At 42.8% G+C, this 72,089-nt stretch overlaps 2 protein-coding genes across 3 annotated transcripts in view; one reads left to right on the plus strand and one right to left on the minus strand.

The window, feature by feature from the left end:
• Positions 1 to 18,146: 18,146 nt before the first annotated feature.
• LRRC47 (leucine rich repeat containing 47) lies at positions 18,147 to 51,788 on the plus strand. The gene is made up of 8 exons (XM_063435592.1): positions 18,147 to 18,172; positions 18,887 to 19,481; positions 24,635 to 25,099; positions 34,695 to 34,811; positions 40,123 to 40,238; positions 49,044 to 49,146; positions 50,262 to 50,351; positions 51,354 to 51,788. The coding sequence occupies exons 1-8, from the start codon at positions 18,147 to 18,149 to the stop codon at positions 51,594 to 51,596; spliced, it is 1,755 nt and encodes a 584-aa protein (XP_063291662.1). The 3' UTR covers positions 51,597 to 51,788.
• Positions 51,789 to 68,365: 16,577 nt separating this feature from the next.
• SMIM1 (small integral membrane protein 1 (Vel blood group)) overlaps positions 68,366 to 72,089 on the minus strand; it is a 23,150-nt gene continuing 19,426 nt past the window's right edge. For both annotated transcript variants that reach the window (XM_063436875.1, XM_063436874.1), the window contains 2 exons: positions 70,231 to 70,340; positions 68,366 to 69,205 (listed from right to left, as the gene is read on the minus strand). In XM_063436875.1, the coding sequence (XP_063292945.1) occupies positions 69,073 to 69,205; positions 70,231 to 70,337 (240 nt within the window). In that variant the 5' untranslated portion in view covers positions 70,338 to 70,340 and the 3' untranslated portion in view covers positions 68,366 to 69,072. The remainder of the gene's footprint in view (positions 69,206 to 70,230; positions 70,341 to 72,089) is intronic.

Below are 72,089 nucleotides of genomic sequence, written 5' to 3' on the forward strand. Positions count from 1 at the left end.
CACCTCAAGCGGCCCCACTACTCAGAGGGGTCCAGGTCACAGACGAAGATGAGTATGAGGAGGCCGGCTCTCATGGATCCCAGGGCTCACAGGATGCCACGGGGCCTCCGCCTCGCCGTTCCCTCGATGATCCTTTCGGACATACGGGCCGGGGGGATCAGGCCCCTCCTAAATATGTTGCTTTTAATCCTACTCAGGCTAGTGCTCTGATGAAATCACTCCCTGACCCAGGAAAGCAACCTATGCCTTTTTACCGAGGGATAGTTCAAATTCAAAAGACTTATTCCGCCGCATGGCGTGATTTACTGAGCATTTGTGCAATCAAAGCTGGAGATGCATACTGGCCCAGCATTGCCCGCCACCTCAGCACAGATTTGCTTATAAGTGACATTGATTACCCCTCCGGAGTAGCATTCTGCAACCAGCTAAAGGAATGGGCTAAGGACAAACTTGCAGATCAGGCTGCTGGCCTTACTGATATTGTACAGGAAAAAGGAGAATAAGTGGAAAAGTTTCATGCAAGACTGTTTCAACTGTTTACAGATTTGGGATTTGATCTCACAGACAAGATCCATTCTCAAATGCTGTCTGGTTCATTTGTCCAAGGTGTCAAAGACTCCATACGCAAGGGAATCATTGCTGCACGCCCTGAATATAAAGTAGTCCCTCTGGATACCTTACTCCTAGTTGCTAGGGGTCTGGAATCTGCCCAGACTCCTAGAATGCCCAATTCTGCTCCCCTCATGGTGTCCCGCCCCGGACCTGTCCCAAAAGGCACCAAACCCGAGGATGGATTTTGCTTTAATTGCAAAGCTAAAGAACACTTCAAAAATGATTGCCCGGAACCCAAGAAGGTGTTCAAGCCTGCTCCTGGCCCCAAGGCCACAAAAACAGTTCCAATAGTTGAGGAACCAGATGATTAGGAAATTGGCAAGCCTGTGTCATCAACCCCTGTCATGGCAGTATCTTCAGGGGATAAGGGGGGGCCACTTGCCACTGTGACTCTACCCATTGAAGGACAACCTACTACATTTCTTGTTGACACAGGTGCAGCCCGAAGTGTTCTACGAGAACAAGATCTGCCAGACCCATCATTTCTGTCAAATATTGATGTCTCTTGTGTAGGAGTGGATGGCCTACCTAGACACAGTCCTTTAACAACTCCATTACGAGTCGGCAACTACCCTAGCTTGCTTGCTCGTTTTGTGGTATCCTCCACATGCCCCATTAACCTGTTAGGCGCTGATGTCCTCTCACGCCTGCAGGCATCTATCATCTTCACCCCAGATGGACAGGTAGAGCTATCTACCCCTCTCTGTGTCAGACACTTCGGCCTTGTGCTCCTTGCCTCTGATGCTCCACTTAGAAAATCCCCATGAAGATGCAAAGGAACTGAGGTCCAATTTCACGGATTCACTAAAGACACAAGTACCAAAACTGTGGTCCTCAGGCCCAGAGGACATAGGTCACCTAAAAGTTCCACCTGTGGTGGTAAAGCTCATTCCAGGAGCAAAGCTACCAAGGAAACCACAATACCCTTTAAAACCAGCTCAAGCTGCAGCTATCTCAATTCAAATCAAAGCACTCTTGGAGAAGGGTGCTCTTGTCAAGTGTGAATCAAAATGCAACACCCCATTATTTCCTGTGAAGAAAAAGACTCCAAAAGGTGAACCAGAGAAGTATAGAATGGTCCAGGATCTCCGTGCAGTGAATGAAGCAACAGTCCTGGACACCCCTATTGTACCAAACCCACACACTCTGCTCTCTGGGGTCCCACCTTCTGCAAAATACTTCACAGTCATTGATCTGGCCAATGCCTTCTTCAGTGTACCCCTGGATCCAATTTGTCAATACCTGTTCGCCTTCACACATAAAAAGCAACAGTATACATGGACTGTCATGCCCCAAGGGGCACAAAACTCTCCAAGTCAATTTGCAAAGGCCATGTGCTCTATCCTTGATCCATGGCAATCAGACCATCCAAAAGTTGTCCTACTCCAGTATGTGGATGATTTGCTGCTCTGTGGAGATGACATACCCACAACAGAAGAATGTTCAATTAGTCTCCTTTGCTATTTAGCAGACCAAGGATGCAAAGCTTCGCTTCTCAAGCTTCAATTCTGTCAACCCACTGTCATTTTCCTTGGCCATTGCCTATCTCAAGGTACCAGACATCTCACTCGGGACCGAGTCAGAGCAGTACTGGATATTCCACCTCCAAGGACTTCAAAATCTCTACATGCCTTCTTAGGCCTCATTTCCTACTGCCGAGCATGGATCCCAGAAGCCTCTCTGCTCATGCAACCACTCTATGATGCACTCAAGTCAGACCCATTCTGCCTGACCAATGAAGCACAAGACAACTTCTGTACACTAAAACGTGCCATTGCATCTGCTCCTGCTCTAGGCCTACCAGATTATACCAAACCCTTCAAGTTATTTGTCTCTGAAAGACAAGGCCGTGCTACAGGAGTCCTTACTCAAACAAATGAATTAAGAGGCCGTCAAAGGCCTATTGGATTTTTCTCCTGCCAGCTGGATATTGTGGCCAGAGGGACCCCCTCTTGCCTACGGGCTGTTTTTGCAGCAAGAGAACTTATTGAAAGAACTGCAGACCTGGTCCTTGGCCACCCTCTAGTTGTCTTGGCCCCTCATGACATTTCTGCCATCATCAACCAAGTACAACTCAAGCATGTGTCTCCTGCAAGACACCTACGTCTTCAATGTCATCTCCTGTTACCTGACAACATTACCATCCAACGCTGTCAAGTTCTCAATCCGTCCACTCTTCTCCCACTACCTGAGGGAGGTATTCACTATGGGTTTATCATGGATGAAACCTACATCTACCTTCTTACTGGTACCATCAAGAAAATGCATCCTGATTTATCCTTTCATGATGGACAAACACCTCTCTGCGAGGGAGCAGGATATGCCTTCTGTACCATGTGGTACAAGCCAAACATCACTCCTGAACCTTGCTATGAAGATGAGCTCTATCATCTGGTGGAGGTGAAACTCACTGCACAAGACTTCTACTGTGACTCTGAAGGCAACAGCATGGTCCTGATTCATCTACCTCCAGAACTCAAATACTTGTATCGTCATTGGGACATTGCCATCCCACATGTCCCTGTCACCAAGTTGAAAACAAGATCATGGAATGATCTTGGGCCCATGGCAAAATTATGGGCCACCATGAATGAATCACAGCTACAGGAAAATGGCATTGTCAAATACCCAACAACTGACCATCTGAAAGCATGGCCACGCCACTTCCTGGAAAATGAATTTCAGGATCTGATCATAGTGAATGACTATGACCCAGAGACACCTCATGACTGTTTTGAACAGATGAAAATGGAGACAATACACCTACCAACTGTACATGAGGATCCATTAGCAGATCCTGATCTCACTCTGTTTGTGGACGGTTCAAGGTATGCTGATGAAGAAGGAAAATACCACACAGGATATGCCGTAACCACAACAGATGAAGTTATCAAGTCATCATCTTTACCGCCAACAATGTCTGCACAAGAAGCTGAATTACAAGCCCTGACTTCAGCATGCAAGATCTCCGAAGGAAAACGTGCCAACATCTACACAGATTCAAGATACGCTCTGGGTGTGGCACATGACTTCGGACTAATTTGGAAAACAAGAGGATTTCTTACCACTGCCGGTACGCCAGTCAAACACAGTTCTGCAATCAAGGAACTAATGGATGCCCTCCTACTCCCGGAAGAAGTGGCCATTTTGAAAGTAAAGGCACATGGGAAATTGGATACAGATGAAGCAAAGGGCAACCACTTAGCTGATCAGGCTGCTAAGCAAGCAGCAAGAAAATTGCAGGAAGTGGATGAAGAAGTGTCCGGACACGAAGAAACTCCTATTTTTACCTTGCAGACTCTCCCTACTGACCTAAGAATTCTACGGGAACAGCAAGCTACAACTGCCCCTGAAGAAATACAGAAATGGAAGAAGAAAGGAGCAGTCCTAAAGGATGGAGTATATTACAACAACTTTAGATTCTGCCTTCCTAAAAATCTATATCCAGCAGTTGTCCAATGGGCACATGGACCTGCACATCTGTCAAAAGACTTAATGGCTGCCCTCATACAGAAGTATTATGAAGCACCTGTAATCACAACATTGATCAACAGCTTCTGTAGGGCCTGTGTCATTTGCGCAAAATGCAACCCAGGAAAACCAATCAAAGTGCCCTTGAAACACCTGGCTAAGCCTATCTACCCATTCCAGAGAATTCAGATTGACCACATACAAATGCCCAAGAGTGGGCCTCATGAATATGCGCTAGTAATAGTGGACATGTTTTCAGGCTGGCCAGAAGCCTATCCAGTGGCCAATATCACTGCCAAGACAACAGCAAAACGTCTACTTGCAGATATTGTATGTAGATTTGGACTTCCAGAAGTCATTGAAAGTGACCAGGGCCCAGCTTTTACAGCAACAGTGACTAAAGAAATTTGGACTGCTCTGGGAGTGACCCTAGGTTTTCACACCCCTTACCACCCACAAAGTAGTGGCAAAGTGGAACGCATGAATGGCACCCTAAAAGCCAGAATGTTAAAAATGTCACAGGAAACAAAGATGCCCTGGCCAGAAAGCTTGTCAATAGCTTTATTCAGCGTTAGGCACACACCTAGAGGGAAGCACTCACTATCCCCATATGAGATTCTATTTGGGACTGCACCCAGACTAGGTTGTTATTACCCTCAACAGTTACAGCTTCAAACTGATGTTTTAGTAGATTATGTAACTGAACTTGCAAGTGCCTTGAACAAAATACATGCCCAAGTTTTCTCTTCAATTCCAGATCCCGAATTTGATACGGGTACCCACAACCTGCTTCCCGGAGATTGGGTTCTGGTCAAGAAATTTGTGCGGAAACATACCCTGGAACCAAGATTTGACGGACCATTCCAAGTTCTCCTGATCACTTCAACCTCCGTCAAGTTGGCCGGCAGGCCACATTGGATCCACGCTTCCCATTGCAAGAAGTCTCCTGCCCCAGAGGAAGCAGATACCGCACAACCATGTACCTCTGGTACATCATCTCCTTAATTAGCCTAATTAAGGCTCAACAAGTAGCCATTACTAAAGATGCCAGTGGGTATACCTTCATGTACCAGTGTGGCTACATACACTTTTGATTACTGTGACATTGTAGACTGCCCATTTCCTACGTCACAAATTCAAACTATCTATAGAGATATCCCACATGTAAAGGACCCCTATGTTTGTGTAGTTGACAAACAATGGGGGCATAACTGTAACCATTGGGGGGCTGCAGGGTGGAATGCTGGGCCTGCCTGGGGTTACAAACCCAAAAGTGCCTTATCTAAGGTAGATGACCATGGTAGATCCCTCCTCCAAAGAATGACCCTAAGGAAGCCTGGAGGAGGTACACCCATGAAATTAATCCTAAACATAGAGCATCCCAGCCCAACGGATGCAGATCAGTATGTAATGGGAATGTATTGGAAGAAAGGTTCCTATAACAAATTGGGGCACTTCTACCTAAAAGATATGTGCCACTCTCCAGAGTGGCAAGGGGCCACCCACATAGTCCCAAATCCATTAAAACCACACATCCAGTCCTTTAAAGACATGATGGCCATCGCTAACCCTACCTTTGAAGATACTATGGTCACTGAAACAGGTTTTAATGATGTTAATTTATGGTTAGAATGGATGAAATATAATGCCAACAAACATAACAGAACCGTATGCTATGTGTGTGGTGGTGCCCGGCCTCACCTTGGCACCGTACCTTTGACTCTGCCAGTAGATATAGAAGAATGTGTTTTGAGTCTTTTTGCCTACCACTATAACTTTAATAGGTCCCTCTGCGAAGCATGGACAGTAGAATACCCTCTCCTAACCAAGGATGTCAAACCCCCAGATGGTGTTACAGTTTACAAAGGAAACTACACCTGTTATGCCAATTATGATGGAATTGGTAAGTTCTTGGGTAACTTCTCCAAAGGGTATTGTGCCACCTACAGAACTGTCCCTATGTACCTGTTACAATTCCATACTAGGTCACTAGGGGATATTTACTGGTTGTGTGGGGATTTACAGTTAAGATCCAGGATGGACAAGGAATGGTGGGGGGAGTGTACTCTGGCTAAAGCCATCATGCCTATTCATATTATCTCTGACACACACCCTGACATACATGAGTCCATGCACACACCAGCCAAGGTTAAGCGTGAAGCCCCAGTAAGAGGCAGTTTTGACCCCCACATTTACATTGATGCCATTGGGGTGCCTAGGGGGGTGCCTAATGAATTTAAAGCAAGAGATGAAGTTGCTGCGGGGTTTGAATCACTTTTTACCATAGTTACTGCAAACAAGAATTTAAATTGGATAAATTACATTTATTACAACCAACAACGCTTTGTTAACTACACCAGAGATGCCCTCCAAGGTTTAGCCGAACAGCTGCAGGCTACATCTCAAATGTCCTTCCAGAATAGAATGGCCTTAGACATGATTCTAGCTGAAAAAGGGGGTGTATGTAAAATATTGCCCGACACCATGACCTGTTGTACGTACATCCCAGAAAACACAGGTCCTAATGGTAAAGTCACCTTGGCCATAGAGAAATTAAATAAGCTCTCTGAAGAGTTAAAAAGGAATTCTGGGATAAAAGATCCCTGGGAAAGATGGTTTGGTTGGATGACAGGATGGCAAAAAGCTTTAATGCATATTGGTATGGCATTACTAATTTTTCTCTTTATTTTCGCTCTTCTCGTTTGTTGTGTCCTCCCTTGTCTAAGAAAATTTCTGCAGAAGACTGTAGACCAAGCGGCACCAACTTTTGCACACCTGACAGTTGATGACCAAGACTTCCAAGATTTCAACTCACCCTGTATACCGCTGCAAACTATCCCTTTTACTGATAAAGTGACAGAGTTCTAGGTAGGGAACCAGCTTAGGGACAGCGTCCGTCTCTATGGAACTGACTGCCGTGCGGAGATGTGGTGGATAAGCCACCGCGGGTTACCAGCGGAGTGAAGAGATTTCCTGACCGTATTGACGGATGTGCTGCAGCCTGTTAGGGAAAGGAAGGGACAGAATTGCACTTTGCAATAACACCTAGCTAGCGGTCACTGGGTTTCTGTGCCTTTGGGCTAACACGTCTTCTGGTATTAACAAATAAAATTTATCTTTTTTAGAATCTAACATTTCATAGGGGGGACTGATGTAGAATTATTAAAAACCTTTATTGATCCTGTATTGAATTTTTGTACTAACTCCATTTTAACTACATTACATGACAGATTTTCCTAACAGCATTTAGAATATTGAATAGAGAATGTATTTTCTAGAAGGACATGACTAACACCGGAATTATCAAGTTCCTGTAATGTGAAACAAAGTATACTATAGCTAGGCCATGTGAAAACTGCTCTAATGAAATGTTCTTTCATAAAAAAGACCCTGAACCTGACCCCGAGTCTGACATCACTAACTACCCAAAATGACGCCCAAGCCCCCCTTCCCACCGAGTAAGCCTCGTGCTGGGTAAGATGGCGCTTGAGCCATCTGTCCACACCCGTGTCCAAAATGACGCCACCTCCCGGTGGGAGGACACCTAGTCAGCCACTTAACACCTAATCCAATTAATGATGTTTATTTGTTGTTATCTTGATATTCAATGATGATGTAATTTTGCTCTTATAAGGGTCTGCGAGCCCGCTTTTAACCAGATGCCATTAAATTTTCTCGAAGTGCTTTTAACCTGAACTCCGTGTGTCAGTGTGAATTTACTTCTGCGTATACGCAATTTAATCATCTCAGATTTGGACAGGAACAGATAGACATTTGAACATATTTGTTTATTTTCAAAATAATCTACATCAGGAGGAGTCGGGCAACTATAGGCCAGTAAGCCTTACTTCAGTAGTGGGGAAAGTGATGGAAACCATGTTAAAGGATATGATTGTTGAACATCTAAAAACACATGGATTTCAAGATCAGAGACAACATGGATTTACTTCAGGGAGTTCATGCCAAACTAATCTTATTGATTTTTTTGATTGGGTAACTAAAATTATAGATCAGGGTGGTGCAGTAGACATTGCTTACCTAGATTTCAGTAAGGCTTTTGACACTGTTGCACATAGAAGGCTTATCAATAAACTGCAATATTTAAGTTTGGATTCCAATATTGTTGAATGGGTAAGGCAGTGGCTGAGTGATAGCCAACAGAGGGTTGTAGTCAATAGAGTATATTCGAAGCTTGGGCTTGTCACAAGTGGGGTACCTCAGGGATCTGAACTTGGACCCATTCTCTTTAATATTTGTATTAGTGATATTGCAGAAGGTCTTGATGGTAAGGTATGTCTTTTTGCTGATGATACTAAGATATGTAACAGGGTTGATGTTCCAGGAGGGATAAGCCAAATGGCTAATGATTTAGATAAACTAGAAAAATGGTCAGAGTTGTGACAACTGACATTTTATGTGGATAAGTGCAAGATAATGCATCTTGGACGTAAAAACCCAAGGGCAGAGCACAGAATATTTGATAGAGTCCTAACCTCAACATCTGAGGAAAGGGATTTAGGGGTGATTATTTCTGATTACTTAAAGGTAGGCAGACAATGTAATAGAGCAGCAGGAAATGCCAGCAGAATGCTTGGTTGTATAGGGAGAGGCATTAGCAGTAGAAAGAGAGAAGTGCTCATGCCATTGTACAGAACACTGGTGAGACCTCACTTGGCGTATTGTACGCAGTACTGGAGACCGTATCTTCAGAAGGATATTGATACCTTAGAGAGAGTTCAGAGAAGGGCTACTAAACTGGTTCATGGATTGCAGGATAAAACTTACCACGAAAGGTTAAAGAATCTTAACATGTATAGCTTGGAGGAAAGACGAGACAGGGGGAATATGATAGAAACATTTAAATACATAAAGGGAATCAACACAGTAAAGGAGGAGACTATATTTAAAAGAAGAAAAACTACCACAACAAGAGGACATAGTCTTAAATTAGAGGGACAAAGGTTTAAAAATAATATCAGGAAGTATTACTTTACTGAGAGGGTAGTGGATGCATGGAATAGCCTTCCAGCTGAAGTGGTAGAGGTTAACACAGTAAAGGAGTTTAAGCATGCGTGGGATAGGCATAAGGCTATCCTAACTATAAGATAAGGCCAGGGAGTAATGAAAGTATTTAGAAAATTGGGCAGACTAGATGGGCCGAATGGTTCTTATCTGCCGTCACATTCTATATTCATATAAATAAAAGCTACGTTTTATTTTTACGTTCTCAGGTATAGTAAATTGCCTCCTCTTATATTATACATTTGTCTATCAGGGTTACCCCCTATTACACTATGTAGTGACTTTGAAAATAAAGGTTCCTCACTTTTATTATTAGTATTCTTATCGCATTCATAGTAGTATTATGCCCCGTTTCCACTGAGCGGTACGGTCTGGTACGCTATTTTGAGTTTTTCCATTATGAAAGTGGCCCATACAACTGAACCAAACCGCACCATTCCTGGGCCTGCTTCAGATGTAGGTCCATAGGAAATAGTAGGGTACGTTAGGGCGGAGCTACTGGCGTCACACTATTCAATCCATTGATTGGCTGACAGGAAAACGTCAATGCTCACGACAAATGACACGCTAGGCATTTGGTCTAAACCCTGCATGCCCCCCTGGCAGTCCGACTAGCAGTGGAAATGATCACCTGAGTCATCACACAAAAGTCACGATGACTTCATAGGAGAGTAATCTTTCTTTGCACTGCTGGAATTGATATATATTACTATAATGGCTTTTTATATTTTTGTTTGATTCAAAAATGGGAGGCTCGTGAATCTAAAAGAATTAATAAGACACTCCAGGCATCAAAACCACTCTAATAAAACTGTAGTGATGATAGTGAGAGTACTTCTCTGGCACCCCTCCATTTTAAGGAGTCAAGCTGTTTTTGAGCACCCCGCCTCTATTTCTATGGTCAGAGAAACTCAGCTCAGCAGGAACTTCTGTTAGCTCTCCTGAGCTAAGCACTGCATTTAAGGTGAAAACAGGTAAAAAGTCATGGTTTGACTCCTTACAATGATGGGACACCACATAACCAATACACTGAGAAAGAAAAGGCATACATCACACAAGAAGAACACCTCAATCTACTTTGATAGTAAAAAGATATTGTAGCGTCACCTTTATTTCTAGCTTAAAACAATGTGGCTGGAACAAATAGAGGGCGGCATTGGATCAAAGCACCAACACATTTTGTGCCTAAATGGCGTTTCATTAAAGACACATTTTGTGCCACAGCTTTTTTTGTGGCACAAAATGTGTCTTTAATGAAACGCCATTTAGGCACAAAATGTGTTGGTGCTTTGATCCAATGCCGCCCTCTATTTGTTCCAGCCACATTGTTTTAAGCTAGAAATAAAGGTGACGCTACAATATCTTTTTACTATCAAAGTAGATTGAGGTGTTCTTCTTGTGTGATGTATGCCTTTTCTTTCTCAGTGTATTGGTTATGTGGTGTCCCATCATTGTAAGGAGTCAAACCATGACTTTTTACCTGTTTTCACCTTAAATGCAGTGCTTAGCTCAGGAGAGCTAACAGAAGTTCCTGCTGAGCTGAGTTTCTCTGACCATAGAAGTAGAGGCGGGGTGCTCAAAAACAGCTTGACTCCTTAAAATGGAGGGGTGCCAGAGAAGTACTCTCACTATTATCACTACAGTTTTATTAGAGTGGTTTTGATGCCTGGAGTGTCTTATTAATTCTTTTAGATTCATGAGCCTCCCATTTTTGAATCAAACAAAAATATAAAAAGCCATTATAGTAATATATATCAATTCCAGCAGTGCAAAGAAAGATTACTCTCCTATGAAGTCATCATGACTTTTGTCCAATCAGATGCATTGTGGAGAGCAAAAAACAGGGCGCAAGAGAATACTGAGAACAGGCAGCAGCTGAAATAGCCTTCCCTTCGGTGGGTCCCCGCTCATATCTCAAGCTGGTTTTAGCTCATCTTGTGCCATTACAGAGAGAACATCTCTGAAACATATCAGACAGGTCCCACCCATATGGAGAGTCCAGATCCGAAATGCCAGCAAGTACCCTCTGGAGAGCATGGAGGGAGACATGGATGGAAGGGGGAGATACATGGAAGAGGGGAGGGAGACATGGGAGAGAGACTGTAATGAGTATATACCCCTACACGCAGGATCCAGCCAAACAGAAGACAGCACAGAGGAGAGATACGTCTACCGGACCTTAGAGTGGCCGGACTCGACGTAAAGGAGAAGTACAGAGTCAGGAGCGATCCGAGGTCAAGGGCACAAAGAGACAGCGTAAACGAGAACTAGCCGGGGTCTGGTACACAGGAATCAGCAAGCCGGCAAACAGTACAGACAAGGATAAAGCGAAAACGAAGTCAGAATACAAAGCCAAGGTCAAGTACGGAGAAACACAACTGAATACAACAAGCACTAAAGGGAACTGTAGCAGAAACCACGATAGGGCAAGGAACTAAGGTAAAAGGGTAAGTATAAGTAGCCTTCAAACTAATGTGATTGGCTCCTGTCACTTCCACTCCCCCAACAGGTAAGTGTATGGGGTGATTGGCATGACAGGAGCCAATGGGAGCCTTTTTGCAATTTAGGCTCCCACTGTCTCTTTAAGAGCGCGCCCGAGATTCGCGGCGCGCTCTTAGCTGCAGGCGGGACACGTGACCGCTTCTCGCGGTCACTGCCCGCCTTCCTGTTTGAGCAGTCGGATGAGCCGCGCGCGGCTCGTGCAGCCGCAGGACCGCGCGCGGCTTGAAGAGAGGACCGCGGCCGGCCCCCGGATAAGGTAAGTACCGCTACAGTACCCCCCCCGAGGACACGCCCTCCGGGCGGGCAGGACCAGGCCTGGCAGGAAAACGCGAATGGAAAGAACGTACAAGGCGGGGAGCATGAACAGCATCCGCAGAAATCCAACTGCGCTCCTCAGGCCCATAACCCTTCCAATGTACCAAGTACTGAAGCCGACCCCTGAGGAAACGAGAGTCAATAACAGCAGACACTTCGAACTCCTCATGACCCTCCACAGAGACAGGAGGGGGAGGGGGAGTATGCCGGGTATAGCGGTTGCGTACGTAAGGCTTCAACAACGAGGTGTGAAATACATTGGGTATACGCAGATTCTTAGGCAGACCCAAGGCATAAGAAACGGGATTAACCTTATGTATAATGCGATAAGGACCAATGAAGCGGGGAGCCAATTTCATAGAAGGCACCCGGAGGCGAATATTCCGTGTGGAAAGCAAAACCCTGTCCCCCACAACATAGGAAGGAGCCGCTCTGCGATGCTTGTCAGCCTGAGCCTTCTGGCGGGCAGCAGAGTCCACCAAAGAACGCTGAACCTGCTCCCAAGTTTTACGCAAACCAGCCAAATGCTCATCCAGAACTGGCATGCCCTGTGAGGAAAATGCAGCCGGAAGAACAACGGGATGCTGGCCATAGACAACGTAAAAAGGGCTTTTGCCGGAAAAATCATGAGTGGCATTATTCCGAGCAAATTCAACCCAAGGAAGCAGGTCAGACCAATTGTCCTGATGGTGAGACACAAAACAACAGAGGTACTGCTCCAGAGACTGGTTGGCACGTTCAGCAGCTCCATTAGACTGGGGATGGTAAGCGGAAGAAAATGAGAGGGAAATACCCATCTCCGAACAAAAGGCTTTCCAGAACCTGGAAATAAATTGGCTACCCCTATCGGATACAATAGATAAGGGAATACCATGTAATCGAAACACTTCACTAGCGAAGATAAGAGCCAGTTCCTTGGAAGTGGGCAACTTGCGAAGAGACACAAAGTGAGCCATTTTGGAAAACCGATCCACTATCATTAGGATGACTGTGTTACCATTCGAAGGGGGTAATTCAACAATAAAATCCATTGATAGATTAGACCAAGGTCTCTCGGGAACGGGTAACGGATGCAACAGCCCACAAGGAACTCTACGAGAGGTTTTCATACATGCACAAGTAGTACAAGCACTTATATAGTCAGTAACATCCTTACGTAAGGTATCCCACCAGAAATACCGAGAAACGGCTGACACTGTTTTGGAAATACCAGGATGTCCAGCAGTCTTAGTATCGTGATACAGTGACAGAATATCCCGTCTCTCGGGAACGTCAACGAACAATTTATCATTAGGCCTCTCGCTAGGTGCCATGCTCTGTTTCGCTTGTATGGCCTGCAAGAGGGACGAGGAAATGGACAATATAGTAGTTGCTATTATCCTGTCTGGGGGAATGACAGGAGTGACATCAATCTCCTGTTTGTCAATAGTCTCGAATTGTCTGGACAGAGCGTCCGCTTTAGTGTTCCGGTCACCTGGCCTATAGGTTATTATATAATTAAAATGAGACAAGAACAGTGACCACCTAGCCTGCCTTGAAGACAATCTTTTAGCTTCGCTAAGGTAGGATAGGTTCTTATGATCTGTAAATATGAGAATAGGATCCTTAGTTCCTTCTAACAAATGTCTCCATTCTTTGAGTGCTAAAATGATAGCAAGGAGTTCGCGATTACCCACATCATAATTCCTTTCTGCTTTGGACATTTGTTTAGAAAAGAAGCCACAAGGATGCAATGGCTTGTCAGGAGACTCTCTTTGGGATAAGACAGCACCTACCCCTATATCGGAAGCATCAACCTCAAGTATATATGGCAATGAGGGGACAGGATGCTGTCAAATAGGGGCAGAGGCGAACGTAGTCTTAAGAAAGTCAAAAGCCTGAAGTGCCTCAGTAGACCAGACACGTGTATTGCCATCCTTTTTTGTCATACGAGTAATAGGCGCTACTATAGACGAAAAACCTTTGATAAAACGTCTATAATAATTAGAGAAACCCAGAAAACGCTGGATGGCTTTCAGACCTTGCGGCAGAGGCCATTCTATGACCGCAGCGAGCTTCTGGGGATCCATCCGAAAACCCTCAGCGGAAATCAAATACCCTAAAAACTGGACCTCGGATTGGTCGAATAGACATTTTTCTAATTTGCAATAAAGACCATTAGCAAGAAGGGTCCTCAGAACTGTCGTAACATGTCTGTGATGAGTGTGAATGTCTGTAGAATATATTAAAATGTCATCCAAGTACACAATAACAAATGAGTGAATAAAGTCCCTTAAGACATCATTAATAAATTCTTGGAACACTGCTGGGGCATTGCAAAGCCCAAATGGCATGACGGTATACTCATAATGACCTGACCGAGTGTTAAAGGCTGTCTTCCATTCGTGGTCCTTTTTTATACGTATCAAATTGTATGCTCCTCTAAGATCTAATTTGGTGAATACCGTAGCATGTTTGAGCCTGTCAAACAATTCTGTTATTAATGGTATAGGGTAAGCATTTTTGATGGTGATTTTATTAAGACCTCTATAATCAATGCAAGGTCTTAAATCACCTTCTTTCTTAGATACAAAGAAGAACCCCGCTCCAGCCGGAGAAGAGGATCTCCTAATAAATCCCTTTTCTAATGATTCTTTAATGTACTCCTCCATGACACGGTTTTCTTGAACCGATAGGGGGTACACCCTGCCCTTGGGAGGTATAGTACCAGGCAACAAATCAATAGCACAATCGTAGGGTCTGTGAGGCGGTAATTTGTCAGCCTCTCTTTTATCAAAGACAGTCTTTAAAGTTAAATACTGAGAGGGTATAGCCGTAGATAAAGGAGGAACAGTAGGAACGTTAATAGAATTCACAGGCGTGACTTCAATAGTACATGACTCATGGCAGGCTTCACTCCATGATTTTATCTGCCCTGTCTCCCAGTCAAAAATGGGATTGTGGGCACGTAACCATGGATACCCTAACACCAACTGTGAAGAGGGAGAGGTGATGACCTGGAACCGAATGGTTTCATAGTGTAGAACCCCTGTGTACATGTGTAGCGGTGCAGTCTCGTGAGTAACAACAGGAGATATCAATGGTCTACCATCTATGGCCTCAACGGCCAAGGGTATCTCCTTCTCCCTGATGGGAATATTGTTTTTCTTTACAAAACCAGAGTCTATAAAATTCTCAGCTGCCCCAGAGTCAACCAGGGCGTATATGTTTTCAACTATACAACTCTCTCCCATATGTAAAGAAACAGGGAGAAGCAGTCGGTTAGGAGGCAATGTAGGAGACTTAGAAATCACACCCAAGGCCAGTCCCCTATAAGGTCTTAGGTGCGAGAGTTTTCCGGGAGCAGAGGACACTCCTTTACCATATGTTCTCTCCTACCACAATATAGGCAGAGTCCCTCCCTTCTCCTATGTAATTTTTCATTATCAGAGAGTTTGGCAACCCCTAATTGCATTGGCTCCTCTTCAGATACTTTTACACTCTCCGGTGTATTAACTCTGGGGTGAATAGGCGTAACAAAACGTCTATTCCTGTTCTTGGTATAGAGCCTGTCCCGAATCCTATTATCTATATCGACGAGGTAGTCAATAAGGTCCTCTAAGGCAACAGGAAGTTCCTTAGCTGCTACCTCATCCAATATAGAATCTGATAAGCCTTCCATGAAGGCAGTAGTTAACCCATTATTGGTCCAATCGACCTGTGAGGCAAGGGTACGAAACTGTATAGCGTAATCAGCCACAGACCTAGAACCCTGTTTAACCCTCATTAATGCTCTAGCGGCATTCTTAGACCTTTTCATAGTGTCAAAAGTTCTGCGAAAAGCTGTTAGGAAACTGTGAACGTTATGCACCATAGGTCCATTAGCCTCCCAAATAGGGTTTGCCCATTCAAGTGCTTTGTCGGTAAGTTGGTGCATAAAGAACCCAACTTTGGACCTCTCTGTGGGAAATGAACGTGGATACATTTCAAAATGAAACTCTATTTGGTTAATGAACCCTCTGCATGTCTTAGAATCCCCTCCATACCTAGGAGGAGGCGTTAAATGTGCTGTAGCATTAGGCATAGTCGATACTTCAGGAAGCAGGGGTGTAGGAGGGTTAGGTGCGGTTGCTGGAATGGTTCTAGCTAAGAGCGTCTGGAGAGCCTGAGCTATTTGATCCATACGGTGATCCTGCTCTACAAATCTAGCCTCATGGGTCGCCATCTGTTGAGCTAAATCTGCGGGGTCCATGGCCCTATCGTAATGTAACGAGTATATACCCCTACACGCAGGATCCAGCCAAACAGAAGACAGCACAGAGGAGAGATATGTCTACCGGACCTTAGAGTGGCCGGACTCGACGTAAAGGAGAAGTACAGAGTCAGGAGCGATCCGAGGTCAAGGGCACAAAGAGACAGCGTAAACGAGAACTAGCCGGGGTCTGGTACACAGGAATCAGCAAGCCGGCAAACAGTACAGACAAGGATAAAGCGAAAACGAAGTCAGAATACAAAGCCAAGGTCAAGTACGGAGAAACACAACTGAATACAACAAGCACTAAAGGGAACTGTAGCAGAAACCACGATAGGGCAAGGAACTAAGGGAAAAGGGTAAGTATAAGTAGCCTTCAAACTAATGTGATTGGCTCCTGTCACTTCCACTCCCCCAACAGGTAAGTGTATGGGGTGATTGGCATGACAGGAGCCAATGGGAGCCTTTTTGCAATTTAGGCTCCCACTGTCTCTTTAAGAGCGCGCCCGAGATTCGCGGCGCGCTCTTAGCTGCAGGCGGGACACGTGACCGCTTCTCGCGGTCACTGCCCGCCTTCCTGTTTGAGCAGTCGGATGAGCCGCGCGCGGCTCGTGCAGCCGCAGGACCGCGCGCGGCTTGAAGAGAGGACCGCGGCCGGCCCCCGGATAAGGTAAGTACCGCTACAGAGACATGGATGGAAGGAGAGGGAGACACATGGATGGAAGGGGTGGAGAGACATGGATGGGGAACAGAGACATGGATGGAAGTGGGGGTGGAAGTGGGTTGGAAGGGGGGTAAGAAGAGACATGGATGGCAAGGTGATAGAAATGAGTGGAGCAGACAGTTCATCCACTCCTTACCCTGAATGGAGATTTCAGAGGGACTAGGGAGCATACAGTGGCTGAGACTGCAATTTGCAGAGGGAGAGATTGTAGTGGACAAACCAGACAGCAGCATTACTGTAAATCACCCCCCAAATTGCAGCCTCTATACCCCAATACAGACCTATCCACACAAGCACGACATCTACACCCCACTACAGTCCCTTCTTTCCAATAAAAGCCCAGAACTCCCCTACTACAGCCCCTATCTCTCCCTCTACAGTCTGTATCTCTCCCACTACAGCCTCTATCTCACCCACTTGCAGCATTTATCTCCTACTATAGCCCCTAACTCTCCTTTTACACCCCATTCCCCCACTACATCCCCTATTCCCTGACTAGAGTCCTTACCCCCCAGTACAGTCCCTCTCCCCCAATTGCTGCCCCTTTCCCCAATTGCAGCAATCCTCCTACTTTAGCCCCTAACCCCCTGTAGCGGAGCTGCAATCCAAAGATACAAGATCTCTCCTGGAATCCTCTGGAGCTGGAAGAAAGCGCTGGTCAGTGATCATAGCCCATTCCCTCAGTAACTTTACGAAACACAATTCTGGGAATAAACTGATTTTTATTGGCCCATACACAGTTTTTTTATGCACAGCCCTAAAGTATGGGGTCTCTACAGCAGGTTTACAGTGCTTTTTCCTAAGAGTCTTTGGGTCTGAGAGATAATTGAACTGGGAAAACATGATAACTCAATTATCTCTCAGTTACAGGACTAACATAAAATATCACAAAATACAAGAAAACCATAATAAAACATTACAGGAACCCCACAATTCTTATATACCCGAATAGCCTGGGTCTGAGCGCACAACATATTCGAAAAGCACTCAGATTGGTTTGGTGGAACAGGATCGCTATTTGGGAGAGGTTTTGACCGACCCGCAACGAGTTGATGCCCCAAAAGAGTTTCAGAGAATCAGGGTAGTGGCCAGTCTTTGATTGAGAGTTCCTGTACGAACACCGCTGAATGCTCCCCCTGGCTCTTAGGTAGCGAACGTTCCTCCCAGTCGGTAGATCATATCTCCCGAACATGGTTCGTTTAGCTGGTCGGGAAAGTATACAGGCAGCAGTACCATTTTAACCCAGGTACGCGAGAATGTGTAGCCAAAATGAGTTCCACAGAATCAATGACCAAGTACCGCTGCCCGCGTTCGGGAGACAAAATGGCAGTGGAAAGCACTCAAGTTAATCCTTTAATTGCAGTTAACAGCCAGCGGTGGTCGGTGTTCTAAGTCAATAAAGAGGGGGACCACACAAGTTCTGTTTGGTTCCCGAAAAGGGTGTACTGGTCTGTTCGGTAGAATTAAATATAGGTTCGGGCAACCTCATGTAATAACTCAGGTCCGCCACACCCCCCTATTACAGCCCTTATCCCCCACTACAGCCACTGTCCCCCACCTACAGCCTATAACTCCTCAATTACAGCCTCTACCACCCCACTACAACCGACTACCAGTGCCCCTCCCGAGATTAGATTCTGGGTTTGCCCCTGTCACATCTGTCACTACAGACACCGAAGAACCGAGTGACCGACGTAGTGAGAGAGTGACACACTACGCGTCCTGAAAGAGAGACCAATTAGGATGTGCGCTGTGTTACTCTCTCACCATGTCTGTAAAGTCCGCCTACCCAATAGCTTACTAGCTTGTGCAGCTACCTCCCTAAAATTAGTTTTGGCATGTTGGAATGTCTGTTACAGGCCATGCTGTACAATCACAGACAGACAGACACACACACATTACAGGTTAAGGCTAGTTTTGCCCATTCCTATCTCCTGGCGGAAGCGGTTTCTGACGAAATTCCGGTGTGTTGGGTTCTGATTGGCTGCTCTTGTATTTCCGGGTGTGAGGGTCTCGCTGTCGGTAAAGATGGCGGCTATTAGCGAGCAGTGGCTGGAGATCGAGAAGGCAGAGAAGGAGAAGCGGCGGGAGCTGGTATTCCAGGGTCCGGCTGTGGATGACAAGCTGCGGGCGTGCGGCGGCCAGCTCCCCCCGGCTCTGTTCACCCTCTCCCTCCTGAACTACCTGGAGGTGAGCGGCTGCTCGGAGCTGCGGGAGTTGGGTGACGGCCTGGGGCTGCTCTCCCACGTGCAGAGCCTGGTGCTGTGCCGCAATAAGCTGCAGAGGATCCCCCCGGCCCTGGGCAAGCTCCAGGCCCTGCGGGTCCTCGATCTGTCCGGGAACGAGCTGGAGGAGCTGCCGGCGGAGATCACTCGGCTGTCTGACCTCTGCACCCTGAATGTCAGCTGCAACCGCCTGCGGGAGCTCCCTGCCGGGCTGGAGCGATGTACTAAGATCGCCGGGCTCAACCTGTCCAAGAACTGCATCACCGAATTCCCTCCCGGGTTCTTGTGCTCCCAGCTGGCCCTGCTGGCCTCTATATCGGCTGCAGACAACCGAATCCAGGAGCTGGGGGAGGAGATCGGCCTCCTGCAAGGGTTAAAGGTACCTGTCACTCATAGCAGCTAGTAACTTACAAACAAAAGCTAACCAGCTGGGGTCTAATTCATGTTCCTTAAAGCGGCACTGTCATGCCGAATTCCGTTTTTTTTTAACCCCCCTCCCGCCTCAACTACATCCAATCGACCCCCTAGTCATCCCCAAATGCCCCTATGCCCCCCACATTACCTATTTTTTATTCTTTATTTTCTGCCCCGATCTATATTCAGGGCGCCGCCATCTTTGTGTGGGTAGGTGAAGTCCCTGTGGGACACGTCATCTGCCCACACTAGATAGCCCTGAGATTCCCGCACATGCCCAGTGAAACATCTGGACATGCGAACGGGAATTTCACCTATTCATTCATTCATCAGACAGTCGAATGAATGAATAGAAAAAATCAGACGAACAAACTAACACTGTGTATCAGTGTTCGTTTGTTTGTTCGGTTTATTACAAGGAGGGAGCTACCGGCGTGCAGCTCCCTCCTTGTAATATGTAACTATAGAAGCGGCAGGGAGCAGTGCTCCCCACCACTTCATAAGCCCCCCAGGTCCCCTCCTCACTCTATGGGGGTCAATATGACCCCCATAATAGCACAAGGGAGATTAAAATCTCCCCAATGCCCCTACTCGCTATATCGCGAGTAGGGGCATGTCCACTAAACAGTGAGCAGCCTGTGGCTGCTCACTGTAAAAAAAAAAGGGTAATAAGGGGGGGACGGGGGGCCTACTGTCCTCCCCCGCCGGCCCCCACCCCTGGACGGCGGGTGGGGGCCATAATGGGAATGAGGGGGGACCTACTGTCCTCCCCTCAGGCCCCCACCCCTGGGCGGCGGGTGGGGGCCATAATAGTAATAAGGGGGGGGGGCCTACTGTCCTCCACCCCCCGGCCCCCACCCCTGGGCGGCGGGTGGGGGCCATAATAGTAATAGGGGGGGGACCTACTGTCCCCCCCCCGGCCCCCACCCCTGGGCGGCGGGTGGGGGCCATAATAGTAATAAGGGGGGGGGACCTACTGTCCTCCAGCCCCCGGCCCCCACCCCTGGGCGGCGGGTGGGGGCCCTAATGGAAAAGGGGGGGGGGGGGACCTACTGTCCTCCCCCCGGCCCCCACCCCTGGGCGGCGGGTGGGGGCCATAATAGTAATAAGGGGGGGGATTTACTGTCCTCCCCCCCCCCGGCCCCCACCCCTGGGCGGCGGGTGGGGGCCATAACGATAATGGGGGGGGGACCTACTGTCCTCCCCCCGCCCCCACCCCTGGGCGGCGGGTGGGGGCACTAAGTAAATTCCCCCCCCCCCATCAAGGTGACTAGGGGTGCCCAAGCCCCTAGTCACCCACCCCCCACCCAAATAAAAAATGCCCCTACCTACCCCCCTCACCCTAAAAAATAGTGAGGGGGGAATAAAATTGCTAACCTGTAAAGTAAAATTAAACTTGCCATTCGACGTCTTCTTTTTTCTAAAATCTTCATTTTTCAGCCCCAAAAAAGGCCAAATAAAAAACCATCATAGCCGTCGAACTAAAAATAAAATAAAAAACCCGAGCGCAAAAAAAAAAACCCGACGAAAAAGAAAAAACCCGAGCGCACAAAAAAATAATCCATCTTCACCCATGGAGGGCTCCGCGCAGACTGATTCCAAAAGAACTTTCCAAAGAACTTTCCCACGCTTGTAAAATGACACAGAGCACTGTGATTGGATGGATTTCAAGCCATCCAATCACAGTGCTCTGTGACATTTTACAAGCGTGGGAAAATTCCAAAGAACTTTCCCACGCTTGTAAAATGACAAAGAGCACTCTGATTGGCTTAAACCCACCAATCAGAGTGTTCTTAGGCTAATTGCAGGGCGGGGCAAGGCTTTATAAGCCTTGCCCCGCCCTGCGGAGCTCAGTCTGCGCGGAGCCCTCCATGGGTGAAGATGGATTATTTTTTTGTGCGCTCGGGTTTTTTCTTTTTCGTCTGTTTTTTTTTTTTTGCGCTCGGGTTTTTTATTTTATTTTTAGTTCGACGGCTATGATGGTTTTTTATTTGGCCTTTTTTGGGGCTGAAAAATGAAGATTTTAGAAAAAAGAAGACGTCGAATGGCAAGTTTAATTTTACTTTACAGGTTAGCAATTTTATTCCCCCCTCACTATTTTTTAGGGTGAGGGGGGTAGGTAGGGGCATTTTTTATTTGGGTGGGGGGTGGGTGACTAGGGGCTTGGGCACCCCTAGTCACCTTGATGGGGGGGGGGGGGGGGAATTTACTTAGTGCCCCCACCCGCCGCCCAGGGGTGGGGGCGGGGGGAGGACAGTAGGTCCCCCCCCATTATCGTTATGGCCCCCACCCGCCGCCCAGGGGTGGGGGCCGGGGGGGGGAGGACAGTAGATCCCCCCCCCTTATTACTATTATGGCCCCCACCCGCCGCCCAGGGGTGGGGGCCGGGGGGGAGGACAGTAGGTCCCCCCCCCTTTTTTCCATTAGGGCCCCCACCCGCCGCCCAGGGGTGGGGGCCGGGGGCTGGAGGACAGTAGGTCCCCCCCCCTTATTACTATTATGGCCCCCACCCGCCGCCCAGGGGTGGGGGCCAGGGGGGGAGGACAGTAGGTCCCCCCCCCCTTTTCCATTAGGGCCCCCACCCGCCGCCCAGGGGTGGGGGCCGGGGGCTGGAGGACAGTAGGTACCCCCCCTTATTACTATTATGGCCCCCACCCGCCGCCCAGGGGTGGGGGCCGGGGGGGGAGGACAGTAGGTCCCCCCCCCTATTACTATTATGGCCCCCACCCGCCGCCCAGGGGTGGGGGCCGGGGGGTGGAGGACAGTAGGTCCCCCCCCCCCTTATTACTATTATGGCCCCCACCCGCCGCCCAGGGGTGGGGGGGGGGAGGACAGTAGGTCCCCCCCTTATTGTTTTATTAGGGCCCCCACCCACCGCTCAGGGGTGGGGGCCGGGGGGGGAGGACAGTAGGTCCCCCCCCCTTATTGTTTTATTAGGGCCCCCACCCACCGCGCATGGGTGGGGGCCAGGGGGGAGGACAATAGGTCCCCCCCTTATTGTTTTATTAGGGCCCCCACCCACCGCCCAGGGGTGGGGGCCGGGGGGGAGGACAGTAGGTCCCCCCCCCCCTTATTGTTTTATTAGGGCCCCCACCCACCGCGCAGGGGTGGGGGCCGGGGGGAGGACAGTAGGTCCCCCCCCTTATTGTTTTATTAGGGCACCCACCCACCGCGCAGGGGTGGGGGCCAGGGGGGGAGGACAGTAGGTCCCCCCCCCTTATTGTTTTATTAGGGCCCCCACCCACCGCGCAGGGGTGGGGGCCAGGAGGGAAGACAGTAGCCTCCCCCCCCCCCCCCATCTTTAACCCCCGCGCAGGGGAGGGGGGGTGTTTATTAGTTGTTTTTTTTGTTTTTTACAGTGACAGTCACTGCTTACTAGACATGCCCCTACTCGCGGTATAGGGAGTAGGGGCATATTATTTACTAATACTAAGTAATCTTTACTTAGTATTAGTAAAGTTGGCTGAAAGACCAATTCAGGTATTTCAGCCTTTTAGTAGATAGCTCCCTGATACCGTGGGAATTAGGGAGTTATCTACTAAGCGGCTGCAAGATGCAGCCGCGGCAATGAATAGGATCGGAGTTTCATTCATTAAAATGAAATTCCGATACAAACAAAGTACCGAATTGCATCCTAACACCAATGGAGAAACAGTGCTCATTCTGTTAGGATGCAATTCGGCAGTTTTGCCGGCGTTCTGTCTAAGTGACAGGACGTTCGGCAATACTGACAGGAAGCATTGTGGGAACAGGGAGGAAAGCTAGGGATCATGGGAAAATTGCTCTGACCAGCGGAAATGAAGCACACTTTGCTCCTCCGCTGGTCAGAGCTGGTCAAGCGGAGGAATCCCATAAGACAAAGAGTCCCTACTTTGTCTTATGGTTTTAAAGAAAACTAAAGAAGACAGGAAGAAAGAAGAACAGATCCTGAGAGAAGGGGAGAAGAGGAAGAGATTGAGGAAAGGTAAGTTCGGCATGACAGTGCCGCTTTAAAGCAGGACTGTCACCTCCCCTGAAAAATGAGTATTTCATAAAGATTATATTTCATAAAGACAGAAACTTTATAAAATACACATTTTGAAGAAAGTAAATCTCACCTTTACCTGCCCGACCGGCCCCTAGACCCCCAGATGGTGACCGTGCCGCTATAGAACTCTAACCATCATAATCACTAAAACCCACTGTAGTGGTTATGATGTGAGAAGTATCTTGTCGCTGTTCCTTAGTTTTATGATGGGTTTTACTACTTAAAGGGATTCTCTAGTGCCAGGAAAACAAACCCCCATCCCATGTCGCTGAAGGGGTTAAAACCCCTTCTGAAACTTACCTGAATCCAGTGCCGGCAGGGGAGACCTAATGTGTGCGCGGCAGTGGTCGCGCACGCATTAGTCCAACCCATAGGAAAGGATTATCCAATTATTTTGCATGGGGATTCCGACGACGCTGGAGGTCCTCATGCATAGCGTGACGACGACCAAAAGTAGTCTATGAAGCTGGAAGTCCCTCTAGTGGCTGTCTGGTAGACAGCCACTAGATGACTTAACACTGCAAGGTAATTTTTGCAGTTTATGAAAACTGCAATTATTACACTTGCAGGGTGATGGGAGTTTGCACCCAGACCACTTCAATGAGCTGAAGTGGTCTGGGTGTCTACAGTGTCCCTTTAACTGGTAGTTTGTGAAGCTGAATGCTGATCCTGCCACTCATTTATTAACTGAGAGTGCCAGCTCTCAGCCAATAAATGAGATCATGTGCATCGAAATCTGTACAGGGTGGCTTATGACACCCCAATAACACTGCCAGAAGTGGAGTTGCGCCTCCGGCAGAAAAGTGGTTAAGCCCTGTATGTGCAGTGTTCCAAAGTGAAAAATACATACAGACTGGTACCATGACCACTTCAAATCACTTTAGTGATTGCAGAGCATGCATGTGTATCAGTTTTGTTCAGCTTGGTTATTGAGCCTAAATTTCGCAATTTGTATTTACATTAAAGCCCAGTGAATTCTGACTTACACTGTATATTTTTGCACAACTCTTCGTAGGTGTTTAGCAAACTCTGCCCTGTGTTAAAGATACAATAACACTATCAGTCACTTTAGCTTTTATTTGTATTTTCAGAGTCTGGACCTCTCCAACAACCAACTCACTGACATCCCTTGTGAGTTGGCAGATTGCAGTAAGTTAAAAGAAATCAACTTCACGGGCAACAAGCTTAAAGACAAACGCTTGGAAAAGATGGTAAATGGCTGTCAAACAAAGTCTGTATTGGATTATCTACGGGTCGGGGGACGTGGAGGAGGAAAAGGAAAAAAGACAGAAAATGCTGTAAAGGAAGACGTGAAAGACAAAAAGAAAAAGCGAGAGCGTAAGCAAAAGAAGGATAGTGGAGGAGATGAAGTTGACCCAGATGAAGATTTGAATAAAATGATGCTAAAAATCCTGCATATTTCAGAGAACTCATCGCCACTCATTGTAAAAGCAAGTGCCAGCACAAAGGACGTTCGGCAATACATCGTGTGCTGTGTGGTCAGAGGAATGAACTTGAAACCTGGCAATGCTTTAAAACGGTTCCTAGCTGCACAGGTAATTCTTGTAAACCTATAGGTATATGAATAAAACAGCCAGTGTGCTTTTGTAATGCTAGTATATCAGATTTTTTTTTGTCTCCTCCTTTGATTGTATTTTTGATATGGTCTTATCTTTTTGTTTAATTGCACAGAATGTAAGAACTCGTTCCACTTCAGGTAGATGATATTATTAAATGCAGCACTGTTTATTTTGGGCTCTTTGTTACTTGCAAGGACCTCTAAGGTAACCTGTCCACTTTCAAGGTGGTCTCTTTTGGAGAGGGATAAAGTAGATCTTTTTACCTGAACTTCTTTCTCTGTAGTACCACTGCTGTCTTCTTATACAATCATCAAGGTCTTCAGTTGCTGTCCCTGGTGTACTCTCCTGTCTGGTCTATGGAAGATTGTTTAAGACTGTGTAATCCATTGCTGATCAGGGTCACTGAAATAGTATGCCATTGGTGTTTAAAGGGACACTCCAGGCACCCAGACCACTTCTGCTCATTGGAGTGGTCTGGGTGCCAACTCCCACTACCCTTAACCCTGCAAGTGTAATTATTGCAGTTTTTTATAAACTGCAATAATTACCTTGCAGGGTTAAGTCATCCCCTAGTGGCTGTCTACTAGACAGCCACTAGAGGGAACTTCCTGGTCCCTAGCACAGATTATTTGTGCTAGAGCGTCGCTGGACGTCCTCAAGCTGTGTGAGGACCTCCAGCGTCGCTCTATTCCCCATAGGGAAGCATTGAAATTCATTTTCAATGCTTTCCTATGGGGTGCGTTAATGCGCGTGCGCGGCATTGCCGCGCATGCTCATTAGGTCTCCTCGGCCGGTGGGCGGGATCAGTCTCGCCCACCGGCCGACGGAGGAAGAAGGTGGAGCGGCGGGGGAGGAGCAGGCAGCGATGTGGGACATGTCGCTGCCTGAGGTAAGTGACTGAAGGGGTTTTTACCCCTTCAGCAACTGGGGATTGGGGGGTGGGAGGGTAAGGAATCCTGCAGTGCCAGGAAAACAGATTGTTTTCCTGGCACTGGAGATTCCCTTTAATGGCAGTATATAACTGTAGAAACCCCACCCATACTTTTGCCAAAAATTAGGTCTTTTGGGATATGATAGTTTTGGTTTTTTCTTTGTCTCTTGTGTAGCTTTTGACTGTTTTGGAACTCAGTGAAATTCCAAAAAAGAAAATAGCACTTCTCAAATGAGAATAGTCGCCTGGATATTAGACAATTTAAATACTAAATAACCTTAGATGGAAAAATTATAATAACCTTGAAAAAAATACTAAAAGATACAAGCCCTATAAGGCTACTCCTATGCCAATATGTAAAAATATATATACTCGAGTATAAGTCGACCCGAATATAAGTCGAGGCCCCTAATTTTACCCCAAAAAACTAGGAAAACTTATTGACTCGAGTATAAGACTAGGGTGGGAAATGCAGCAGCTACTGGTAAATGTCTAAATAAAATTATATCCCCCAAAAATTATATTAATTAAATATTTATTTACAGTGTGTGTGATGCAGAGTGTGTTTGTGTATGTCAGGGGTTCTCAACCTTCTCCTCAAGGACCTCCTACCAGTCCAGGGTTTAGGGATTACCTGGGTGTGTCTAAGGTGTTTAGAAAAAGAAAAAAAAAACACCTTAGAGTCTAAGGTGTTTTTTTCCCTTTTTCTAAACACCTTAGACACACCCAGGTAATCCCCAAATCCTGGACTGGTAGGGAGTCCTGAGGACTGGGTTGAGAACCCCTGGTGTATGTGATGCAGAGCCTTGGGGGGTGGGCATTTTTATTATTTTTTAATTATTATTTTAATTTTTTTTGTTAATATTTTTTATTTTTTTTATATTAATATTTTATTATTATTTTAATTTTTATTTATTCTCGTCCCCCCTCCCTGCTTGTTAGCTGGCCAGGGAGGGGGGGGCTCTAATTCCCTGGTGGTCCAGTGGATAGGCTGTGCAGGAGGGGGGCTGGCAGAGAGCTGTTGCTTACCTTTCCTGCAGCTCTTGTCAGCTCCCTTCTCTCTCCTCCGGTCGGTCAGCTCCCCTGTCAAGTCTCACTGTAAGGGTCGCGAGGGGCATTGCCACGGTAACCCGTGGCAACGCTCTGACCCCGCGGCTCTCGTGAGACTTACACTGGAGGAGAAGGGAGCTGACAGGAGCTGCAGGAAAGGTAAGCAACAGCTCGCTGCCAGTCCCCAACAGGACCACCGGGCTTGTAATGAGCCCGGCGGTCCTTGTCTGTATTATGGCAATGTAAGTTGCCATAATACAGACAGTGACTCGAGTATAAGTTGACTTGGGGTTTTTCAGCACAAAAAATGTGCTGAAAAACTCGAGTATATACGGTATATTTTTGTAAGGACGTAATATAGTGATGGATGTAGGAAATATATGAATAATAAAAAAGCTTTATTGTAACCTTATCAATAGAATCCTATACCATCTCTTTGATAGACAAAATTGCAAAGAATTTAAATCGTAGGTGATTTTACAAGGATCTCTTAAAAAAAAAAAAAAAATGTATTTATTATTTCATTGTCTCCCTGCATGTAGCTACAGTCTGCCCCATGCTCTGTAATGTCACAGGGGTAAATATAATTCCATTTTTTAATTTTATTTTTTTTAACAGATTTCACACTCCTTCCAGGCTCCCCTTGTAACTTGTATGAATTCTCTCCAATAGCTCCTTTCCTGAAAAATAAACAAGAATTGAGCTCTTTGGCATTCTATTGCAACCTGCAGTAGAATATTGAAGTTTCTCTGGATCAGCTCATTTGTTAAAGGGACACTATAATCACCAGAACAACTGCAGCTAATTGCATTTGTTCTGGTGAGTATAATCATTCTTTTCAGGCTTTTTGCAGTATACACGGTCTTTTCAGAGAAAATGCAAAGTTTACATTACAGCCTAGGGATACCTCCACTGGACATGCCACATATGGATACTAGAGGTGCTTCCTGGGGCAGCGCTACACAGTGTGCAGCACTGCTATTGTGTCTCCACCCTCTGCATGCAGACACTGAACTTTCCTTATAGAGATGCATTGATTGCATCTCTATGAGGAGATGCAGATTAGTCGGAGCTGTGTTTGGCTTGTGCTGGCTCTGTCCCTAAACTGCCTCCTTGACAGTCTCAGCCAGTCCAATGGTTTCCTATGGCAAAGCATTATGATTGGCTCAGAGAATCACTTCTGATGATGTCAGCCAATAAAACAGATCAGGGGCAGAGCCAGCAGCAGCAGCAGACTTGAATAAAGTAAGGTCTTAATTGCGGTTTATAAAGATGCTGATTTCTATTTAAAAATGGCACTTTTTAAAATAACTGCAGTAACGCCTCCCTCAGAAATCTGTGGAGGATTTCCTTCCTGATTCCGTTAGCTCTGTGCACCTGCCTTCTCCCCCAAGAAAGTGTGCAGTTTGCGCAAGTGTCTATAGAACCCACTGTAGCACTATCTGCAGACTTAATGGCTGCCAGCCTGGAGGTGTTGGGCTGCATGCTACACTCACAGTGGTTTATCATGACCAATGATATGTGATGCTAGCAAGCTTCAAAGTTCAAGATTGGGAAGGGCTTGCAAAGCAGATCTGCAGCTTTTGCAAGAGGTTTTTAGCTATACCACGATGGAAACAAATGCAGCAATAAATGTATGCATGTTTTCATTGGGTTATATCTACTGGGGGGGGGGGGGGAATCCTTTGAAGTGTTCCTTTACGTTTGTGACTCCAAGAAAGGGCACTCCAGAGGATTTTGTAGTAAGCGTAATGCTATTTTTTGTGTTAAGTCATACACCTACAAACTGTCAATGTTTCAGTCCATATACCAAGACTTTCTTCGAGAGCGTGAACTTATATCATTAAAAGGCAAATGACAGACTAATACTATTCCAAAATCTTTCTGCTTTTAAATGTGTGCCGTAAATGCACCTCATACAATGCTGTGCATAGGAACAAGTCATGTTTATTTTCAAGTAAATTTAACCATTCACTTACTTTTAATTTTTATTTATTTATTGTTAGTCTGTTATTTTTTAATTTCCATTTCCCATCTTTTTTCTTGTTTTTCTTTGCACAGCCTCATTCTGAAATTTTAGATTTTTTTTTTTGTTTAGTAGGTTTTCCTACCAAGGCTTGCTGCCACCAGTTTTTCCCCCCTTCTTTTTTAATTTTATTTATTTAAAAAAAAAAAAAATTGCACTTACAACCTACTCCTGCATTCTTATTTTAAAGAAGTGCTTGACAAATTTGCTTGGAATCTAGGAGCCAGCTAAAAGTTAGTAATTTTAGTCTATTTTTTTTTTTTTTTTTTAATTCTTTATTTTTGGTTGTGCAGATGGTTACAAGATTTCAACGAACGCCACAACAGCGTATGACGAGCTTATTAAAAGATAAACAGTGGCATGATGATTCGCACATTTTTATATTTTGCATGCTTAGCTAAACCGTGAGTTTGTAAGGGTAAGATAAAAAAATAAAAATAAAATAAAGATGCTAGCTGCGTCATCTCGCTAGTTCATCTATGCTAAAGACAATATAGTGTGAACAAGTTTTGTGGCATAGCAGAATCTAGTTATGAAATAATGCATATAAACAGTAGGCTAGGAGTATATTGGCTATGAGGCATCGTATAACGCATAACAGTGCTAAAGCTTGCCTATATCATAGAGTAACATCACTAATCTCTCTGTACAGGATTGCCCTGTGGCACAACGGAGTATTACTAAGTGCTAAACCGCTAGGAACAAGTGTAGCCATTGAGATCATGTTGATCACAGATAAATGGTATGGGTTTATAGTCTGCGTGGGGTATGCATGAGGCATCTGGGTCCGGGTGCTTCTTTATTTAAGAGGGCTCGGAGCAGTCCAGGTTAAGGATGCCTGTGTAGGGCGGCATAATGGGTGCCTCAACCTATACCTAGTGCTGGTAAGTCCCGGATATTGTCCCTCTGTCTCACCATTGTCGTCCCTTGGCTTGCTGGTGCCGCTTCTGGAGCCGGGTCCAGCATTATCTCGTGGAGTATGTTGCCTCGCGGTCTGTGGTGTTGCATCTTTTTTTGCGTATAGTCAGTTCTTGCTGCGCTGGATGCCGAGGTGTTGGACAGGTGAGGTATTAGTTTGCGTCATTTGCTTTGTAATCCCGGGTGTTTTGATTTGCAGGTGGGAGCATGCGCCCAATATGCCTGCTGCCATTTTCCATCTCTGGGCCCGCTGGTACCTGTATTGTCGGACAGCCATTTTGGATGCTCGTGGTTTCTGCTTATAATAGCTGCATCGTGCTGCAGGCCGTATCCACTTGGTTACCAGTGACTCTGCTTGGCGGTAGGTCGCTCCTCTGCTCAGCAGGGTATCCTTGAAGCTTGTGCATAGGCTGTCGAATGTCTCCATAGGGGACCTGAGTGGCTGGATGGTCTGCGCTTTGTGTGTGTGCTGGGCGGCCATCTTGGCTTTACTCCGCGGGTCAGATGCCCCAATATGGCTTGTGGCTAGGTCTCCTACCTGGCCATTGTGTCTAGTGAGGACCGGGATATCCCACGCCGGTCTAGAGGGGGGGGGGGGGGGGGATAGCTCGGAGGGTAGTTGCTTAAGGGCTCTCGTGCCGAGGAGAGCGTGCGCCTCTCCCCGGCTTCAGCCGCAGTAGGCCACATTTGTGTCTCTGTGTTCCCGGTCTCGACGGGCTCTGGGGTGGCAGCGTTGGGTTCCGGAGGGTACCCCCGACGTGGGTGATGTACCCCTGAGTAGCTTTGGGCTGGGCAGCCACTGCTTTTGCCTCGGTTTGTGCCCTCTCGGCGGGAGCTCGTGGCAGACGCATCCGCACAGCTCGCAGGTCAGGCTCCGAGTAATTTTAGTCTATTTTCAACGACCAAAATACAATTCACTATAGTCACCAGAACCACTGTAGCTTAATGTTCTGGTGTCTATAGCATGTCCCTGCAGGCTTTTCAATATAAATTCTGCCTTTTCAGAGAATACCATCTCTAGTAATAGTCACTAAGACAGCCACTAGAGGTGATTCTTAGACCAGTGCTGCAATGTACAACACCTACGTTCAGTGTCTCTTTGCTGTGAATGGAGGTGCTGAATGTTCCCCATAGAGATGCATTTTGTTGCGCATGCACAATATCCTCCCAATACTTTTACTACCGGAAAGCATTGTCTTGGCTGAGATCATCAAGATTGATTATCTCCGACACGACGAGACCAGCACGGTGTGGGAAAAGGGTTGAGTTAAAACACCTTTCCCATGCAATCGGAGAAGGGGATGATCACCTAAACATACACACTCACTCGCAGAGAGACACAAATAATTATTTGTTTATTTAAGTCCATCCAGCCTCCCTACCTTTGGATGAGCTGAAGTGGATTCTTTCCCTGGGATCCAGTGGGGGTTCTTTCCATGTAGTCCAGTTTGGCTGTTGAAATCTTCCTTCACTTCTTGATTCGCTCCCTCGAACGCTGTTTACTGATGCCGGGGGCGAAATCACTTCATCTCTCCGCTTCTGGCATCACAACAGGGCACTTGAGGGAGCAGCGCAAGAGGAGCTTCCTTGGCGCTGTCTCCATTCTCACTCAGCCTACCTCGGGAGTGCAGTGGGTCTAATGCTGAATGGGCTGTCAAACTTTTCTAGTCGCCAGGGTGAACTGGTGCCTGGTGTTTGTCGAGCCCTGTTTTAAAAGTGACATCTGAATCAAATTTCTTAAATGCTTTTAGCTATTTTTACCACTAGGTGGCAGAGCATATCTGAAATTTGTGGTGCGCACCTAGTAAGGGCCATATTCTATGAAAGATGTTGCACGACACTGTTAATCTGTCTTTCATGTTATAGTAGCTTCATAGACCTGCAGATTTAAGTGATCTGTTTTTGTGCTTCTAGTACCTACTGCAGTTGAAGATGATCATTATATAGACTTTGATGGCATAATAAAATAAATAAATAAAGGTCCATCTAATCTGCAATTTCCTTTCTAAAAGTAACAGTCAATGTTTTAAATCCTGCTCAGAGACATGGTGGGGCTCTTCAATACCTTTTTCAGCAGTGTTAGTCTTTTACTCTTCCTGTAGCGAAACCTAAAAAAAGATATTTCTTGTATTTCTATAGATGTCCTTTCACCTGTTGTGGTATGCCTTCTTGTTCTAACTTTCCCCTTCTATAAATAATGTAATTTTGTCTTGCTAAAGCCTTTTTTAAAGGAATACTATAGTGCCAGGCATACAAAGCTATATTCCTGGTACTATCGCTCCCCCCTGCCTCCCTCGTGCGCCGCTCCTCAGTGTCCCTCGGCGGTAGGTCGAAGCTGCTCTTCCTCCTCCGTCCTGCAACAAGTGGGCGCTAATGCGCACATTAAACCTCCTCATAGGATAGTATTGAATCAATTCTATGCTATGGGGAAAAATCTGACGCTGGGTGTCCTCATGCAAAGGTCCATTTCAAACCAGGTAGCCCTCTAGTGGCTGTCTGAAAGGCCACTGGAGGCAGACTTAGAGCTGCAATGTAAACATTGGAGTTTCTTTGGAACTGCAATGTTTAACATTACAGCACTAAGGGCAATAGGGACACTGTACCCAGACCACTTCAATGAGCTGAAGTGTTCTGGGTGCCTACAGTGTCCCTTCAAGATAATAGTCCAATGTTGAAAGGGCAGTCTGAGTACCATAACCAGTACTTTTATGGTTCCAGGAGTCCCTTTGTGCCATCCAACCACACTTACCAGGGTTTCAGGTGTCTGGTATTCTCAATATCACTTTCAGCCAATGAATGATGCCAAAATATAGACAATGATCATGCTGAAGCAAACTGAGAATTTGTCCTAAAAACTGTAAGGAACGCAGGTGCCCAAGAGACCTCATGTAAGTGTCAAACCATTTGAAAACTTACCAGATAACTAACTGGCAATTTAACTACAACAACAGGCTGAATTTGTTATGGTACTTTGCCTTACCCTATAATGTGAACATGTGGTATTGATGAGTAGGGTATTTTACACAGAAAAGGTCACCCCCTTCAAAAGGGTTGGTGTAACACTTTACTTAAGGCTAGAGTTCATTCCCATTCTAATGCCTTAAATAATTAAAACTAGAAATATTTTTTTGGTCAAATTGACACAACTCCCTGCGTCATAACCACTACAATGAGCTGTAGTGGTTATGGTGCTTACTTTGCCTCTTTTATAGAATTTAAGCTTTTCCAATGAAGATCTGTCCTTTGCACAAGACCTATGGCATAAAGTGGATTTCGGCTAAATATTTTTTCACAGCTTTATTTACTTTTATTTATCAAAGAATACTCAACTTCTCTGTCCCTTCCTCTCAATCTGTAGTGTATCCTATTTTTACAAAGTGACTCTATGGGCTCTTTTCAGGCACCTTGTGAGAGGTCAAGCAGTTTGCACGCTCAAGTGTAACCATGATGAGCTTCATTCATCTATAATAAAAATGTCTTTTGGTTTTTATTTCACACATGTTCCTAGGTTTGTTTCCAAAATGCTTTTGTGTATAGTACTTGTTTATCGGAAGGGCCATTATTTAAAAATGCAACTAGTTTTTTCTACAATTACATTTCCATAGAATTACTTGTTCAATAACTTAGGTCTAACATTTCGACAAGTGTTACTAAGACCGCTCCAGGCAAAGGTGACAGCCTCTTTTTTCCCCATGCTCGATCTTGATAATTGATTAAATATATACATGCAAAAAATACATCAGGTTTTGTTTTGTCCACTCCAGGAGGTAGCTTGGCCAGTCAGGAGCCTCTCATTCTGGTCTCTGCAGTCTGAACTGTTTAACAAGGCACGCTGCAATGGCTAACGTTCAGGTCAGATGCTAGTAGTTTAAATCTCTTTTAGTGACTGTTACATTTCAAATCACTGCACAGAGAGAATTTGTACATTTGTTAGCTGTGTGTCTCTTACCTATAAATGTGTCAGTTCCAAGCTGTGTCTAAAGTGTGTAGTTTGACTAGAAATTTTCCGATAACCTTAGTTATCTCCTTTCTGCCTTCTGATGTAAGTTAAGGGATGCACTGAAAACGTTATGAATTTTGTATATATTCATTACAAAAGGATATACAGAGTGGCTATATTACATGTAATTTTTTTATTGTCCGTGATAATTTAAAACCTTGTTTTCTTTTAGGCAAAAAGCTGTACAATGCATAAACACTGTTCTGCTGCTGGCACTGTCCCCCAACTTTGTGTGAAGCTCTATCTGAGATGTTTGACAAAATCTTAGGGTCAATTTCTCATGGTACTGCTATTGCTGATACATAATTCTACGATTTCACATTAGTAGTGTCAGTTTTGTACAGATTTACGCTGCGTTCATGGGCTGAGCCCTTCAGTTGACCCGTTTAGCCAGTGAATGCTTTGCAAACTTGGACAGAATTGACTTTCTCATGTGAAATTACTTCCACAATTGCAATATGCTGAGCAAAGGAGCCAGCACCAGGGGGCTCTGTTTCTGTTAATCTGCTTGCACTGTTTGACAAAGTTTAGAAGGTCCATACTAGGGGCATGCTTTTCCTAGAATGCCCCTAAAACATTTCTCCCCTTGTTTCGGGCTTTGCTATTATTTTTGCAAATAACCAAGTGATTTCTGGTTTTGTTTTAGACCAAGCTACATGATGATATATGTGACAAAAGGACTTTAGCAACTATTGCCACTCATGACATGCGCCTTGTCAAGGGACCTCTGCTGTATGATGCCAGACCACCCAAGGATGTTAAGGTAAGATGAGACTTTCCATTTTACTGCTAAGGATAATGGTATGTTTTTCCTGTATTCTATGGAATAAATGCAATTTTCAAGTGTTGACTTTAAACTGGGGTTTTTATAGTGCTGGATTACATTGGGATGCTTGGATCCAAATTGTTTAGAATAGGCCATCTGACTTTGTACTTCAAATATGGCACTCTGGCCATTTAATATCTTTACTTTATTACATTAAAGGAACACTCTAGGTACCAGAATCTCTACATCTTAAAGGACCACTATAGTTCAAGGAAAACAAACTTGTTTTCCTGGCACTATAGGGTTATTAGGTCCACCCTCACCCGCTAGGCTGATGTGGTTAAAACCCCTACAGCCATTTCCTTTCTCCAGCGCCGGGCTCCCTCAGCGCTGGTGACCTCTCCTCCTCCTTCTCCTACCGTTAGCTCCCAATGTTCATTCAAACCGCCCGTAGGAAAGCATTACTCAATGCGTTCCTATGGACGTCAAGCGTCTTCTCACTGATTTTCTCAGTGAGAATCGCGGAAGCACCTCTAGCGGCTGTCAGTGAGACAGTCACTAGAGGCTGGATTAACCCTCATTGAAAAACAGCAGTTTCTCTGAAACTGCTGTTTTCAGCTGCAGGGTTAACCTTAGAGGGACCTGGCACCCAGACCACTTCATTGAGCTGAAGTGGTCTGGGTGCCTAAAGTGGTCCTTTAACTCAGTGGTTTTCATGTGAAGACCCTGTTCTGGAACGTAGAAAAGAGTAAACACTGCCATTCTTAAAAAAAAAACTGCAACGTTTGCATTTGTTGATCATATTGCCTCTAGTTTTTGTCTCTGACACTCTGGCACTAGATTAGATGAGTAAAAACAGCGTATCTTACTTTAAAGGACCACTCTAGTGCCAGGAAAGCATACTCGTTTTCCTGGCACTAGAGTGCCCTGAGGGTGCCCTCACCCTCAGGGACCCCCTCCCGCCCGGCTCTGGAAAGGGGAAAAGGGTTAAAACTTACCTTTTTCCAGCGCTGGGCGGGGAGCTCTTCTCCTCCTCTCCGCCTCCGTTCCTCCCCGTCGGCTGAATGCGCACGCGCGGCAAGAGCTGCGCGCGCATTCAGCCGGTCACATAGGAAAGCATTCATAATGCTTTCCTATGGACGCTTGCGTGCTCTCACTGTGATTTTCACAGTGAGAATCACGCAAGCGCCTCTAGCGGCTGTCAGTGAGACAGCCACTAGAGGAAATAGGGGAAGGCTTAACTAATTGATAAGCATAGCAGTTTCTCTGAAACTGCTATGTTTATAAAAAAATTAGTTAACCCTAGCTGGACCTGGCACCCAGACCACTTCATTAAGCTGAAGTGGTCTGGGTGCCTAGAGTGGTCCTTTAAAATAGGAGGTTTATGCAGTGAGAATTGAGGAACACTCTCTTATTATAACAGAATTAATTTTAATATTGTTGTGAATATTTTCTGTGCTAGAGGTTTAAAGGAACACTATAGTGTTAGGAATACAAAACTACATTACTAACACGGGTCCCTTGTCCGTTGACTACAATTCCACCTCCTCCGAGGTCTGTACCATTTTTTTAGATTGTGGGTTTAAGGGGATAGGAACACTGCACCCAGTCCACTTAAATGAGATGATGTGGTCTGTATGCCTATAGTGTCCCTTTTACGTACTCTAGTATTTAATCTGTTATATTATCACTAGGAGCTACAGGCTTTACATGTACTTTCAACCAATTTTATACAGTGTGTAATCTCCTTTTGACACATTCATTGTTTTGGTTTTGTCTTTTTTTTTACAAGTTTAATTTCAGCTTTTGGCAACATTAAGACAATTTTTGTGTCGAAAGACGTGTACACTGTGCTGCTGTGAGAACCTCTCTAATCTCACCCAGCAATGGATATGTTAAACTGTTGGAAAGCAATCAGTAGTGTTAATGCTGAATCTTGCAGGAGATGCAATTACAAACCCAGTCATTTGTGCAGGCAGAGCTAGATACGTTTACTAAGACCTGTCAATCATAGTCTTTCTTGGAAAAACAAGCCCTTGTCTATCATCAGTACTGGTTTCAACTACTCTGCGATCACAAATGCAACAGGACATTTTCATTAAAACAAAATTAAATTGAATTAAAAAATATTGTAAGCTATTTTGTTTTACCTATTGTGCAGCACTGCAGACTATGTAGTCCATTATAAACAAAAACAATTGTAATTGAAGTTTGCCCCTTGGTTTCCTCCTATCTCAAGGAGATTTTTATGATTCTTCTGTCCTGCCTCTCTGCCACATGTTGCCTTGCATCATACTCCATCTATCCACTTCTCTCACCAAAATCTTCTGTCTCTTCCTTCTGATATTGCTCACTCACAATTTAATCATTTTGCACTCTAATATTTTAAATATGTTTTTAAAGATGTGCATGTTGCAAATTCCCCATCAAATTACCATTTTCTCTCTCTACAACCTATCATCTATAAACACCTTGAACGGTTCATACGTAACAAACTGACCAGGTTTCTTGAATTCCTCTTCTTAGCCATTTCCAGGCTTTTTTTTTCTGGTCTCACAACTGTAACCAAAGTGTCCAATGATCTTCTTTTAGATCGAGCTGCTGCTTCCACCACTGCTTCCTCTTTTTGGTTATGTGACTCTCGTCATTCGTGGTGGATTGGCCCAGCCCATCAGTGCCATCCATATTTTCTGCACATTTTTATTTTGTTTATATTATCAGATTTGAGTTTATTTTGCTGGCACTTAGATTTTATTGATACCGTGGTCTCACTGGTACCAGCAGAATCGAGCCTTGTTGGTGTCTTAAAGGCAAGATGTCCCATGCAATCCCATGGCTTTTAAATTCTGAAATGCATGACTGCATGGCACATCATGTAATCCCTATGGGGTTAATCTGAACTGTCAGGAACATGATTTGAAAATGAGCACTGTGCAGGTGGCAAAACAGGTGCATGCTTCATTGTTCTGTATGTAAACATCCAGAAGAAACTTTACTCCTTGTTCATGTGGCACACAAGTATAGAATACTCTGAATATGGTTTTATGTTACCTGTAATATTTCAAAGGAACACCCTCACAGCACCAATCCACTATGCTTTGATGGTTGAGAAAGGCAGTAGAAGCAGTTATTCCAGTTTTTGTCAGTTTTTTTTAATTGTGTATCAATTCAGCAGCACCAAAAGGATTAATGGCCAAATATTGCTAATCAGTGCACATCTCGTCTATATAACGCAGAAGACAATCCTATTTATGATCAAGTCAATAAGAGGGCATGGGCTTTGGGTGCGTGGGTGATCATCCAACCACTGGAGTACAACAAATGGATGGACATCGCCAATAGCCTTCTTTACCATTAACATTACAATAAGCTGTAGTTGTTTTACGTTTCAGTAACTCCCTGGATACTGCTTTGGAGTGCTTTTGGCTTCATTTTGCATTCATTTTGTGCAGTGCGTGGAGTACCTAACGCAGTGGTAGTCAACTTTCGGCACCCTAGGTGTTATGGACTACTTCTCCCCTGATGGTTTGCCAGCATTATGGCTGTAAGAGCATTATGGAGGATGTGGTCAACGACTTCTGGAGTGTTGAAGGTTTCCTACCCCTTACCTAACGTTTGTTTGTGAAATGCACTTGTGGAGATGCCCGTTAGATGTTTAAATAGATGCATTTCAAATAAAAATACATACAGATGTTGATGGTGACATGGTGAAGCAGAAAATAGTACACTGTTTTATATTCGCAAAGGTTCTCTCATTAACTTACATTGAAGAAAATAAACTCGTGGTATTCAATTTCTTGTGATTTGGAGGTCTTTTTTTTTTTTTTTCTTCTGAATACTGTAATATGAGCAGTGCTTGATGCGTGGCTGTAACATTGACATAATTTTGCATCTACAAATTATTTGTGGGGGTGGGGGAGCAAACCTGCTAGTTCAGAAAGTATAACACTTCCGTCTACCTGTTCTGATGCAAGGCATTTGTTACATTTATTTATGATCAGTTAAACCTTCCAGAAAACAAGCAAACAGCATTTTTTTTATTTTTACGTTTAACGTTACTGACTTAATGTTTCTGTGATCTAGCCTCCTACTTACAAATAAATCCCCAAATTTGATCAGGCACCTTTTCACAATAATAAAAAAAAAATATTCTTAAAGGAAAACTCCAGTGCCAGGAAAACAATCTCTTTTCCTGGCACTGGAGGTACCCTCTCCCTTCCACCCCCCAATCCCCGGTTACTGAAGGGGTGAAAACCCCTTCAGTCACTTACCTGAGGCAGCGACGATGTCCCTCGTCGCTGTCTCCGTCGGCCGGTGTGCGAGACTGATCCCGTCCACCGGCCGAGGAGATCTAATGCGCCGCGCATGCGCATTAGCGCTCCCCATAGGAAAGCATTGAAAAATATTTTCAATGCTTTCCTATGAGGAAATGAGCAACGCTGGAGGTCCTCACACAGCGTGAGGACGTCCAGCGACACTCTAGCAAAGAAAATCTTTGCTATAAATCAGGAAGTGACCTCTAGTGGCTGTCTAGTAGACAGCCACTAGAGGTGGAGTTAACCCTGCAATGTAATTATTGCAGTTTATAAGAAACTGCAATAATTACACTTGCAGGGTTAAGAGTAGTGGGAGTTGGCACCCAGACCACTCAAATGAGCAGAAGTGGTCTGGGTGCCTGGAGTGTCCCTTTAAGGAACATAGTTTTAGAGATTATCTGTGTGCAATTTTGAAATAAACTTGAATTTGTTAAATTCAAAGTTATAACCATGCAGTCAATAGGTAAACTCATTATTAAAAGGACACCAAGCACCAAAACCACTTCATCTAAATGTATAAATGCTTTCCCTTTTTCTGGCATATAAAACATTGCCAGTTCTGAGAGATTTACTGCCACTAGAGGTGTCTTCATTGTGGACAGCATGATGTTCATCATCCACCTGAAAATTATTTGGATATCTACAAAGAAGGTATTGGATTGAGATATTTTAGGAGCCACATTTGAGTGGCTTGTTTGGAGTATTTTTTTTTTATTTTTTATGGTTAGTTTGGATGTATGAATTAGAACTGGAGCAATCCAAAACTATTAAAAACAAAATCTATAAATGGTTTTTCATGATCTCGTAATTCACTGCTGCTTAGGTCTACTCTAAAAAGACTGTTAGACCATGGTTAACAAGTAAATATCTTGTAGAAAGTAAATTTCTCTGATCCAGAAGCAAACATGCCATTTCATGCACGTACTAAGGGATTTTGGTTATTTTTGTTTAAATCCGACTTCTATTCAATTGTGTTTTCACCTCTCTTACAGATTGTACCATTGGGGCGAAAAGAAATTCTTGCAAAAGATCTAGTTCGGCAGCTGCAGTTTGAGGCAGAAGAACAAAGGAAACAAAAAAAGAGACAAAATGTATCTGGACTTCACAAGTAAGCATTTTATGTTTAAAGGGACACGATAGTCACCAAAACAATTTTGGCTTAATGAAGCAGTTTTTGTGTATAGATCATGGCTCTGAAGTTTCATTGTTCAATTCTCTGCCATTTAGGAGTTAAATCACTTTTGTTTCTGTTTATGCAGCCCTAGCCACACTTCGCCTGGCTGTGTCTAACAGTCTGCATGAAAACAGAACATTTTCTTTTCTATCAGATATAACTTACTTTAAAAGATTTCCTCTCCTGCTCTGTAAATTAAACTTCAATTACATACAGGAGGCTCATGCAGGGACTAGAACAGGCATAGGCATCCTTCGGCACTCCAGATGTTTTGGACTACACCTCCCATGATGCTTTGCCAGCATTATGGGTGTAGAAGCATTAGGGGGGTGTAGTCCACGTTTGGCACATCTGGGGTGCCAAAGGTTGCATACCCCTGGTCTAGAAAGCTATTAACAGAGCAGGAGATACAAAATTATAAAGGAAGTATAAACATTAGATGACTCTTTACTGCAAGTGTTTAGTAAGGCTATGTAAGTCACATTTAGGGGGGGTGTGCATAAACAAAGTCATTTAACTCTTAAATCACAGACAATTAAGCAGTGAGACTGCAGGGGCGGGACCTATACACCAAAACTACTTCATTAAGCGTTAAGGATGTAAAACGAACATATTTATTTAATAGTTAGAGAATTATGGGATGTTATATACTTGTTGCAGTGTGCTTTGGGCCTCGCACACTAAAATGGCTTCTTCACGGTGCAGCTGTCATGACAAATCTCTCGAAGAATATTGCAGCATTAGAACTCAAGGGGTTACTCCAGGCTTTTAGAAGTGGTCATGAAGTAAACCATCTCCATGTGCAACATTTATGCTTGAAACGCTGCACGTACAGAAATCTCTACACTTAGCCCAGCCCTGTTCCAGTTAATTGTGGAAAACATATGACTATTGTCAGCATGCACCCCCCTCCCTGTGTCCCTCCATTTTCTACATTAGTCTGTTTTTCTATGGGGATGCAGGAGGTGGACTCCCTGTCCATCCCACACTCCCTCCCTCACCTGACAGCGTTTAGGCCTGGATATCTGCCCAATCAAATGCTTCTCTCCAGGAAGCATTTCATTGGACCTCAGCAAAGGAAGAAGTGACACTGTGTGATGACAGATGGGGCATGGACACAAATGAGGAAAACCTTGCCCGGCGATGGATTCAAGGTAAGTTCTTATTTTTAACAGTTTTTTTTGTTTTGTTTTTGTTTTTTTTATTTAAAAAAAAGTGTGGGGTGGTGGACAAAGTTAGCATAAAAAAAAAAAATTATAGTCAAGGGGGAGTTATGGTAACCCTTTAAAAATCAACAAGTTGTGCTCTGTTATGGCCACAGTGGGCAAAAATGGGCAACCATATTTATTCAGTTTATAAGAAGTCTGTTTATTAAAGTTCAAATAGGCATATGTCACATTTTTAAAGCGAACCTGCCTGCCATGAGAGGTTTACTTTAACAGATAACTGGTTAAAACTAGAGGGATCTGAACTCGAAGAAGCAGTAAAAAAATAGGAATACTATAAAAAAAATGGTATCAAGATGCCTCGAGCTAAATGAAAGAGAACCTGAAAATCGTATCTGTTCTACAATAAATAAATGGGAAGAGGATATACATATGAACATAAGTTATGAAAAGTGGAAAAGATCAATAGCTATTGTTTCAACGAATATACATTGCCTTGATTTAGCTGAAGTTCAGTACAAGATAATGAACAGATGGTATTTAACCCCAAATAGATTAGAAAAAACGCATCTAAATATTTTGGATAGATGTTGATGTGATGCTCATAAGGGAGGGATGATGCATATTTGGTGGAAATGTGGGTCAGTATTTCTCTTCTGGAGTATGATCGCTATTAAAATAAAGGCGTTGACTAATATTAAAAATAGATCCACTCCCTAGCATCTTTTTGCTGCACTTGAATATGCAACAAAACTTTGGGCAATTTTCTGCACTAGTTATACATATTTTAATGGTGGCAAGAAACCGGAAATCCAATAAGGTTCCATGTTGGGATCTTGTCAAAGAACAACTGGTACATCAGCTAAAGATGGAAATGGGAATATTATCAAAAGAAAAGAAAATGATGGAAAATTGGCTGAGCAAGATACAGATGTAATACATCATTTTCTCTCCCCTCTTTTCTTTTTCTAAAAAAAATCTTTTTGACCCCACATACATATGTACATAGGTATATCATTCGGCACAATCTAAATGAACAAGTGTATAATTTTAACATGGCACATGAAGTCATATCTATTCTAGTCCCTATCACAGGAAAAGGAGAGAAGGGGTTTGTGTTGTATTGTATAATTTATGTGTTGACATACTGGATAGGATATGTCAAGTCTAAACTTAGAAGTGGAGTAATATATTAAAAAGTGGAAATAGAAATTGATATATTTTAATAGGTAATAAATATAGAGAATTATAACTATGTATGTCAAATATGTCGAAATGTATGGTTTTTGTAATTGTGTATTTTCATATAATTTTATCTAAAATAAAGATTAGATATGAGAAAAAAAAATAGAGGGACCTGGTACCCAAACCACTTCATTGAGCTGGTGCCTATGGGTGGACCTTTAAGAGTTAAATCACTTTATTTCTGCAGTTCTAGCTGCCCCTCTCCTGGCTGTGACTCACACACATTCCCTGGGGGAAAAAAACTAGTTCAGTCAGTAGAGCAGTGTATACTTTCTCTCTTTCCTTTAAAATCATTAACAAAATGTCTGGAATGTTTTGATAGGAGTGCGTGCATTACACACCTATTTAAAAACAACCGTATTTCATTTGTTGCATGGTAAATAAGTACACACTTACGGTAAATCCAAAAAGATGTTGGTAAAATAATCCCAGGAAGACAATGCTCTATACAAAGCATACTGTTTGGATGAGAAGATTGTTACTTAAACACATCTACGTATCATGATTGCTTATCTGCTGCATGAAAATAAGTTGCGAAGTGTTGAATTAATTTTCTTCCGGGAAATAAGCAAGATTTTCCCTATAAAATCAGGGGACTTACTTCTTGGAGAGATCTGGTAATTTGACGTACAAAACAGGAACATTGCGTTTAAAGTCAGCCATGACCACTAACTAAATGAACAGAATTGATATCAGACAGTAATCCCTTCTGTAAATGTGATTTTTGGCATTCTGTACACAGTGTAAACATTCCTCTGCTCTGTGTGAGGTTGAATTATGCAAACTTTATAAACTTCAATCTCTAACTGCAGGTTAGATGTGTCCCAACTTTATCCTTGACCTATAATACCTATGTTACCTGCAGTGTGTGTACTACCTTGTGCAGAGACTGTGTTTATAATGCAATAAAACCATCCAAAGTGGAAAAGCATTAAAGTGATTAATACAGTGTTGTGATGATTGATTGAGATAAAAGCAATATTAATGTATTTACTTATTTATGTCTTGTCATGGTTTCTGTCACCCAGGGGTAATTTCACAGCTACAGGCTGTAACTTAGAGGCTTAATACTTCTGTTCGAGTTGATCTGATCTTAGAAAAGCTTGTATCTAGGTAAAAGTTGCTTGATATCCCTATTTTTACTTTATTCATCCCAAACGTTGAGGTTTTATAACAGACTATAACCTGCCATTAGTTCATGGCTTGAATTTTCTTGTCACTGATCAAGATGTAAAGTCTAACACTATTTTCACTAAAGTGAATTTCAAATACAGTATTTAGGCCCAAACCGCTTCATTTGAAAAATTCTACATGTCTAATTTTTAGTTATTGATAACATTTGAAATCCACTTAAAGGGGCAATGTAGAAACTTTAGCATCTTCCTCTTATAAAAGTTATTATAGTGCCTGCCCCTTCTCTTCTATCTACCAATCCCTTTAGTTGACTAATTATAGGGCTTGGAAGTGCAGCTTCAAGCAATGCCTCCATGTGATCCGGGAATGTTACTTCCCGACTCTCATACCGTAAGATGTCGTGTGCATGTGCAGAGTGAATGATTCTCTATGGCAGAATCATAGGAGCACCGCACATGCACCGAAGGTTCCCAATTATCGCTGCAAATTAATAAGGGGCATTAGAGCTGTATAGTGTTAAAAACAGAGATGTATTCCTAACACTGTGGTGTTCCTTTAATCTTATTACAGTGATTTTGGCATATTGATGCTGCCCCTGCAGAATTGCATTATAAAATGGGACCATTTCTGAGAAAATAAATTTATATATATATATATATTGTAACGGACCGTTTCACTTACAAGAGGATAAAACCCAGTTTAGGCGATATCCCCCTTTTCCATAGACCAGCAGCTACTGCAAGCACCAATCTCCCGGACTGCAAACTGTACAAATCTTCCAACTCCCGAACTGGAAACACACGAACCCTGGAATAGCTGAACAGGAAAAGCATATAATCCGCTTACACTCCTGGCAGTCAGCATACAATCCAATTCCCCCCAAAACGAGACGACACATCGGTTTGAGGGTCAAGCAGAATCTCAGGTCTGGAACACCCAGCCTGGTTTTTATTACGGTTGTGCACATACAGGACACACCCAGGGGGAGGCATAAAACAACCAATCAAGTAACAGTACAACCCACACATCCCCTCCCCTCAGATAAGCAATTAACATAATTACTACATACAGTAAAAATACAGTTTCCACACATACTCTGTAACTTTAAAACCATACATCACATTCACATAAAAATACATATCCACAATCAATCCATTCCGGGGAACAACATATTAAAAAATGGCATGAATCAGACCAGGGGTTCAAAAGTTAGTAAAAGTATCTTTTGTTCCCCCTGGCTGGTAGTATTTTAATCTGACTCAAACAGTAAAAGTAAAAACATCCCCACAATGCATCCTGGTTTCCTCCCTTCTGCCCTGGAGATAATTGGAGAAGTAATCCAATTATCTCCCAGGTCAAAGACAAAACTCCATTACACATGTGGGGACCTAAATACAGGATTGTGTTTTAAAATATATAAAGTTACTTTTTATACATTAACCACAGACATGTAACATAGCTCAGGTCTGCGTGCACATTATTAGGTGAATGGCACGCAGACCACACAAATACAGTTTAATTGCCATGGAGCCAAAGTCTTTCCCATAGTCTAGTCTTTCATTATATGAATAGGCTCCATGGCATAGCTATCTGGGGGTATCACTGCTCACACAGGGCAAGTACCGAATGGCCCCACTGTGTTTAAAGGGCCAGAATGAGTGACATGCACTCTGTTGGGGCCGAATACGTTTTGTAAAAGGGCCCAATCTCCCAGGGCCATAGTCCAAAGGCAAGAGGCGGGCAAGCAGCCCCCTCCAAGGACACGTGGCGAGGTCGGTTTCGCCACATATATATATGTGTGTTGTTATATATTTTTTTTCCTTTTATGCTATTATTTCCTTAGTAGCTTCAGACAAAAATAGTAAATTCAGTTTCTTTTACATCCAGCATTATCTTTCTTTCTTAAATTTTCTACAGATACATACAACCAAGTTGAAAATCCCCAAAATTGGTGTATGGAACATGAGCTGTTTGTCATTGAGCATAATAAATTAAAGATTAATGTGTATTAATAATCTTAATTTTAGTAATGACAGGAGGCGAGCATTTGCCAGTCGCTGGCATCTCTCCAAATGGCGGGAGTACCAGTAAGGTTCGATTCCCCTGGTACGTGTTCTGCCTGGATCGTGATGTTGCGAGAGAGGCCGTAATCCAAGATTTCCTTCGTTAGGTCAGTCGGTGTCCGGGAGCGAGTTCCTTCCAGGTGGTTGATGTAACGTATAGCAGAGACGTTGCCCACCCGGAGTAGAATACAGCAGTTGGATTGCTCCTTTGTCAGGCTGCGGATGGCGAAGGATCCGGACAAGAATTCCAAGCAGTTGGTGTGCATCTTGAGCTCCTGGATCGTCCATGAGCCTCCTATGGACGCGCCCCCATCAGTAGCTCCCCATCCCCACCTGCTGGCGTCCGAGTCCAGTATGAAGTCCTGTTGGCTGTCAAAGATAACTCTACCATTCCATGCTTGCATGCAATTGAGCCACCATTCGAGTTCTTGACGAACTTTGTTTGTCAACAGAACCGGTTGGTTGTATGTGGGGTCTCGTCTGAGGAAGCCTGTGAGCCTAGTTCTTTCGCCCCAAGATCCACCAATTTGGGGTTGATACGGTAGAGTGATGCACAGCACCTCTCAGCCGAGAGGGCCGCATTAGTATTGCCTATTAAACAAAACCCTTTTTGGGTCAAATCTGTCATGCGCCCACTCCTTATCCGCATTGAAAGAGTCTGTACGGGCGTATGCGTCACTTGCCAGGTACATAACACGGGCCAGAGACCCCATCGTGTCCAGGAGTGCGCCCCGGAAGCCCATTTTGACCCCTCTGTGAGGGTCTCTACCTCCACGTGTCATAAATGCTAGTATGAGCTGGTCAAGCTCAGGCGTAAATGCCACTTTATCAGGCAACGATGATCTGGGGCATTCGGCCCTCGTCCTCTTGCAGACGGTTTTGTCCAGGGGCTTCCGAATCCAAAAGTGCATAAACTTAAGGTGGTGTTCTGGTGGAGTCCATTACCCAGAGCGGGATGCCTGATATTCCTGAGGTCGAACATTCTCTGCCCCGTAGTGTCCTTGAAAACCACCTGGTCCTGTGCAGTGGACGTCTCCGTCGTCCCTGCATCCTCTCTACTCTCGGACTCCCCCAGAAAGGTCTCCCTGACATAGTCGTCTGAGTCTGAAAACTCTTTCCTCGTCCAGGGAATCATCTAGAATAGGAGGGGCAGTCAGTCATTGTTGGGCGCTTATTGCGCTTGAGGGGTATTTTTATCCTTACCGGGGACCTTCCTGGAGCCCTCCCCCTTGCAATGTAGTTTTGCCGGCGTGCTCTCTCTCTGGAGGAGTCATCTGACTCATCTGAGTCATCTCTGGCTTGAGAGCGTTTTGGGCCCGGCTTGACAGGGGGCCGTTGGGAATATTTTGCCCATAGCTTTTTCCAGAGCTGCGGCCACCGCCGTGTTAATCATAGCCTGGAGATCCATGGGGTTCTGCTTCTAACAAGCACAGGGATGAGAGGTATAGGAACTGGTCAGGAGGGATGTAAACAGGCCGTGGGCCTTCACTCACTGTGGTGATAAGCAGACTCTTGTTATGATCACTGGGGCTCACCCAGGAAAAACGGATTCTGCAAATACAGATTCCGTTTAGCAGCACTCTGGGTATTACCCAAATGGGGGCTCAGCCCTTGCCAGAATACTAAGGTATACCTGACTGGCAGTCCCACTCCCCAGGGGTATTACACCAACTTGACCAGGTCCCTGACAGTATGCACAGCTGGAGTGCAAAACACGAAAGCCACTTTGTGATAGGAGTAAAATCCACGATTAACACGATGGCCGCCGCGGGTCTCTTGAGAGTGTAAAAAGCCTGCTAAATGCGTTCGCAGGAAAATATACAAATGGAAAAGGGAATGTCAATAGGCATGAACAGAGAATTCCATGAACGGTCCATTCGCATAAAACTACCGAACGCTGCATTTGAACGGGAAACCCAGCAAACTGCTAGTTTGTGCACAAGCCACCGAACACTATGCACAGAATAGATGCGAGCGGGAAAAACCCGCGAACAGCCCCTTCATGCCCAAATGCACAAATCAATAGAGTTCCCATCCAGAACGCACTGAAGGGAAGAGAGGGCCTGGGGAGAGAGGGGACAGAACCCCAATCAGAGAAAAAAAGCCCCACTAGAGCGGTGGAGGTGTGTCACCCCCACAGGAAAGGAAAATAGTAATCGCATACAAGAAGTACAGTTTTAAAACAGAGGCATAGAACAAGTACTCTGACCTGACTTGTGGGGGCAGCAAAGAAAGAGGAAGTGATGCGGATATGCTTTCCCTTATATACACTCTGACTGTGTTCTGATTGGTTCTTTATTTCACCTGTTTTTTCTTTGCTGCTATGGAGTTGGTAAAGAAAGTTAATGCAAAATATGAAGCATCCTGTAATGTGGTAAAATAAAGATTGCAGTCGCTAAAGACAAATTAGTACCCACCCAGTGTGTTCAGTAAGCAGGGAATGGAGACCCCTTTCCTTAATAGAATAAGAGAGGGTGGTGCACGGAGGCACTTCATTTTGTAATATTAGAAGATCTGAGATTTTATCTTTTCATCTGAGCTCTAAATAGTAGTTTAAGTTAAAGACTTGTTAATGATTCTTTGGACAGAGGTATTTAAAAAAAAAAAATGTTTTTCATTTATTGTAGATGTGAAAGGGACTCACTGTTAAAGAGCAAAAACGTCCCCATTGCTTTTCTGTCATTCTGTTTACTCACTTACGCAACACTCCAATACTTCTTTTAGCGACAAAGTGTATAAAGCAAATCTTCTAACGACTATACACACCTACTTGATCGTTCTCATATTCAACCTACCTGAGCCTTGTGTTTTTAGTTTTACATTTATATGAATGCACTGCAGTTTGTCGGTATCTAAACAACATTCAAGCCTAATTTCTATGCACTCCTTTTGTATTGAATTCTAAGAAGAAAAGCTCTGAGCTTTGTGCTAACAGAGTTTTATTTCAGTATACGGTAAGTCTGTTTACCACGGATGTGCACAAACTCCACCTATACAGTGTTTTGTTTTTGTATTATTCTTTTTTTATTTAACATTCCTAAGAATCACATTTTATGATTTTTTTTTTTATTTCATTTTTGTAGAAAATAACTGAACTATTTAATCTTTTAAAACAACCTTTTAATTTAAAGGTATCTTCATTTATTGGATGGTAAAGAAAATTATCCGTGCCTAATTGATGCAGAGGAGACCGTTATTTCCTTCCCACCGATCACCAACAGTGACAAAACAAAGGTAACTCTTTTTTTACGACAGCATAGTAAATGATTTGTTCTGGTGATCTAAGCCTTACTGGAACATTTGCTTGCATCATTTGCCATGGCTAAAGGCATTCTTGATCACAGAATGTATTTACTATCCACTTAAGGAATACTTGATGTCAAAATCCCCAGTGAAGCGTGACTGTTTCTTTTTGTCTTCTATTTGGGAGGAATGTTTTAGTCCTAAATGCGGTAACATGGGTTGCTAGTGGATTCTCAAACGTCATCATACAGTAATGAATGAGAGCTGAATGTTTAAAAACTTGCACTATCTAGGCTTCCATGAGGCTAAAATCTTTCATAAACCAATTTAATTAAAAGGCAAAAAATTAGCTTGGATATTACTGGCAGAAACCAAATTCTACTTCTATGTAATATGTTAAAATTACATTGCTGTTAATGGCAAAAATAATTTATTCAAACTAAATAAATCATTGAAAATCCAACCCAGTCAAGATATATACTAACACAAAGTAGGTACTCTCTGTATTTCTCCTTTGCCTGACTTTCTTGGACTCATGACCGGGTCTAAGAGTCAATCCCGTCAGCAGTCACCAGTGATTGCTGCAGGAAATTGGCTGTGTCTGTGGTGGATCCCGTGATCTGACGGGATCCTCCATAGACCTCAATGCTGTGGTCTGAGTGCAGTTGCCCTGCCCTACAAAGTAAAATATGCGCATTAGGTCCCCAATGCTCTTCTATAAGGCGCATTAGATAGGACCATCACAATGAAAGGCCATGCCTCCTTCATGAAGTCGCAGGTGACAGGAAGTTGAGCAGCACCGAGGGAGTCTCGGTGCTGGAAAAACAGTAAAACCTTTTATTAACTTTTTTGGCACAGCAGTGAGAGGATGGACATCTGTATAGAACTTAGCGACTGGCACTATATCATTGGATATACAAGTTTGTACTCATAACGCTATAGTGTTCCTTTGATTGGTACTCCTAACTGTTTTTTAGTTTGTCTTTTGGCTTTGCTTGATATTGTAATGGGTGCAGTGGGATATGTGTTGGTCAGTTGCAGATGTTCCAGTTAGTCATAGCTCAGTTCATTCTAGTTATTAATCATCATAACCATTAATTCCCTAGATATGGAAATCTACCCGGGACCTATTTATAGAAGTGACCAGCTCCAGCAGCCTTCAGATTTGTAAAGATGTCATGGAAGCAATTATCATTGTACGTATTAACTTTATTTTTTTTGTTTAGGGGTTGTGTGTGTTAGAATTGTGTATGGTGGAAAAAACCTGTGGGGGTTAATATTACCCAACGTATTCCTATAAGGGAGGTATAAATGTCATTCCTGCTGCATTGCATGAGGATGGGGTCTTTTAAACACTGGGGAGCATGGGATACAGTTTGCTATTTCCACCTATGACCACATTCTGTTAACCCCCCCCCCCCCCCCCCCATAGCTCGTTTTTATATTTATTCATTTATTGTTTTAATAATTTTACAGGATTTTCATAGGTAAATTTGGTTTGTGTTTATCTTTATCTTTTTGCATATGACTTTTTGTAAGTTTTCACTTGCCTATCCCCTGGCACTCACAAGGTAACTCTGATAGCAGTTTGGTACATGTGATATACCCCAGTTCTGGTCTCAAACTGGAACACAGTGTAAATGATCCCTTGATAATGACATGAAAGCTAGTTTTCACTCCTGAACCGCCTAGACTTACAGATTCTGTAAAAATATATATTTCTCTTTACGTTGCCTGGTAAACTATAGCTATGCAACAAATCTACATCTACAATAAACATAACAAAAAAAAATTGAAAAAGGACCCAGCACTTAACGTGCTCTCTGTAAATAAAACTTAAATCATTTGTGAACAAACATCATTTCCACTAAAAGCCAGTGTAAATGTGCAATTGTGTATGTCCTCAAGTAAAGGGTATACATCAAGGGTAAACAATTATCATTTACACAAATTAGTTCCTGTTTTTCCTTTGTAAATATGTATTGTAATGTTGTTACCATAATTTAAACCTAGACAGACTGCTTTGGTATTGCCTGTAGTGGCTGAAAGAACAGGTTTTATACCAGAAGCATAATGGGTGTTGTCCATCAACAGCTGAGAGCTACCGGTTTATCCTCCTCTTAAATGCATTTTTTAAAATATTTTTTTAAAATATTTTTAAAAACCCTCTTGATTTTATTTTGTGTTTATTCTTCTAGAAAATGGCTGAGCTAAATAAATTCACTTTAGAGAATAAAGAAGACGTTGTCTGTGACTCTGAACCAGAACCTGATGTTGGCCATCAAGTACCTGCAGCTTGTCAAATACCTGAAACAGAGACTGGCACTCAACTTGTGGTGGAACAAGTACGGGTTACAGACATAGAAGGAAATCTCAAAGTTCTCTATCCATCGAAAACAGACCTGAACTTGGCCACATCATCCTTCTTGGTAGTCCGTTGAGTGCAAATCAGTTTCCAAAAAGCATTTTACAAGATAGAGTATTTATTTGGCATGTCAAAATATTTAGGGAAATAACACCTGATACACTCTAATTTATTTTATTTACTTTTTATACTTTGTTTTCCATTCTTTTTATATGTATATGCCATTGCAAGGATTACGTTTTGCAACAATTCTATTAAATCAGAATATTGTTGAATTGTTGTAATTATATAATGTTATAATCTTAAAATAAAACCTTCTCAAATGAAGCCTCTGTTTATTGATTAAATTCCTATGGGTGTGATTTCAGTTTTACACTCTGTACACTTACCATCCTCCTTAGAAACTTTGATAAGCTAGGAGTTACCCAGTTTGTCCTTTGAATTGGTTTAATGAACTGTCAGAGTTGATAATTCACAGATGCAGTGAAGGAGGCAGCTGTACAGGAATTTTGTGTTACAAACTAGTTAGATTGCACAATCCCATGGGCATGTTGAGATATAGACAGAGTGAACAGAACAGTTAGTATTGCTGTTTTTTGGCATGGTAGAGCCAAACCTTTTTGTTAGAGTAAGAGTACCATGAGGCATGTTTTTATTAATTTCAAATAGTTTTTTTTTGTTTTTTAGCTCAATTTGTTTTCGAGCACAGTTTAGCATCATACCAAAATGATTATTTATCAAAAAAATACTAAAGTGGAAATAAATCTGCTTTTTGTATTTTTGGCAAAATCATTTTTAATTCTAGAGGTGCTTATTTATGTTTTCAGATTCATGCAGATTCTCTGTTGATCTTTGGTATATAATATCCTGATAAGAGATGGTGGGGTTCTCTTACATACAGGAATAATCCAGTTGCATTTAGTTTTCAAGAAATATCTTCAAAAGCTACCACTTCAAGAGATGTATAGTGTCTACACTTAAAATGCTATTGGTGTATCTCTTGGCTTCATCATAAATAGGCTGAGAAAGCATGGACCATTCTAATTGTTAATCTGATAATTCACAGGCTTGTTTCTTTTCTGTATATCCTTCATGAAGACCACTAATGTTACAGTGTGTTAGGTACATGGTTTTATAATATCCTGCTCCCAATGTTAACGTCTAAATGGTATGTGACTCTACACAGTTACTACGGTAGGTGGATAATGCAGAGTTATCAATTTTTGTTAGAAAGGCACGTGGTAGAGGAAGGTTATTTACTTTGGAGAGTTAGCTAAGCATAATTTAAGGAGTATGATCATGGTGGCACGTATCAGATTTACAAAACGCCCAGCAAAAAGTGTCGTAAAAATGCAAGGAAAAAAAAGTATCATAAACTGACAACGTGATGAAAGTCAAGTGTGGGATAATTTTAACAAACTGCTAAAATGCTCCAAAATGAGACCTAGGCCCATCAAACCCATCTATCAAATTCTAACTGTAAAAACGGAAATGGTCAGGGCTCTTAAATGGTACTGTAGCCTTACAGGACAGTAACAAAGGCATACATTTGGAGGTATTGTACTCGGAAGATGTAGATGAATACAATCTTGGGTTCTGTGCATGAATATCACACCAGGTTTACAAAATACACCTAAAAAAAACAATAGCCCATTTTGTCCCTTAAAAATGGTGTATACAATAGGTTGGTGTAATGAAAATGATGGAAATTGTTTTTGAAGACACAAAGCAAAAAATGCCAAAATTGCTTGTTGTGTCCTTAAGTACAAAACAAGCAAACTGAAGCTGTGTCACAAAGTGGTTAAACAGAATACCGTATATACTCGAGTATAAGCAGAGTTTTTCAGCACATTTTTTGTGCTGAAAAAACCCAACTCGGCTTATACTCGAGTCAGAGTCTGTATTACGGCAATTTGCATTGCCATAATACAGACCGGGGGAGAGGGGGGCTGGCAGAGCTGTACTTACCTGTCCTGCAGCTCCTGTCAGCTCTCTCCTCCTCCGCGCCGTCCGTTCAGCACCTCGGTCAGCTCCCAGTGTAAGTCTCGCGAGAGCCGCGGCTCTCGCGAGACTTACACCGGGAGCTGACAGAGGGAGCTGCACAGACCGCGCGGAGGAGGAGGGAGCTGCAGGACAGGTAAGTACAGCTCTGCCAGCCCCCCTCTCCCCCCCACTGAACTGCCAATGACACTGGACCACCAGGGAAGGAGCCCCCCTCCCTGCTATGTATCAAGCAGGGAGGGGGGACGAAAAAAATATATAATAAAAAAAATAATTAATAATTCAGTTAAATAATAAATAATAATAAAAAAATAAAATAATTAATAATATATCAAAATGCCCACCCCCACCAACACATACACAAACACACACTGCATCACACACACTCACACTTCATTCATACACACACACTGCACTCATACATACTCGCACTGCACTCATACACACACTGCATTCATTATATACACACACTGGAAATAAATATTCAATTAATATACACTGCATTCATACACGCACTGCATTCATTATATACACACACTGGAAATAAATATTCAATTAATATAATTTTTTTAGGATCTAATTTTATTTAGAAATTTATCAGTAGCTGCTGCATTTCCCACCCTAGTCTTATACTCGAGTCAATAACTATAATTATAAGAAATGTCAATCTTTGAATCGAGTCAATAAGTTTTCCCAGTTTTTTGGCGTAAAATTAGGGGCCTCGGCTTCTATTCGGGTCGGCTTATACTCGAGTATATACGGTATTCCACCACGCTAAAGTGAGTTGACAAAAATCTTTACCTTAGGAACAGCTACAATAGCCAAATGTACTAATCATACCAAAAAGGTAAGTAAAGGGCTATATGCAGTCAGTAAATCAAAGCTTGAAGGGTAAGAAACATTGAAACTGAAGTCAAAGGCAGCAAGATACAATGTCTATTGAAACTACAGATTGTTAGTTTCCTTTACAACATAATTGACTCACATAAAAGTCTAACCTGATTTTACCAATCATTTCGTATGGATATGCACTGCTCAGTCTGGAATCATGCAAGATAATTAGCTAATTGGAGGACTCCTTCACCTAAACAGTTTTTCAGCACGTCCCATATAGAATATCCAGCTTCTTTCAGGGGTGGATCCAGAGAACAAATTCGGGAGAGGGAACACTAAATTATGTGTCCGATTTTATCTTTCGAAAATGCGCACACACTCACTCACTCTCACTTGCGGGTAGGATTGGTCATTAATTCAGCCCTGCTGCCATAAATCAATCTGATTTCAGTGGGGGAGCATTGTCTCGGATTCACACCCTCCCCCCTCCATGGATCTTTCAAGCCATAAAATAGGTGAATTAAACCACTAACTTGTTGCAGTTTGTTTAGCAGTGCATAACCCTATCTAGTAATTTTTCACAATAATTACTATAAATCTCTTCTTATTGGTGTCCCCCAAATCTATTCTGCTTCTCTTCACTCTGTAATGAATGATGCAGCAAGGATTACTTTTTTTTTTTTTTTTTCTTCTTCTCCCGACTCTCCTCCCACAATTCGTCCCACTGTCAGTCCTTACATTGACTTCCTTTACCCTACAGGAGTAATTTCAAAAATACTAACCCTTACCTATAATGTTATAAATAACTCTAGCCCCTGCTATATTTCTGCACTATTTCATAGGTACGTCCCTCCTTGCTCTCTGCTCTGTCGGTGACCTTATCCTGTCTGCTGTTCGCACCATTACTGCTAACTTGCGCTTGCAAGACTTCTCGCGGGTGGCTTCTTTCCCTTTGGAGCATCCTGCCTACTCCCATTACACTCTATCCCAGACTACAATTGTTTAAGAAGTCCTTCAAAGCCCACCTCTTTGGCCTCCGAGAGTAACTTCTATTTCAGCAACCTGTCTCTTGCTCTCTTAGAGGGTCACACTCCACTGTCACCTTCCAGTTTTGCTACTTTTCCACCTTGATGCCCTTCTTGTTGTGGTTTTACCAAACCTTCTCTAGACTGTAAGCTCATTTGAGCAGGGTCCTCATTAACCTATTGTTCCTGTAACGTTTTGTAATTGTCTCATATATTGCTAAATTTCCCTCTTTGTAATATTGTAAAGCACTCTGAATACATTGGTGCTCTATAAATTCCAATAATAATAATATGATTTTAAAACATTTTAAAAGCAGGTTAGATTTTTGAGTGACCGTTAAGGATATTGTAATTGGAGCTCTGTAACAATTTGGACTTTGAATAGACACATTGTATCCTCTTGCCCCGGGTTACTCTTTCAATCTGTTTCTTACTCCTGAAGCTTTGTTTTACGGACTGTATAGTCCTTTACTTACCTTTTTTTTTGTATGATCAGTGCATTTGGCTATTGTAGATTTTCCTAGAGTAAAGAGGTTTTTTTTTCAATTGGTTTTAGCTTTTGCAATATTCAATTTTAAATAAAAGGATTATAGTAAATACAAAGAGGCCAAACAAGGGAAGCACTTCACTTATTTTCACCTTTTTTTTGTCATTCATTTAATTAAGAAATTTAGTGTTTATTAATAAATTGATTTCTCTTCTCATTTTTCCCTGTAGTATATTTGTCTTTTTGCTTTTGTGTGTTCTTACAAAGGGTTGTAAGGGTTAGGGTTAAGCCAACTGTTGAAGTGAGGAGTGGAGATGTGAGTTAGTTATTTTACAACAAAAACAGGAGTGATTCTACCTTGTTTTCGACCAGATGATAAAAGGATACAAAGGGAAGATAAAGTGAGTTAATAACATCACGAGGCAAGGCTAGAATATGAATAGTGGTTATGGTGATTAGAGTGCTTCTTTAAAGACACTTCCATCAATCAATAAAGCATTTCTAGTGACCGGTACTATCAGTGCTTGGCACTGCCAATAAACTGCACCGACCTCAGCTGGTTTGGTTATACTGCAGTGATACCGATTTCTCTTACAAAGCGAGACATTGTATCTTGGTTTCCTAACAGCTTTTCTGTTATTAAAATTCAGTTAAAAGGGCTAGGGATCGTCCGATTATCGGTCTGGTTGATATTTTGTATTTTCAGCAATATTGTTATCTGCCAATAGAGATACAGATATTGCAGATAATGCAGACCAGGGCCTGGGGGGGCCCAGCACACTCTTACTTACCTTCCCAGCAGCTCCCTTCAGCTCCCGTCTCGTGAGTCCCGCAGCCGTCAGAGCGTTACCATGGCAACGCTCCGCGTGGAACACAGGCTGCGAGATTTAGAAGGCAAGTAAGAGTGCGCTGGACCCCCCAGGGAATGCCATATCCCACCTCCCTGGCCAGGTAAGAAGCAAGGAGGGGGGACTAAAACAAAATGTAAACATTTTTATATTTTTAAAAAGTTACAAAAATAAAAATCCCCCCTCCCCATTACATACCGACACAAACACACACCACATGCATTATATGCACACTACACAAACACACTGCATTCACTATACACACACACTACACAAACACACTGCATTCACTATACACACACACTACACAAACACACTGCAATCACTATACACACACTACACAAACACACTGCAGTCATTATACACACACTACACAAACACACTGCATTCACTATACACACACACACTACACAAACACACTGCATTCACTATACACACACTACACAAACATACTGCATTCACTATACACACACACTACACAAACACACTGCATTCACTATACACACACACTACACAAACACACTGCAATCACTATGCACACACTACACAAACACACTGCAGTCATTATACACACACTACACAAACATTGCATTCACTATACACACACTACACAAACACATTGCATTCATTATATACACACTACACAAGCACACACTGCATTCACTATATACAGATTAGATAAACAGACACACTGCATCCACTATATACACATTACATAAACAGACACACTGCATCCACTATACACACACTACATAAGCACACAACGCATTCATTATATACACACTACACAAACACACACTGCATTCAGTTATACATTCACTACACAAACACACACTGCATTCACTATATACACATTATACAATCACACACTGCATTCACTATATATACATTACACAAACACACACACTGCCTTCACTATATACACACTACACAAACACACACTGCATTCACTATACTCACACTACCCAAACACACTGCATCCACTAATCAAATACTATAACTGCTTCCACTCATGGGCGTAGGAACCCAAAAAAATCTGGGGGGGGATAGCATTTTTACTCGCCGGGTATATTCTTATTCCGTAAACTAGGAGTTGTTTATCCCATTGTACAGCGCTACGGAATTTGCAGTCACTATATAAATGATTAAATAATAACATTAAAGGGTCACTACAAGGAAGGGGTTTTACTTACCCGGATACAGCGCCGGGATCCTCCTGCTTAGAACCACCCCTACCCTTCCCATGAATATTAGAACCACCCCTACCCCTGGGGTGGAGTGTGTAGGGGATGTCCTGATATGTCCTGATGTGTGTGTAAGGAATGCATTGTGTGAATCTGTGTTTGTATGTGTAAGGGCTGCAAGGTGTGTTTCTGTGTATGTACGGGATGCAGTGTGTGTGTCTGTAAGGGGTGCATTGAGTGTGTGTAAGGAATGCATTGTGTGTTTCTGTGTGTGTAAGGGTTGCATGATTGTGTGATTGTGTGTGTGTGTGATGGATGTCAATCTCTCTCCCTCCCTTGTCACTCTCTTTCTCCCCCTCCCTCCCTCCCTACCTCCCTCCCTTGTCACTCTCTTTCTCCCCCTCCCTCCCTTGTCACTTTCTTTCTCCTCCTCCCTCCCTCCCTCCCTTGTCACTTTCTTTCTCCCCCTCCCTCCCTCCCTCCCTCCCTTGTCACTTTCTTTCTCCCCCTCCCTCCCTTGTCACTTTCTTTCTCCACCTCCCTCCCTTGTCACTCTCTGTCACTTTCCTGTCAGCCCCTCTCCTCATGCTGCGCCCGGGCGGTGAGCCCTCATGGACGCACCAGCCCGGGCAAAGCTGCAGCCGCCTGAGGCTCTCTACAGAGCGCTCGGGCGGCTGCAGCATGAGGGGGGCCGGCGGAGCTGGGGGGGATTTCCCCATAACCTGTCCCCCCCGCATAATTTGCTGGGGGGGATGCGTCCCCCCATCCCCCCCGGTTCCTACGCCCATGCATCCACTACACACACATATTCTTGAAAACATAAAAAATTCTGACTGCCATGTATATTTTGTGCATTTACCTTAATAAAAAAAGATTTGCAAAAAAATTAATAATAAACATGTTCAGTTAACGGTAGATTTGTGTAAACATAGTTTATTTTTTCAAAAGGGTAAATGTACAGAATATCGGTAAGTTATCGGCTATCGGTCTGAAACTTCACAGATTATCAATATTGGCTCTAAAAAAATTAATATCGGTCGATCCCTAAAAGAGACACACACAGGTTGGTAAATGACTGTAATGAAAGCAGAGATCCGGGATTCAAATAATCAAACCCACTGATAGTTTTCTTGTGATTCTATTCCTCTGGTCACATTAAAGGGAAATTGTAGTACCAGAAAACCAAAGTTGTTATAGCTCCCTATAGTGGCCACCTTCCCCCCACGTGGTGCAGTAGGGATTAAACACCCTTTCTGTGACTTACCTGGGTCTAGCGTCGATGTCCCTCGGCGCTGACTCGCGCCTTGAAGTCCTAATGTGCATGCATGGCAATGGCCGCGTTCACATTAAGATTTCCCCATAGGAAAGCACATAGTGTCCCTGTAATAAGTGTCTGAATATAATGATGCAGCCTAGCAGCCCTACCTTTCAATTATCAATCAATAAGACTAGAGAGATCACTGTGATTGAGAGATCTGTGCCACTGTTCTTTTATTTCTACTTGTTTGACCAAAAGGGATGTTTGTGAAGTCCTCACATGTATTGGACATCTGGCAGCGGATGCAGTGGGCAAATGCCACTAGCAGACGAGGGCAGACAAGTGGATTGTGGCCTTCAGCTATAAAGCATTCTTCTGAAAGTTAAAGGCGTGTTGGCATGTCTGTTTGCACAGGTTTGCAGGTGTTTAGATTGTAAGCATGTCTGGGCAGTGCCCTCTTTACCTACTGTCCCTGTATGTCGAACATGTTTTGTTAGGATTGTTTGTCTTGTATTACAAATTGTACAGCACTGCAGAATATGTTGGTGCTATATAAATAATTATAGAATAACTGCAGAATTGTGCTCTTACTACTCCTCAGACATGATCTAGCACTCTGGGTTATTTCCCAGTGGGCTACAGTATCTAAGGCTGACCAGGGTACAATGAGTATGAAAGAAATCACTAGAGGTGTTTTCCAGTGACCGAGACCTGCATAAAACTCCCCTGTAGTCAATGGTGGTAGTGGAGTCAAGTGGAAACCGTCTTTGTCTCTTAGATATACATAGAACTATTTTATTATATTATACTATATTTTTACCATTAATATTTTTGGCATTTATACAGCGTCTATTCATTCCACAATGATTTGGGCAGGTCATGCTAATTCTGGTTGCAGGATTATACTCACACTTTGAAAGAACAGCAGCCTCCATCTATCAAACATCTGTTTGTCTGTCTGTCTGTCTGTCTGTCTATCTATCTATCTATATATCTGTTTGACTGTCTATTATTGTACCTGTCTGTCTATCTGTATGTTTGTCTATTTATCTAGCTCCCTGTTTGTATTTATATTTGTCTGTCTATCTTACTATCTGTCCATCTATTATCCTACCTGTCTGTCTGTTTTTCTATCTGTCTATTATCCTATTTGTCTGTCTATCTGTCCATCCGTCCGTCTGTCTTTCTATCTGTCTATCTATCTGTCTATTATCCTATTTGTCTGTCTATCTGTCCATCCGTCCGTCTGTCTTTCTATTATCCTACTGTATGTCTGTCTTTCTATCTGTCTTTGTCTATTATACTACCTGTCTGTATGTCTGTCTGTCTATTATCCTACCTGCCATTCTGTATTACTATGTGTCTATCAATTATCCTACCTCTCTCTCTCTCTCTCTCTCTCTGTCTGTCTGTCTATTATCCTATCTATATATTGCCTAAATCTATCTCAATGTAAATTTGTGCTTTGTTTATCTGTTATGCTGTGCTGCAGAATATTTACCACTCTGGTAATAAAAAATACTATATGGTGATTTCATGTACCAATAAAGTGCAATACTCAGTATATTTCTATTTAACTAGCATATTGTTTTTGTTGCTATTTCATTTCTAAAGAGAAAATAACTCCTGAGAATGTATCAGCAGTGAGATAATATATTTGTTATTGTTACACACTTCAGGATTCCCCCAGCATGCAGCTCTCACCTGGACCAGGCTGTGACATGCTGTGTTCTAAAACACAATGAAATATCTCTTGCTTCAACCTGTAACTGTTAGTGTTTGTCCGCAGATCTGGCCTTACATTAATCATGATCTGTGCTACATCATGCGAGGTCGAAAGCTCTTGAGTTTCCTGCTGACGTCACTGGGCACTTACTCTATAAAGTGAAGGTGAATAGACTTTCTGTTCATTACTCTGGAAGCAAACAAACAGCAAAGACCTGCTCTGCAACATTGTCTACCGTTTACTGCAACACACAATATATCTCTGTTATGAGTTACAGACCCACTGAGCCTGGCAGGATGGTGCAACAGAGAAAACACGCGTGGATCGACAGGAAAAAAAAACCTAAAAGTGAAATGACACTGTCTAAAGGAGGTCTGAACTCTGGGAGGACATCTTACCCTGCTAAAGGATACTACAAAAACCCCACCTATAGACATCATGAGACCACCAAGACGTCCTACACTTCTGATCTCACCTTCCACAGTCACCCCAAGAGAGATGCATCAAACAGCAATAAAATGTCTCAAAGTCAGTTCTTACCACCAATTCTGACCATTACTGGAGACAGCAGCTTGTCCTTGGCTACCAGGCAGCCCAGTCTCCTTGATGTTGAATCAGTAGGGAGAGAACCTTTAAGTCCAGATGTATGGAGGTTCCAGATGAATGTCAAGACTCCAGAAAAAGACCTACAAGGGTGTACAAGCCTGAAAGATGCCCCACCATTAGGTGCTGCTGGAGGGCGATTTCACCAAACACTCCATGTGGTTCCTAGTTGCTGGGACCAGAGAACAACAGTGCTTCAGAACGTTGAGGACCTGTCCAAGTCTCAAGAGAAGCCTACACCAAGTCCAGAACTCTACCGGTCATGTCTCCTGGTCATCACTCCTAGAAGAGGCTTGAAGAAAGAATCCAGCTCCCAAAGAACATCAGAAGCCAAGAGAGGTGTGATGACAGCTGGCTACAGGACCCAGCGCCGCTTGGCCAATAAGTGCATCCCTACCTGGAGGAGCTGTGAGGAGTCCACACAGAACATAAAAGATAAGGGGAAACTGTCTTCTAGAGACTCTGCCTTCGGTACAGATACCGACAGTGAAACAGCAGTGATAGATGTGGAGTTGGGTCTAGAAATGTGCAAGACAGAGATGAGCCATTTCACCCAAGAGAGAATTATTGACTGGATCTTGCAAGTCAATGATGCCTTGTTTTCCTCACATTCAAAAGAGGCATCCAGAGGCTCTCTCACTGAGCAGGACACTTCCATAAAGTTTGTGTATGAAGGAGATTAGTTACATGTGGAACTGTCATATATCTTGCTGATAACATGGACCTTTAGGAAAATAGATACAATTAAAATAATTTATATCCCTTAAATTATCAATTATATTTTTTAGTACCTCCTTTCCTTATATATATATATATATATATTTGTCCAGACTCTGGCACTCAACCCCAAAAGTGTAAATGAAGAAACTTTACCCGGGTGCTTTCAAGCAGGTTATATAGACAAAGTAAAGACAGGAGCACTTTCTCGGTTTTCCAATTATATTTCAAAAATATCACTACCGATACATCAACGTTTCGACCCTTCAGGGTCTTTATCAAGGTGATATATGATATCTTGATAAAGACCCTGCAGGATCCAAACATTGATGTATAGGTGGTGATATTTTTGAAATATAATTGGAAAACCGAGCAAGTGCTCCTGTCTTTACTTTGTTTATATATATATATATATATATATATATATATTACCAATGGTGTTATTTATTTAATTAGTCAATTTTAACACTTGTTTAAGAAATGCCTTTTGTTTCCCTTTAGTTAGAAGTATTCTTTGTATGTCATGGATATGTACATGTGGCTAGTTACTTGTTTTTTGCTCAATACTTGCTTGCTGATCCCCTACCACTTTACCGTATAGCCTTCCTTTTTGAAGACTTGCAATGATCTGTCATGAATTTAACCCCTTAAGGACACATGACACGTGTGACATGTCATGATTCCCTTTTATTCCAGAAGTTTGGTCCTTAAATATTTAAATAGTTTAAGCCCCCTTCTTTTTCTCACTACCTATTATGTATGAGTAAGACTATTGTCTTACCTTATAGAAAAAAAAATTAGAACTGGTCTCAGACAAAGAACTGGTACCAGGACTCGCAATGTTACCACTATAGTACCAGTTCTCTGTCTAAGACCAGTTCTCATTTTTTATTTCCATATTTGTACTTTGGGGTTATGCTCTGATTATCCACTTAGCCCCCTTCTTAACGCAACAGGTGTAGGACATTTTCTGCCCTGCACCCGATGTGCGTTTATTCTTAATATTGTCTTACCTTATCCATCTAACAAATTACTTTGCAGTGGTATCCGAATAACATTTTGAGACTGCCATCAGTGAAGGGGAAGCCCATCATATAAATAGTCCTTACATTTACAAAGCAATAACTTTTCAAGGAGACACATTATACGGGAGAAAAAAAACACATAAAAGAGAATTTTATTAACTAAAAGCAAAAACATGACATCTGTTTTAAAAAAAACATTACTTAATTTGCACATAGAATATTTTCATTAATGATGTTTCACCTGTGAATCCCATCATTTTAACTTATTCGTAGTATTTTTTTTTAGTAATATAAGTTTATTAATTGAGATTGCACCATTTAAATTGTGTATGCTTGTTAAATTTTAATTGCGATTTATATGGATATTTGAAGAGGTCACGTTTCCAGTCTTACACCTTACCATTCAGTGTTAATAAACCAATGTAGTGGTGGTCACAGTGATTAACATTTATGCATTGAACATTTCTCTTATTTGTATGCCAGTGGATGCAAGCATCTTGGAGGTGTTTCACAAAAGTATTCCTGTACAATCTTCAAATTGTTGCTTCTTGACTATGGAGATACAGTATATGATACTGACTAGAGTTGCGCATAATAATAAAAAAAAAATGTATTCACTGAACCACTTTGTCCTAAAATATTTTTTTCTTAAAATTTTGGCCACATAGTGGTCCAGCCCGTCAGAATTTCATTAACAAAAACAAATTGGGAAAATTAATTAAACTATATGCATAATTTAACACTGGTAAATTTTGAACAGCATGTGTGTCAGTGTATGTGTCTGTGTATCTGTATTTGTATCTGTGTGCCTGTATATCTGAATATGTATCCATGTATCTGTGTCAGTGAGTGTTTCTATGTGTCTGTATGTGTGCCAGTGTGTGTTTGTGTGTCTGTGTATCTGCATATGTGTCAGTGTGTATCTGCATGTGTGTCAGTTTGTATCTGTGTGAGTCAGTGTGTTTATATATATATATATATATGTATGTATCTGTATGTGTGTCAGTGTGTGCATCTGTATGTCTGTATTTGTGAATATGTGTGTGTGTGTGTGTGTATCTATGCGTCTATGTATCTGCATATGTTTCAGTGTGTGTTTCTATGTGTCTGTATGTGTATCTGTGTGTCAGTGTGTGTATTTTGATGTATGACAGTGTGTATCTGTGTGTCTATATATCTACATATGTGTTTATGAGTGTGTATGTCCATGTGTGTCAGTGTGTGTTTCTGTGGGTCTGTGTATGTCCATGTTTGTTTCTGTGTATCTGCATGTGTGTCACTATGTGTGTATGCGTATCAGTGTGGGTGTATATATTTATCTTAGAATTAAAATGCCAACACTACACACAAATACACTCCTGCATTCAAATATCAACACTACATTCAAACACACGGGCAAATGGTACATCCACACCTGGAAAAACATTGTGGAAGTTGCTCAACAAATAGGGATCTACCTTATGGCCACTCTTGGCTCAAAAATAAAAATCTTGCACCAGGGCCCCCTCTATGTTAGTCTCGCCACTGTCACATACATTCTATATACATGTATCACTTACATCCAATATACATGCATCACATGTATTCTATATACATGCAGCATATACATTCTGTATGAATGTAGTACATAAATTCCATACATGTAGCACATACATTCTATATACATATACGACATACCTTACCTTATACCTATATATATATGTGTGTGATTGCCGTATTTAAGGATTTCAAAATATGGAGGGAGTTGAATTTAGTACATAGCTTACTATATTGGTATCCTCAGATTTGGAAATTCCACGTATAGAATCTATGTGCTGCATGACTATATAATTTGGGTTTCAGGACTTCAGGTTTTATTTTTGTATAGAAATGTGAAAAGTGTGCTTGGAACTCATATGAAACACATATGTTGATGGGTGGGGTACATGTGAGAGGTTTATGTGTGTGAAATCTGCATGTGGTAATATTTGTAAGTGTGGGATATCTGTATAAGATGATATACTGTGATATGTGTATCTATGCATGTTATTTACATGAAACAAATGTACAAAGGGTGCATTAAGAGGCAGAAAAATCTTCCAAAATAGGTACAGAGGATCCAAATCAGACACACTGGGCAGAGGAGCCAGAAATACAGTGTTTGAAGAAAAAAATAATAATTGAGAGAGAGAGAAACCCTAAAAATGGCGGAGGGAGCAACGAGAACAGAAAAACAATTTCTCGTCCCTATCTCGTCTCTTTACTTCTCTCCTAAATAACACAAACTTGCCCATTCAGGTATAAGATTTTGGCCCTCCCTGTCTTGGAGACTATTTTTCAGATGTTGCTATCAAGGCATAAATTCTGCAACTCAAGTGTCAGTTTATAGTGAATCTATTTTGTAATTCAGGATTTGATTTGATAGAATTTGCTATAGTGTAAGATCTGTAACATCATATAGAGGTCTATTATATTTTACACTATTATGGAGCCTGCAATCATTTTATTAAAAAGTAAATGCATAAAAATACTGTGACAGATACTGACTTCTACAGCAATTCCTGTATCGTCTATCCAGCCTTTAAAAAAAACAACAAAAAAAACCCCACTGTATATTTACTAAAATAAGCAGCACGAAGAAAAACGACTATGTATTAAATAAGGATAAAAAGTTACGCTGTTATGTTAGCTGTGATAACATGTTGCGTCAATGTCCACCTTGTGGCTGTAACTGGAATTGCAGATAACTTACAAAACATTTCATCGTTCATTTTGTAGTGATTTTTCCTCAAATGGAAGCACTTTACTCACTCTCACTGACAGACTCCAGACTTGAATGCTGTGTTGGCAAACATTGAAAGTTAACTCACTAATGATAAACCCTCAAGTATTCCACTCAGAAAATGACTATAGAAAATTTTAACTATTATAAAAGAATATCAGGTATTTTGCCATTAAAGGGTTTTCTTTGTGAAAAATCTTAAATCCGAATAAATTTTACACCACAGACGGTGCATTGTAACCAGCAACACTGTGTAATTCACATTAAAGAAAATATATTTCCTCTCATTAGACTCTGAAGTTTGCTGAATCATTCTGATTTGTAAGAACACATTTGTAACAAACAGGATCTCTGCAGTAATTACTCATAAAAAATGTGATCCGATCAGCTGCTAAGTTACAATATTAGGCAAAGACAATCTGCCTATGGCTGTATGGCCATTTCTGACTTTTTCATAAAGATAGAACGTTTCTTAAAAACCCATTTAACCTTTGCTAAAATGTCAGGGTCTCAGGTATGTTTGAATTTTGGCAAAAGGTGGAGCTCTAACATGTTTCCTTCTGTCTACGTTGTCATTTCTGGGCAGATGTCACATGTGATAGCTGGAGGAACAAGTAACCTCTGACAAGAGTCCATGTATCCAAGATCATCAGTTTCCCTATGAGTAAAAACAGGGCCTCACTCAGCGAATATATCCTTTATTCTCTTATAGTTGAAATGAAGTACAACACAGCAGCAAATAGGGGGAGGTAGAGGACCAGATAGATGGTTATGCTAATGCATTTTGTGGCATTAAGAAACCTTCTTAGTACCACTTTCTTAAATTCACCTCCAGTATCTCATTAGATGCTCAATAGACGAGAATAACATCCCACTGTCCATGAAAGAGCAGATCTGTTGCATGATCTTCCATAAACCTCTGTTTTGTACTCTTGTCCATACATGAGAGTACAAGAATGATGAGTAGCAGGCAACCTCCTCTCACAGGAGCTGAGGATGAAGGTGAAGCAGAGGTGTAATGTTAATTAAATTATTTAGTGAATAGTCCCGACCCTAAAATCTTCTGTGAGAGCCATTCTGCTGTTGATTTACTCCAGTGTTTCCAGTCACTGGAGAGATTTATCAAAGTACCAAAGGTGAGGCAGTCACCATGGAAACCAATGCAATCGATTGCACCACAGTATATCTATAATGACTATTCCACTTTTACCATTTTGCTTCACTTTTCACTTTGGTAAATCTCTCCTACTGTCTACAAAGCTTCACATGACCAGCTCCTACATTTTTATACTTGTATACAATTTCTTACATACGATTTTGAATTCTTTGTTCCCTCTGTGATGGCAAGCCATGAAGACCCAGAGGCATCAAAGTGGTCTCGAATCTTGATTTCCCTCTACTGTGCTTAATGGTTGATTCATGCATGGCAGTGCACATTTCAACTTCTGTTTCACTGATCTACAGAATAATATCCTAGAACCATTATAAAGATTTCCAGGTGATTCATTGATCCATGCATCACAGCATCACACGTTGCAAATTTACAATGATCTTTTCATGACACCATGATTTGCCTTCATGTGGATTGATGAACAACAAGGCATTTAAAATTTATAAAACTGAAATAAGCCCAGGTAATACGTGATTCAAATGTCATCGCCTTACTCACATCTTTGATTACAGTATACAACACAAATATAAAAGGAAACATTAGATTGGAAAGTGTAGTATGTACACATTACATATGGTATACACCGAGTGAATAGTTATCTAATTGTTTGTATAAAACCATATAAGTTAAAAAAAAAAAAAAAAGATTTTATCATCGCAACTTAGCATACAAATTTAATAAACCCTTTTAAGACACGGCAACTTACAAAATAGCAAAATAACATAACTGCACAAAAGAGCCGTTGTCACAGTTGCTCGGTAGTTCCACCAAACTCCACCTCGTTTTTGCATCTTGAATCCACTGAAGACACTCTGTCCTTTTAAACTTCCTTTGGATTTCTCTAGATGTTTGTGGTCAGGGCAAATAGGCACCCACAAGGAACCTCTTCTATATGTCGAGTTGGTTGTAGCCTTGCTTAAAAAACTTTATATGTTTTGTTCTCTACATCAGACTTTCTTAGCGGCTGATTCATTTTCCTGTTTTCGATGAATTTATAGATCTGTCTGTTTTCACTCCACATTTTCCACCACTATTTCTGCCTCCACTGCACAGGTGCACGACTCCACCCCACCATGCTATACTTTGAATAATGTGATGTCATTAAGTCTCCCCAAAAAAACCTTTTAACAAAGAACATTTCCACGGAAACATCAATAGGATTTCAGATCTGGATTTATTTTGCAGGCCATACAATATAATATACAATATAAAGCATAGGGAGAATGTTTATTTGCTATTATATATCTTATTGTATTCACTATGTATGCTATATATTATTATAATTTCTCTTTTTGTTTACGAATACATTTTAAATTAAAATAACTCTTTTTAGTCTATTGCTTGTGGGCCGCGTATCTTTATTATATTATTAATCTATATGCATAGATTTTTACTTAATCATTAACTCATCAGTTTTATTTTAATTCAGTCATTGTTACAGTTCTCCGATGAAATATTTTTGATGTCAACATTTGCCTACCAAATTTATGATTTTGACTTTAAATTGTCATTAAAGTCCATAGTTATCAAGATCAATACATGTATCAAATTCTGAGAAATTTGATTTAAAATACATTAAATGATAGAATTGGAAACATGTACCATTTGACAAACAGAATATCAATATCAGTCTGTAGTTTGATAACACTTGTTATGTACAAAACACGCCTGGTTTTAGGTGTAATAGTCTGAATATTATGTCGGAGTCATCTTACATTGATTGACGTTCACATGTATTTGAATTTACAAAGTATCTGATTTTCTTTTCTGTTCTACCCTTTCTATTGTTTCTTCTTGTTCTGCAGGTTGTTGTTCCATAAGAGTTTCCTTATTAGAAGTTTCATTCTTCTGGGATAGTCCAGGGCTTTCAGTTTGAGGAAATAGTTCATACAAAAAAAATCTGATAGGCATGTCACTGCTGTTTGCATTTATGGACATAGTAACCGGTGACATATCCAATTATAAAAACAATCCAAAAGAATGCCAATCCTCCTATCACTTTCACTACAATGCCAATCTTGCCCGTACACAGCATGTTCCAGACCCTAAAAATAAAACAAAAATAATATGAGTTGAACTTGTCACCTTGTTTCATAAACTTTTAGTTTGTGCAGCATTCATATTTTTTTGCTTGTTTTTAAGTCGGTTATATTGTTTAGCACTGTAGACACGTCTGGTATATTAAAGGGACACTATAGTCACCAAAACAACTTCAGCTTAATGAAGCAGTTTTTGTGTATAGATCATGCCTCTGAAGTTTCACTGCTCCATTCACTGCCATTTAGGAGTTAAATAACTTTTGTTTCTGTTTATGCAGACCCAGTCACACCTCCCCTGGCTGTGACTGACACAGTCTGCATGACAAAAAACAGCTTCATTTTCAATCAGATGTAACTTAGTTTAAGTTCTTTCATCTCCTGCTCTGTAAATTGAACTTTAATCACACACTGGAGGCTCCTGCTGGGTCTGGCAAATTATTAACAGAGCATTGGATAAGAAATTCTAAATGAAACATAATTTGCAATAAAGGAAGAATAAACATTAGATGACTCTTTACAGGAAGTGTTTAGGAAGACTGTGCAAGTCAGAAACATGGATGTGTGAACGAGGTCTGTATGACGAAAGTGATTTAATTCGTAAATAGCAGAGAATTGATCAGTGAGACTGTAGAGGCATGATCTATACACCAGAAATGCTTCATTAAGCTAAAGTTGTTTAGGTGACTACAGTTTCCCTTTCAGGTTGGTTTATGGTCCGTCCTGCTCGGAGTATAATAACACAAAGAACAAAGGGGAATTTAGGGCACACACAGAATATACATTTCTCAACAGTGGTATTGCTGTAAAGACCATAATTTACACAAGATACAGATACAGCACTGTTCCTTAATCTGTATTTTGTATAATAACTTATTCAAATGTACAAATTGCCATTTATGCTTTCTGTTCTCTGATAGGTGCAGGTAGAGCTATTGCTGTGATTTTCTATAAACAAACAAACAAACAAACAGGAACTATTAAAAATATCTTTGATTTGATTATTAAATCAAGCCTTTGCTCGGTAACTTTACCTTCTCCATGTTGGGGCCTCAGAGGAAGATGTGGTCACACTCACTTCATCTTGATTTTGGTCATTCCACCGACTATACTGGACTCCAGGGGCTTCCTGTGACTGCATCGTCTGTTTTAAAAAAAGAGGGCGCATACATTACCACTTTATTATGTCAAGGTTGGAGAAACAAAGACAAATCACAAACTTCTTCACTAAAGTGTCAATGTTCGGGGATTTATAGTGAATTCCAAACTTTAGACCAAAATAGCTCAATTGTGAACATGGCTGACAGAATTTTTCTAAACTAAGAGAAAGAAAACAGAGAGAAGGGGGTTGGAAGGAATCAGGGGAGATTGGAGTAATGGCATCTTGTTAAATGGCGCTTTATATATATATATATATATATATATATATAAAGTAAATACAATGTTAAACAAAAATCTGCACACCAGTCAGCCCACAGTTTTCCCACAGAAATCACAAATCTGCAGTGATGTTACTACCGCAAAGGATTCTGGGTGGGCATATGCAAATTAGTTCAACAAAGAATAACATTTTGGCCTCATTCCATTTTAACCCCTTAAGGATCACAGGGAGTCCTCCTAAGTCCGTTTCGGCCCCCCTGGGCCATGTGATCGCAAGGTCCTTGCGAGGACCTTACAATCACATGGACGGCATAGCCGTCCATAGCAATGCCAGCAGGGGGAGTGCCTGTAATGACAGGAACTTTCCCTGCTGCCTGAAATAAATAAAATAAAAGTTTAAACAGTGTAAAATTATATTAGATTATAACTACCAACTGAAAGAGTGGGATAGAAAAAAACACAGGGCCGGCGCCACCTGTAAGGCGACCTAGGCAGCCGCCTAGGGCGCAACTTACCAGGGGGCGCCGGATCCCTGTCCCCGCTGCGCCTCCTCATGCTGCGCCGCCTGAGCGCTTTAACAAGCCCCAGGCGGCGCAGCACTGCTGCATGGAGGGCGGCCGGGTTTCAGTGACCGGCAGGAGGGAAGCGCAGAGCGCTCCCTCCTGCCGGTCTCTCCATGTAGCGTGGCCGGGCGGCGCGGAACCAGGGACAGGAACCTCTGTTTCCTGTACCCGACCGCCGGCCGACTGAAGGGAAGCGCTCACTGAGTGAGCACTTCCTGTCAGTCCGCCGGCGGCCGGGTACAGGAAACAGAGGTTCCTGTCCCTGGTTCCGTGGCGCCCGGCCACGCTACATGGGCAGGAGGGGAGGGTAAGGACCACTATGGGAGGGGGGGATAACGGACCACTAGGGGAGGGGGGTGGGGGGAGGAATAACTGACCACTAGGGGAGGGGGGGGGGAATAACGGACCACTATGGGAGGGGGGGTGGGGGGGGAATAACGGACCACTATGGGAGGGGGGAATAACGGACCACTGGGGGGGGGGGAATAACGGACCACTAGGGGAGGGGGGGGGAATAACGGATCACTAGGGGAGGAAGGGAGAGGCGGGGGGGGATAAGGACCACTGGGGGTGGGTAAGGACCATGAGGGGGGAAAGGACCACTAGGGGAGGGGAGGGAGGTAAGGACCACTGGGGGTGGGTAAGGACCGGGGGGGTAAGGACCACTGGGGGGGGGGGTTTAAGGACCATGAGGGGGGAAAGGACCACTAGGGAGGGGAGGGAGGATAAGGACCACTAGGAGAGGGAGGGAGAGGGGGGGATAAGGACCACTGGGGGTGGGTAAGGACAAGGGGGGGGATAAGGACCATGAGGGGGGGATAAGGACCATGAGGGGGGGAAAGGACCACTAGGGGGGGAAAGGAACACTAGGGGGGGAAAGGAACACTAGGGGGGGAAAGGAACACTAGGGGGGGGAAAGGACCACTAGGGGGGGGAAAGGACCACTAGGG

The sequence above is a fragment of the Pelobates fuscus genome, chromosome 11, assembly GCF_036172605.1.
Source record: "Pelobates fuscus isolate aPelFus1 chromosome 11, aPelFus1.pri, whole genome shotgun sequence".
NCBI classification, from domain to species: Eukaryota; Metazoa; Chordata; class Amphibia; order Anura; family Pelobatidae; genus Pelobates; species Pelobates fuscus.

Excerpts from the sequence above, each read along its gene's own strand:
- LRRC47 (XM_063435592.1), top strand. The coding sequence starts at position 18,147 with ATGAGTTCCACAGAATCAATGACCAA. Across the intron at positions 19,482-24,634 it reads GCCTCCTGCAAGGGTTAAAG|AGTCTGGACCTCTCCAACAA; the intron begins GTACCTGTCACT and ends TTGTATTTTCAG. Across the intron at positions 25,100-34,694 it reads AACGGTTCCTAGCTGCACAG|ACCAAGCTACATGATGATAT; the intron begins GTAATTCTTGTA and ends GTTTTGTTTTAG.